Source organism: Peromyscus californicus, unplaced genomic scaffold, assembly GCF_007827085.1.
Source record: "Peromyscus californicus insignis strain IS unplaced genomic scaffold, ASM782708v3 Scaffold_23__1_contigs__length_62951481, whole genome shotgun sequence".
Lineage (NCBI taxonomy): Eukaryota > Metazoa > Chordata > Mammalia > Rodentia > Cricetidae > Peromyscus > Peromyscus californicus.
In genome coordinates this window covers 22,902,814-22,974,651 of record NW_026294534.1, presented here as the reverse complement: position 1 = coordinate 22,974,651, position 71,838 = coordinate 22,902,814, and the positions used below count along the sequence as shown (strand labels likewise).

General features: G+C 43.9%; 1 protein-coding gene and 1 long non-coding RNA gene across 8 annotated transcripts in view; one reads left to right on the top strand and one right to left on the bottom strand.

Moving 5' to 3' along the window:
- Positions 1-4,997, bottom strand: part of Dusp26 (dual specificity phosphatase 26) — a 7,449-nt gene extending 2,452 nt beyond the window's left edge. Inside the window, exons 1-4 of one of the 2 annotated variants that reach the window (XM_052751945.1) lie at positions 4,717-4,994; positions 4,330-4,460; positions 2,479-2,760; positions 599-813 (exon numbers count right to left, since the gene is read on the bottom strand). In XM_052751945.1, the coding sequence (XP_052607905.1) occupies positions 599-813; positions 2,479-2,699 (436 nt within the window). In that variant the 5' untranslated portion in view covers positions 2,700-2,760; positions 4,330-4,460; positions 4,717-4,994. Of the gene's footprint in view, positions 1-598; positions 814-2,478; positions 2,761-4,329; positions 4,461-4,716 lie in introns of both variants that reach the window. The other variant, XM_052751946.1, reaches the window with a different exon arrangement.
- Positions 4,998-35,135: 30,138 nt separating this feature from the next.
- On the top strand, positions 35,136-65,031 carry LOC128119006 (uncharacterized). Of its 6 annotated transcripts, none has more exons than XR_008221417.1 (9): positions 35,136-35,337; positions 37,237-37,346; positions 41,135-41,365; positions 42,247-42,332; positions 52,041-52,156; positions 58,149-58,313; positions 60,283-60,433; positions 61,251-61,370; positions 62,690-65,031. It is a non-coding gene; the product is annotated as an uncharacterized LOC128119006 (long non-coding RNA). The 6 variants fall into 6 exon arrangements; XR_008221416.1 differs by having other exon boundaries at positions 60,205-60,433; positions 61,251-61,332; XR_008221412.1 differs by having other exon boundaries at positions 35,137-35,337; positions 60,205-60,433.
- The last annotated feature ends 6,807 nt before the right edge of the window (positions 65,032-71,838 follow it).

The window sequence follows — 71,838 nt, the reverse complement described above, 5'->3', positions numbered from 1 at the left end:
TCAGTTCCCACATATAAAATGATACAGCACTTACATACCGCCCCCCCCCCCCCCCATACCCTCTTGTATACTTTCAATCATCCCTGGATTATTTATGTCTATGATACAATGTAAATTCTCTGTAAATACATGCTATGCTATATTGTCCATGGAATAATAAAAGGAAGTCTAAACACATTCTGTATGTACTTCTACACCCAAATATTTTCAATCTGTGCATGGTTGAATCCAATGATGCAGAACTCAGTTATACAGAGGGCCAACTGTATTTTTTTTTTTCCTGGTAACTAAAGCATTTTAAAACCATGTTTAAATTTTTTTTAATGCCAGGAAAGTATGGAAATAGGTTTAAAAAAAAGCATAGAAGTTACAACACTCATATCCTCAGCATCTAGGAGTAGCTTTCCACTTTAAATGATGCCCTCATTACCTTTCAAAATACTACCTGGAAAAAGAGGATTGAGAGAACATTTTTCTTTCCTTAGCGCCAGGTCTTAAGCCGTTTGCTTATTGCTAAATTCTTGCTCCATCCTTGGACCCTGGGGCTTCTGAATGCCACACCCATTGCCCTTCCCCCCCTTTCTGCTTTCTCTCCTACCTCCTGGCTGGCTCAGTGCCCGATGGATGAAGTCCGCCGCGGTCTGAAAGTGGATGCTCATGTCAAAGGCTGGCGAGTCATGGGCCTCGACCCCCAGGTAGCGGATGCCCAGTCCCTCGTAGGCCTCAGGGGTGCCCCTCCACCGGCTGTGTGAGGCATTGAGGACATGGGTGATGCCCAGGCGACGAAGCTCACGGCGGTTGTTGGCCATGTCCCTGTGTTAAATAGAAGTTACAAAGGGAAATGGGAATCCAGGATGCCAGGAAGCTTCGGCCTAGAGGCTGTTGTTGGCTGCAACCTCCACGGTGCTTAACTAACGCCCTAGAACAGTGGAAGAGGGCAGATGTGGGGGTCTCATCCTGTGAGCAGTGTTTGAGAGGAAACGATTGGGCTAGGGAAGAGAATCGAAGGGGATGGGGTCAAGATGACTGTAATCAAATATTGGGAGTACTCTCAGGAAATGGAATTTTCCTCGTAGGGCTCTGAAGGATGGAATGAAGACCAAGGGATTCAAGATCTGGAACACCGATGTTGATTTCATGTGAGGGAAGTGCTCATTAAGAGAGAACTCTAGCTGGGGAGAGGTTAGAGCGCTTCAAGAATCATTCTCCTGACATCGGGGTGTCCAGCCAGAGAGAAGTCCTCAGTGGACAGAGCCTGGGAACTGTGGACAGATGTGTGCATCAGGAGAATTGCTGGACCCCCTCCTATGTTCAAGTCTTTGCTAGGGCTATGGATGTAACTTCATGGTAGGGTGTGTGCTTAGCTTGTGCAGTACTCTGGATTTGGTTCCCAGAACCAATAAGTGAATGCAGGGGCTGGAGAGATGGCACAGCGGTTAAGAGCACTGGCTGCTCTTCCAGAGGTCCTGAGCTCAATTCCCAGCTCCCACACGGCAGCTCACAACTGTCTATAACATGCAGTTCCATGGGGTCCAATGCCCTCTTCTGGTGTGCAGACAGACACACATGCAGACAAAAACATCCATATACATAAACTACACAAATAAATGAATACATAAATGCATGCATGAGTAAATAAATCCCTGATAATCTTTAGGTTACATGGGTCTGACAGTCATTCCCCAACCCTCTCCTGCTTCATGTTTTCCTTGATGCCTGGAAACCTCCTCTGTTGGCTCATTCCTCTAGGGCTCTTGTTTATTCTGATCTATAGTCACCTTCAGACATTCATCTGCCCCATACCCTAGCAGCTTAGTGGTAGAAACCCCTCAGGCAAGATGGTCAGATGCTAGCATAGACAAGCCATCTAGTGGAAACTCCCTACCTGGAAAGGCCACTGAACCCAATCCCCAAACTGCTGGCACTCCTGCTTGTAGCCTGTGTGACCCTGGTGCAGTGACAACTTCCCCTTTCCTCATCTGTAACCCAGGGAGAGTGACCCCCCCCCCACCTCCCGAAGATGCTATGAGGATTAAGAAAGCAAAAAAAAAAAAAAAAAATCTCACATATTAGGGAATGCGCTCCCTTTGATGGTTTTCTCCTCATGACCCTTGACTGTGGTGGCTTCACTTGGTCTCCCGTTCAGCCTTCTGCCTACTCTTTCTATCTTAGTGACTACCTTTGGCTGGAAGGTCAGAACAATGTGCCTAGCCTATAGTGCCGACAGTTCATATGAGATCTTCCCCAAATGAGTACCACAAATTCCTAAACAGAGTTTCTCTGCCCAGAGTCGAGTATTTTAATAATTTCCCCCCAAATCTCTTAAGCCCTCCAGCTTCTACTCTTTGTTCATGTATCTGCTCCCTTCACTCTTCAGCTTGGAACCAGCAAGGTGAGTCAGTGTCTGCCTGCCACCTTTCTCCTTGTACACACACGCACACACACTCAGGCATGGGGTCCCGGCCACCCATTACATACTGGTCTCCGAGGTAGAGGCCTGGCCAGACCTCATCGGCATGGTTACAGGCTGTCTTGCCTGTGTAGAGGAGCCTCTCCAACTCAAAGACGTTGAGGAAAGGATGGTGCACCGTGTGCATCTCCTCCAGGCTCCCTCGAGTGCGAACGGGGGACCTTGAGCTGCTGCGGGAGAAGCGGGCCATAAAAGTCATGGAGGCCCAGAGCCAGTTACCAGGGCACATCTTCAAGGTGTCGGGAACTGTGGCTTGAGTGATGATGGGCTCAGTCACCAGGTAGCCGTTGCTGGAAGTAAAGGGGTGTCAGGCATACTTGAGTGAATCCAGAAAAGCTGTTTCCTTTTCTCCTCACAGGGTTGGGTTCTGGGGAGTAGCAGGCCCTTAAGCAATAGAAGGCAAGGCTAGCCTAGGAGCTCAAATGCCTCCTTTCTCTAGCTCCTGTGGGTCCCTCCACTAAGCTCTGGTTCTGCCACCCAAGGAGGTGGGAGTCACATGTCCTTGTTTACGAGAAGAAGGACTTGCCCAGCTGCTGTTTCTCCTCCGTCGCCCTGCCCCCACTGCCAACCAACGCAGAAACACTCACATATACATTGGACACTCTGGTACTTCCACACACTGCCAGGATACTTGCCAGCCCAGATCTGGGTCTCGTCTGGCTGGGGTTATAGGCAGAGTGTCTAGGGAGCTGGGATGGGGATGGAAGCGGCTGTAGAGCCATCCAGAGAGAATTATCAAGAAGATAACAGCAGCTGGGACCATGACATATGCCAGACATGCCTCCTGGGTGCCAGAGAGATGACGTGCCTTAACCCATGCCTGCCCCGCGTGTGGCCAAGATACGCTTGTCCACCGGAAGGCTATTGGGAGGGTGAGAGTGGGGAATGATAAGAAGAGGAAAAGTGAGTTTGGGAAAAGACTTGCTGAATGTAAGAGCTGGTGGAAGAAAGGCTTCAATCTATACCCACAAGCCTGTGAGTGGGAGGAGCGAATTCCCCCCCCCCCCCCCCCCCCCCCCTTTGACTAAACCTCATCCCTCAGGAGAGAAGTCTGAGTCAAAGCAGGGTTGGAGCTTTGTGTCTGTGTCTGCTGGTGGGGGCAGGGCAGAAGCGGAAGCAAGGGGAGAAGATGGGGAGGGGGAGATGAGAGATCCCCCAGGCCCAGGGGCAGCTGAGAGGTTCAGAATTATCACCTTTGTTGCTGTTGACATCAACCGATCCTGCACAGTCCGTGGAGCAGGATCAGTCAGCCCCAAGGGGCCTAGCAAAGTATGTGTCTCAACATACCTGTAGAGAGCAGGCCCTTGGGAAAGTGGGGCTCCTGCTTTGAGCCTCACAGCTGAAACAGCTTGCCTTTGAGGCTTGCCCTAGGACACTGGGGCCCACAGACAACTATGGGAGACCCCTTGTCTTCAGTTCTAGGAATGGTCCTGCGTGGTTTTTTTGTTTGTTTTTTTTTGGCAAGGGTGGCCTAAGCTGCAGAATTCCCTCCCATTCTCTTTGGGGCCGTCTGTCTTAGGGACCTCAACTGACCGTCCAGCGATTAGAAGCCATCTTGGCCCATGGCCATACAGGGATCCCATCCCACACTCCCAGCCAGGCCTAGCTCTCTCTTCTCCCAGGGTCAGGAGACACCACTCTCTCAGAAGACACCACAAACAAGGGCAGTGAGAGTGTACTTATAAAGGATGAGTCCATATTCAGGAGTTCAGGGACAGATAGGTTTTCAAAGGCTGGGTTAGAAGAAGCACAGAAATCTAGCACGACAGTCGACATCACCACCACCACCACCACCACCACCACCACCACCACCACCACCACCCCCCACCCCCCCCACCACCACCCCACCTAACACCTACCTCTCCTCCCGGGGCTCAAAGACCCATCCTTCCCCTCCAACAACCTTCCTCAGAATAGATTCTGCTGCCTTAGTGATGATGAAAGGTAAGGAGCTGGAAGCAGCGAGCAGCGGTCCTCGGGACTGGTCCTCCTGGTGTGGAGGAGCCCGGCTCAGTCCGGAATACACCCCTGGGCCTTCTCCAATCCCATTAACCCGCCGCCAGAGGCTCTGGCCCCTGCCCCCCTCCCTCCGTCTGCTGTCGCGGTAGTAACAGGTTCGTGGCTGTCGCCTTAGCCCCGGTGACTACCCAGCCAGCCAGGCGCTGAGGGGAAGCGAGGCGCGTGGCAGTGCCCCTATGTCCCTGTCCCGCCCCGGTCCCCGTCCCCTCGCCCCCAGGTCTCTCTACCTCTTGGTTGCGAGGGTCTCAGATGCCGAGGTGGCCTGCGGGCTTCCGCAGTCCGGCGCCCATGGCTCCTGCGCGGTCCCCCTCCGCCGCTGCGCCGCCGCCCCGGCGCGCAGGTGGATCGCAGCTATTTTTATGCCATGACACGCACATCGAAGCAGGTTCCTCTCGGTGTGCGCCCCGGTGACACCCGGGGACACCGTCTCACGCAGCGGTGGGAGCCGCCACACCGCAGCGACACAGCCCGCCCCTGTTTACAGCCCCGCGCAGCCCCGCAGCCCCGCCTCGTCTGCACGCCAGGGCTGCTGCCTGGCAGGCCAATGGCAAAGCCTTGTGCAAGCCTTCTCAGGCAGGGTCTTCACACTGCTCGCTCTTCCCAGACAGAATTAATGAATGACCAGACAGGGCCTTCTCCCCTCACTCGTACACTCACTCGAGGGAACAATCCTCAGCCACCCTTGCTATTAATAGCAGTTACCATATGCCAAACGCTTCACCTGTCTTAGTGGGTTTTATACTCATCAGAGACAGATAAGGTGGGCATCTCATCTGCATTTCACTAAGGAAGAGACCGAAGCATATAGAGGCTAAGCCCAGGTCACCAGCTAGGTATCGGTAGAGCCGAGCTTCAGGCGATGGTAGCGAGACTCTGAAGTCCCTGCCATGACCTGTCGCAAATGTGCTTCCCCACACACGGAGTATGCGTCTTGGGGTTCATTCAGAAAGCCATTTCTGCATGTTCAGCGCACGGTGCACTCCGTTTACTCTAGAAGGAATGAATCTTCATTTCTTTCCCACAAGTTGCTGCCTTTTAGTGGTATTTACCAACACCTGCTTCTCTATGGTCAGCACCAAGATCTTAAGCATTCTGAGTCAAGGGTCGGTGTTGCCTTTCCTAAATGTCTCCCTCACTTCTTGTCTTAGGATTTCTTTTGCTGAGATGAAACATCACAACCAAAAAGCAAGCTGGGGAGGAAAGGGTTTATTTGGCTTCTAAAACTTCCACAGTACTGTTCATCATTGAAGGAAGTCAGGACAGGAACTTAAAACTGACAGGATCCTGGAGGAAGAAGCTGATGCAGAGGCCATGGAGGGGTGCTGCTTACTGGCTTGCTCCCCATGGCTTGCTCTGCCTGCTTTCTTGTAGAACCCAGGACTCCAGCCCAGAGATGGCATCATCCACAATGGTCTGAGCCCTCCCATATCAATCACTAATTAAGAAAATGACTTATGGTCTTGCCTACAGCCCACTCTTATGGAGGCATTTTCTCATTTAAGGATCCCTCCTTTCAGATGACTTGTGGTGGTATTGTGTTCCCCAAAATATTGTGCACCCTAATAAACTTATCTGGGGTCAGAGAACAGAACAGCCACAATATTAAACATAGATGTTAGGCAGTGGTAACACAAGCCTTTAATCCTAGCATTCCAGAGACAGAGATCCATCTGGATCTCTGTGAGTTTGAAGCCATACTGGAAACACCCAGGCATGGTGACTCACGCCTTTAATCCCAGGAAGTGAGGGTAGAAAGCAGAAAGGTATATAAGGCATGAAGACCAGAAACTAGAAGCTTTTAGCTGGTTAAGCTTTCAGGCTTTTGAGAAGCAGTTCAGCTGGGATTCATTCTGGATGAGGACTCAGAGGCTTCCAGTCTGAGGAAACAGGATCAGCTGAGGAACTGGCAAAGTGAGGAAGCTGTGGCTTGTTCTGCTTCTCTAGTCTTCCAGCATTCACCCCAATACCCAGCCTCAGGTTTGATTTTATTAATAAGACCATTTAAGATTCATGCCACAATGACTTTAGCCTGTGTCAAATTGATACAAAACCACCCAGCACACTGCACGGAGAGACCCAGGATGGAGAACAAGAATGAAAGCGATCAGATGGTGCTGTTGAGAAGCAGGCAGAGCTCTAGCTGCCTCGTGAAAGGAAGGCAGGAGACAGGTAAGCAGGGGCAGGATAGGTAGGATATGAAGGCAGTGTGAACTGTGGTTGAGGTTCGGAGCTGGAGCATCTCCAGCCGTGAGAATAGATGAGACTGTATCTGAGGGGCAAAGGAAGCATCATCAGCCACAACACCAACCACCCCACGTCTTGGGGACAGTCAGGCACCTCCATACGTTGCCCTTTGACCCAGCAGCAGTTTATATCCTGTTTTTTCTTTTCTAAAGAAGCAGGATTCCATCCCACCTTCCTCCGTCTCTCCTTGTCCCTTTTGTCACGGTGCTTTTTCATAGAGATGAAATCCTCACTGTCTGCAGTTGTTGACCTGAGATGGCTGAGATTTCATTTATTAGGTCTGGGAAAACATTCCAACAGTTTACCATGAAATAAGTTGTGAAAGGGCACTTAGTTTGGAAGGCGGAGGCAAGAAGATCAGGAGTGTAAGGCTAGACTCAGGCATATCATGATTTTTTTGAGGTCAGCTTGGGCTACATGAGACCTTGCCAAAGGCAGGGGGAAGACGCCCTAGTGATATAGCTCAGCAGAGTGCTTGCCTGGCATGCATGCGATGCTAGCCTTCAGTAGGATCAGAAGTTTAAAGGGTTGTTTTTGGCTCCATCGTAAATTAGATGTTTGTGGATAAAGCTCTTCTCAATTTTGCTGCTGTTGCTTGTTCTGATACAGGCTCTTGCTTTGTAGCTTAGGCTGTCCTTGAACCTTAAAGCTTCCAGTTCCGTCCTCTCAGGTATGGGATTGCAGGTGTATACCACTATGCCTGGCTCCCTGACCCCAGGGTTTTTATTCACTTGTTTTACAAGATTTCTGCTTCAACCTTGCATTGCACTTTCCTCTGAAACACGCTTCAAAGCACAGAATGGATAATCAGGGCATCTGATGATACAAGTCACCAGAGAAGCTCTTCATGGACCAGCATCTCCGGGAAGGTGATTTTCATGAGTTAACCCAGACGGCTTGCGGGTACCACAAAACTACAGGAAGAGTGGAGAGGAGGAAGGGAGTGGGAGGGTTAGCCAGGAAAGATAAGGGAGAAGGTAAGATGAAGAAAGAGAGGCAGGAAAGAGAAACAGCAGGAGTCATCTGTCAGTCTCTTGGGCTTCACATGTCAGATCATTGAACCCCACCCCCATTTTAAGCAAGTATAATCCTCAGTGAATATTCTAGGAGACTGGTATTTACTGTGCTAAGTAACCCATTCACAGCTAGTTGGTGCCAGAACACAGGTTCAAACCCAGACCATCTTATTTAAAGCTGTGCCTTCTCAAGATCAGACTGAAGAACCATTCTTTTATTGTTGTTGTTGTTAATGCTTTTCCGGATCTGCTCTATTCCTGATTTCCTTGCCTCATGTCTATTTCTTTTAAAGGACCTAGGTTAACTTCATGTGCTTAAACCCCTGTTCCTTAGAGTCCAGGTTATGAGTGAGTACATGAACAGAACAGAGGTGAAATAGAAACTATTGAGAAAGGGATGGGTGGGGCTGGTGTTGGCTCAGCCAGGAGCGGTGGCACACACTTGTACGGTGGAGGTGGAAGGGTAAAGAAGGAGTTCAAGATAGTCTTCGGCTACACTGTAAGTTCTATTGCTAGCCTGGGCTATGAGACCCTGTCTTAAAAAAAAAATCCCCAGTACTTGCAGGGCAGGGGTGGTGCATGACTTTATGTGGGAGTCCAGCTCCCATCTTTTGAAGGATTCTTAGGTGGAGGAGAGAGGAATGAGGAAATATCAGACAGAGAGACCTGGCTGATGAGAAGAAAGACAGAGACACAGGATAGCTTTGGGAGGGACTGGGTCAATACCCATCAGCCCTCCCAAACACCTGGTAAATACGCCTGTGACCAAATCATCTCCTTATACAGCCCTGTTGGGTAAAGCAAGCCCAGATTCTCTGACCCTGAGTAAGTTCTCACCAGCAAGCCTCTGTGGGCTCTCACACCTTTAATCCTAACACTCAGGAGACAGAGGCAGGTAGATCTCTGTTTTTGAGGCCAGCTTAATCTACAGAGTGAGTTCCAGGACAGCCAGGGTTACACAGAGAAACCTTGTCTCAAAAAAACAAACCAAACCAACCAACAAACCAACCAACCAACCAGTCAATCAACCAGTCAACCAACCAACCAACCAACCAACCAACCAACCAAACAAACAAAAAACACAAAACAAAACAAAAATCCCCAGTACTGGAATAGATAAATAAGGAGATTTTTAAAAGATTCTTGAAATAAATGATCCCCTTGCCTGCATACTTAACTATTACATACAGAGGGAGAAGTTCAGTGAGAGTAGATTGTTAAAAAACACATACATACACACAAAATCAGATGCTCAAATATATATTAAATAGTAATTATTTCCGCAGTTGTCTGACAAATTTAATCTCTCTCTCTCTCTCTCTCTCTCTCTCTCTCTCTCTCTCTCTCTCTCTCTCTCTCTCTCTCTCTTTCTCTTTGTGTGTGTGTATTTTTGAGACAAGTTTTTTTTCTGAATAACAGTCCTGGCTGTCCTGGAACTCACTCTGTAGAGCAGGTTGGCCTCGAACTGAGATCCACCTGCCTCTGCCTCCCAAGTGCTAAGATTTGCATCACCCTGTTTTTCTTCTTTCTCAGCCTTTCCAGTAAATCCCTTCTCCTCCTCCTAGTTGATACCCATAAGATTAAACACATCTTACCACTAAGGATCTTAACCTTCTAAAGACCAAACACTAGTTAGTGCAATGAGCGTTGTTTTCCTGCTAGCGCACCTATGTGCCTCTAGCAGAAATCAGGCAGGTTATTATTTGCAAATACAAAGGTGTAAAAGGATATGAAGTAAACCCACCTCAGCATTAAGAAAAAGAAACACATGTATAATAAACATTTTTGAAAATATGGAAACGCAATGTTCCAAATATAGAAAGGGGAAAAGTCTAGCCAGAGTGGAGTTACAGAATTAATTTTGTCTTGTTTCTTCTAATTACAATTTGAAAATTCAGCCTACAGTTCGTAGCCAGTTTTAATTGCCAGTTTTACGAAATTGCTTGAGACTGCCTTAGTGGCTTCATGTGTGGTCAACTTTAGTAAATGAGTCATACATGCTTGAAAAGAATATGTGTGTATATATACACATAAAATGTAATCTATTTTTGGATTTCTATCATATCTTCCATCTGAGAATTCAAAATGCTATGGATCTTTTTATTTTTGGTTGGGAGAGTATGACCACCTAGAGGTCTTGGTCAAGTTGGTTTTCTCTGCCAATTAAATAATCAAAGGACAGGAAAAATCTCAGACACAGCCAGTAGCCATTGGTTCTCAACCTGAGGGTTGTGACCCCTTTGTGTGTGCTGAACGACCCTTTCACAGGCGTCACCTAAGACCATCAGAAATATCAGATATTTACATTATGATTCATAGCAGAAGCAAAATTACAGTTCTAAAGTAGCAACAAAAATAATTTTATGGTTGGGGGTCACCACAACACAAGGGTCACAGCATTAGGAAGCAACAGCAGTAAGCTATAATAAAGGTGAAAAAGCACACACAGAAACGTACACATAGCAAGGCACACACACACACACACACACACACACACACACACACACACACACACACAGCGAGAGAGAGAGAGAGAGAGAGAGAGAGAGAGAGAGAGAGAGAGAGAGAGAGAGAGAGAGGAGAGAGAGGTATACAAAGAGAAATCCTCTCTGTAGAGCAGAGAGAGGGGACACATCCATTTTTTTTCCCTGGAGGGCTCAGGGTTTTAAATGTTTTTGGTGGCTTGGGATGGGTCACCCTCCCCTTGTTAGGGGTTGGTTAACTTAAACAGGAAAAGGAAAGCTGAGAGGGCCGTAGTTTCAGGTAAACATATTCAAGACCAGCCCTGAACTTATTTGATCAGCTATAAACCTGGGGCGGGGGGAGTGGGGAGGGGGACACATAACACACACCTACTGGGAGCAAAAGATTGCCAGGCCTCTGTCTCAGGTCAGGAAGGAGAGGAAGAAACTGGACATTTGCCATTTTTATTATCTATGGCCTGTTTTCCTGTCTGTCTGTCAGGGGTCTATCTCACTCTTAGTCCTTCATTAGAACTAAATTGTGTTATTAGATAGATGAAATTCACATGAATTATTTGTTTTGATATTGAAGGAAATTTTAGTGAAGTAACAGTGTGAGATTTTTAATGTTAGATTATGAAAGCGATTGAGTTTTCATTTTGGGTCTCTCTGTTTCTCCCTGTCCTCTAGGGAAAGCTGGCTTTGGTATCATCAGGACAGTCACACAGGCCTCTATCAGATCGTGTGAAGATTCTTCTTTATACGACGGCAGAGCAGCAAAGATGGGTAACTGAGCAGTCTACTTTCACAGAGCTCGGGCACTGAGAACCTCACCATCCAGCCACACAGCCCTTTGTCTTAGCATAACATTTCCATTCCAGGAGACTCTCCTGGAAGAAAAACAACCCGAATCATTTTGCTTTTCATGTTAAGAACATGTCTAATGACCTAGCAATGTTAGAAAGCGTCAACTTAGAGTTCTCCTGAGACACTGTGAAGATTACCTCAAAATTCCTACCTGGCTGTTCTCACAGATCCTTGATCGTTTATCCCCATCTTCCAGCCTTAATCAAGGATGCACACAGAGGGGCCCACCTGATGGGAAGCTTCCAGTTCAACAAATGTGACTTTCACAGTTCTTCCTGAGAGATCTTGGCCTCACCTACTACCTACGCATACCTTGTGCTATGGCTAAAGTACATTTGACCCTCCTTCCAACTCACAGAGGAGTCTAACTCCCAAAGTTTCATGCTAATGGAAGAGGGGGGAAACTTATTTCCATTGTGGTGTTCAGAGGTGGGGCCTCTAAGAAGTGATTATAAGACCACCATGGTAGAACTCTTATGACTGGATCTTGAGGCTTTCTGAGGAAAGAAGAGAAACACAGAGGAACACACTTTCTAACATGGTACGATGCAGCCAATGGGACCTCCTTACCAGAGGAGCACCTGGGAGTGCTTGAACCTTTCACTTCCAGAACTGTGCACAAAAATAAGTCTTTTTTTTAATCCTCTGATATTTTATTATAGTAATAACAAGCTGACCAATACATTTAACATTTATTTAAGCAATAAATTAAATTTTATTTTATTTACAGATTGTAATGATGTATGTGAAATTTATAACCTGGTATCTGGTAGTCTTGGTGACATTATCAATGAGATTTGGTTAAGATGAAGGTTTCCAGCGGACCTGGAAACAGCACTTCCTGGCAGCCAATGAAGGGCTTTTCAACTGTGGACTCTCATAAAAAGCTGGGCACTGACTTCTTGGCACTGAGCTCTGTAAATGCAATTTTTTTCTCCTTTAAGAAACTGATTGCTGCTGGGAGGTGGTGGCACACTCCTTTAATCACAGCATTTGGGAGGCAGAGTCAGGCAGATCTCTTTGAGTTCAAGCCCACTCTGGTCTACAAAGCTAGTTCTAGGACAGCCAGGGCCACAGAGAAACCCTGTCTCAAAAAACGAAAAAGAAAAGAAAAAAGAAACTGACTGCTTATAGAACTTGATTTAAAAAATATTATTTGCTTTATTGAGGTGTGGTGGTCCTTTAATCCCAGCACCTAGGGGTAGAGGCAAGTGGGTTTCTGAGTGTTCAAGGCTAGCCTAGTCTACATAGTGAGTTCCACTACAGCCAGGGCTATGTAGAGAGACCCTGTCTCAAAACAACAAGAAAAATATTTTATGTGTACGAGTGCTTTGTCCAAATGTTTGCATGTACACCATATGTGTGCAGTGCTCTTGGAGGCTAGAAGAACATACAATGTGGGTCCTGGGAAGTAAACCTGGGTCCTCTACAAGAGCAGCAAGTGTTCTTTACCACTGAGCTGTTCCCCGTCCCCTAGAATCAGATTACATTTTAAAAGTTTATGTGTGTGAGTGTTTTGCCTTCATGAATGTTTATATCCCACATTCAAGCCTGGTGCCAGTGGAAGCCAAAAGAGGGTGTTGGATCCCCTGGAACTGGACTTATGATGATTATGATCATAACTATGAGGATTACTCATTAGCATGTGGGTGTTGGGAATTGAACCTGGGTCCTTTGGAAGAGCAGTCAGTGTTCTTAGCTTCTGAGTCAGCACTATAATTAGATTGTAAAAACAAACCTTATTTTCCATGGAATTTGGCTTTCCCAGTAGTAATGTAATACTGGTGTTTGTCCTGGCCTGTTTCTGGTCATTTCCTCATGTGAATTTTACAGATAAGTTCATTGGGGAATACTCTGGGTCCTAAAATAAGCACACACTAGACCAGGATCAAGAGTCTGGGGACAATTTTTTGCTCCAAGTCACTTATGTTATAAAACTCTTAAGAAGAATGCCCCTCTGTGTCTTGTTTCAACTCCGAGAATCTAGTTCGAGAAACTTTTGGACTTCTTAGCCAGAAGGACAGAGTCCCCAGAGTCCCCAGGCAAAGTGGCATTTGGGACTGTGCATCCCTGGGTCAGGTGACTGTTTCAACCGAGTGAGGCTTCTCTAGGACTGATTTCTGTTCCTTTCACACATTTATGTCATAACTCAAATTGGGATGCTCATCTTTTTAAATGCCATAGTTTCAAGAAAGATAATTTTAAAAATAACATGATACTTTGTGGATGGTTGATATGAAAGTACATAGGACATACAAGTACATACAAGTACATACAAGACAGCAAATATGTCTAGCACTCAGTGATCTACACTGTTCCACAGGTGTGGAGAAGCACATAGAAGAAATTCAGATTCTGAAACCTCTTTCTCAAGCCAAAGTTCAAAGAAAAAGTAAAAAACAAAACATTCTCTTATTTTTAAATTTTTTTCTGTGTATATATATGTGTGGTAGGACCAGAGGACAAGCTTAGGTGCTGTTCTTCAGGCTGGTTTTTGAGAAGGGGCCTCTCACTGGCCTAGAACTTGCCATGGAGGCTAGATGAGGTGGCCAGTGAGCCCCAGGGATCCCCCTGTCTCTGCGTGGGGGGCCCCGTTCTCTGCCTCTGGTGCTCTCTGCCTGCCATTACAGTGCACGTCATCACATCCAGCTTTTTTCTACTTGCAAGGCAAGCACTTCACCTAAGAGCTACATCCTTGGCTCCACAGCATCTCTTTCAGATCGCCCACGACCACAACCACAGGCCTGACAGCCTTTATTCTACGATCATCACCCTACACCCCGTCTTCCTCAACTTTCATCTGTCCCAATCTCTCCCTCTAATCTGTCCCCTTCCCTTCCTGCATGGACAGAAACCCCCAAAGATCAATTGCTCTTAAAATAAAAACTGCTCCTTCAACAAGGAAAAGTCTTTCTACTTGATTGTAAGCTCTTATCTCACTCTTAGCGGAGAGCTGGTGTCAAAAGCTTTAGCAAATCTGTACTGGATAGAGAGAAATTTGCAGAGAAAAAAACTGCTTGAAATGGTGTTTCTAACGTGGAAAATTACAACCCATCTTTCCAGTGTCAGGGGCACTCATTTCGCTGGGACTGGTATTAAAGATCTTTTCAAAGCCTGTCATACTTAGATACTCGGTGTCCAATACTCAGAAATACGAAATTCACAGCAGCAAAATTCTTTGAGACTCTAGCTTTTATGACCTATGGTATTGGTTTTAATAGTAAAATAACTACTTCTGTGCCTTACTGACTTGGAGCATGAGTTAATAACCGGCTGGCACACAGGTGCCAGAATATACCACCTCCAAGTCTAGACTTTATTCTTTTATGAGAAGACAAAATCAAACATTTTAAGAGACTCCTACGATATACCCAATCTTTCCTCAACAGGTAAGAGTAGCCTTTTCTTCAGCATCAACATCTAAACAACAGCTGTCTGGTTTAAAATCTGGAAATAGCCGGGCGGTGGTGGCGCACGCCTTGAATCCCAGCACTCGGGAGGCAGAGCCAGGCGGATCTCTGTGAGTTCGAGGCCAGCCTGGGCTACCAAGTGAGTTCCAGGAGAGGCGCAAAGCTACACAGAGAAACCCTGTCTCGAAAAACCAAAAAAAAAAAAAAAAAAAAAATCTGGAAATAGGTTCTTTCAGAAGTAGCAGGATGATAGCCACTCTTACATACATCAAACACATTAGTGCCACAGTGAAACTGTCAAGGCGGATGTGGTGGTTAATATTGTCAACTTGGCAAGAGGCAAGGCTCTGGGTACAGCTGTGAGAGGCTACTTAGATCAGGTTAGCCCCTGGGCGTGGATCCTTCCTCCTAAACCCAACAATTAGGAAGCCCCACAGGCAAAGCTTTTGCTTTTTGTTTGTTTTCCTTTGAGTCCTGCTGGTGCGTTCATCTACCTTGTTCCTGCTGCCACCACCACCTCCCCTTTGCTCTTGCTGTCATATTCTTCTGAACCCAGATTGTGTGGCCTTCTAGTGTGGACTGAAGACCAGTGGCCTTCGGGGATCCTCCAGACCTTCAGCACCCAGCCTTATATACTGGTCAACTACTGCTTTCTCAGCCTCTCCAACGGCCATATTGAATTTACGATACAAGAAAATTAGGGACCGTTCCCTGTAAACCTGGACAAGAACATGCTACGTAGGTAATCCATTGCTACTTCCGAAAGAGTCACTGCTACTACCCAGGCCTATTTTGGCCTCTTACTTTCTCCGCTATGGAAAAGACATCACTAGATGACTTAAGTCAAGTACAAGAAAAAGTGAGCCTTGAATCTGTTTTAAATCTGTCTCACTCACTTGAGGAGAATTATGACTTTCTTTCCTCTCAAATGCTTTGTAAGAGTCCTGAAAGGTAGGCAACCATAGGAGGCAGCAGCCTAGTTAGCTCATGCCCACCAGCTGTGGGACTCTCCACCAGGAGGTGCAAGGGCTTGGACAGGCAGTGTATAGTGTGCAGTACCTTGGGTTTAATTCCTTTCCTTCCTAAGAGATGCTTTTAAAAGGGAAGAGTGTGAACTCATGTTTTTGCAGGCCTCTGGAACACACTCTTGGTAATACCAAAAGGGACCTGAGAGGCAAGCAAAGTCTTAAGAAAAATTGGATAACTCAGCTAAGAACACTGACTTTGGCTTTGTAGGCTCTTTGGATGAGCAATATGACCTAGGCTTTGATTTAATTTTAGTGTACTTGATTCCTATGTAGGGGGTAGACTGCAACCCCATAAACATGGTTCTTCTCTTAGTGTGTTTATCTGTGTTGCATGTTCAGATGAGTAATCTCTAGGGTGTTAAGTGTTGAAGCACAAAGTTATGGAACAGAGAACACAAAACAATGCAATAGAGAGCCCAGCAGTAAGAACAAGAAATTCTGATGCTCAGGGAAGTTGGAACAGCTATTATCAGGTTGGTGGAGAGTAAGTGGTTTTTCTCAGGAACTTCCTTTTGATTTTATGGTGCTGGAAATTAAATATGGAGCTCAAGTATGCTAGATAACTACTCTACCACTATACACCCAGCCTCTCCCTCTGGCTTTTAAAAATGCTTATATTTGAGACTGGGGTGCTGTGGAACAATCTTTGTACACTGTAAATATGTATTGCTCTCATTGTTAATAAAAGCTGATTGTCTGATGGCTAGGCATCATTTTGGGGGCAGAGAGAATGCTGGGAAGAAAGAGAGTGGAGTCAGAGGAGTCTCCAAGAGACGCTGAGAGATCAAGACATGCTGGAAGACAGGTAAAGCCATGAGCCACATGGACAAACATAGATACATAGAAATGGGTTAATTTAAATTGTAAGAGCTAGTTAGTAATATGCCTGAGCTATCAGCCAAGCATTTATAGTTAATATTAAGTCTCTTATGGTTATTTGTGAGTGACTGCTAGGACCCAGAAAAACTCTGCCTACACTGGGGTTTATGAAATTACCCACACCAGGCTCAAACTTACTTTGTAGCTTAGGCAACTTTGAACTTGCCTCAGCCACCTGTGTAGTTGGGTCTGTGCCAGTAGGCCAGACCCTGGGAACTTGATATGTGACTGTGATAGCTCAAGTAGTAGTAAAGATCTGGGTGGATCATAACCTGGATATTAATGGTTTGTCCTTCAGCTCAGGCTAAGGAATGACCGGAAGGGAACAACAGAGCCCAAAGCTGCCTAATCCACAGCTTCCTGTGTGCTGACCCATCTTCACCAGTTCACTGTCCCCAGTAGCGTGACTTCACAATCCCAGAGGCTTGTCCAGGAACGTAAACTGTCCTATAGCTTTACTGCTTATTTTAGGAACTCACCAAAGACCCAGCAACTCTACAAAGCATTAATTTATAGCTTATATCCAACACTTTGAATGTTTCATCTCCATATCCTTGCTTTGTTTTTTCCACAAAGCTTATACTATTATATCATGATGACCACTGGATTGTAATCAAGTCCTTGCATTGATCCACTTTGACCAAATTTGAAAATCTCGGTAAGTCATCCATGTTCTGCCCTTTTGCAGACACTGTCTACCATGTTAGTATTTTCTCCCACTGTGACAAAGAATAAACTGAGCATTGTGTTTTCATGACCCCCACCCTTCCAACCCCCGTGACATCTGGGAAGGAAGCACTCTACAAGCACCAAGAAGAAAGTGTCAAGCCAAGAAAGAGAGAAAGTAGATTTCATATAAAAAAAGGAAAGAAAAAAAAAAACCCCACTAGCAAAATAGATGCTAGAAGACAATGAGCTAATATCTTCCATGTGCTGAAAAAACATAATTGGGAACCCAAATTTCTAAACTCAGGCAAAATGTCATTTATAAGTCAAGGAAAACTGCAATTTTTTAAAAGACACCCAAACAAAATATATTTTCTACCAATAGTCTCTTAGAAAAAGAACTACTAAAGAAGAAAAAAAAATGACTTAGAGGGAACTAACAGAATAAAGAAGCAACAGTCTGCAAAAAGATTGTTTAAAAGATGCTGGTAAATTTAAATAAATAATGAGTGTAAAAATCAGAATAGCAATCACTTTCATATATTTTCAAAATCCAGCTGGCATGCTTAAAGATAGTAGATTAAAAATAAACATTTTAATTCTGCTTATTTCCAAAACTCTACAAAAACTAGAATAAAGAATAATAAAACCTAAGACTTACTCGATGAAAAGTACAAGAAATACTTTCAATAGTTACAAACTGTTGGTTACTAAAAAGCAGGCGGCAAGTCAATTTGGACATCCTGACAACCTGATTTTCTCCACAGAACATCCAAAAGGTCAGAGAAATGGCAGCACAAGAGGCCCCTGGGAGTAAGCATGAGGATGAGCTAACGGCACAGGCCTGACTGGAAGTCTGCTCAAGGCAAGTCCTCCGCTCTCCCATCACCACCCCTCCTTCCCATGGGATCAACGTCTCCCCTGAAGCAGGAAATCTTGACGGGGACAAAGCCAGGGATATTTGAGCACCGTGGGTCATTCTAAAAATAGGACTTGTTGGTCAGACTTTCTCGTCACTCTGACCAACTACCTGAATAAACAACTTGGGATGGGAAAGGTTTATTCCAGCTTGAATATTCTCAGATGTCTTCCTTGGCAATGCTGACTCTGGGGTCTTTGGTGGCGTGGAATATCAAGGAGGCAGGACCTTCGGAGGGGAAGTCTGTTTGCCTCATGATTGGCAGGAAACATATAAAGATGAAGGGAACCAGATTAAACCTTCAAAGGCATGCCCCCCGCCCCCCCCCCCCCCCCAGCCCATTTCCTTCAGCTAAGCCTCGCATCCCAAAATAGCATTAGCTGGAGACCAATCATTCATTGAAAACTGGAACCTGTTAGAGGTAATTGACTGGAAAACCACAAGGACCCTACCCTTAAGTCTCCAACACCCCCCCCCAACAATATCATTAGATTATGAAGCCATCAAGGAATTACTCCAGTGAGTAGAACAGAGCCCTCAGCACCTAATCACTTCCTCACAGTCTACCAGCTGGAAACCAAGGCGTCAATGCATGAGTCTGTCTGGGGCATTTCATATTTAAACCACAACACAAAGGTTATTGTTAATAACTTGATTACTTTATATGATAAACCATAATGTAATAACATAAAAACAAAGGGTATCCAGTAACAGAACACCCAAAAGGAAAAGGAATCTCTAACATGAGACTCAAGGAGAACCTGGGGCGATAGCTCTGCACATCAGTCCCTTATTAAAAAAAATCATTAAAAATAATATCAAGTGATAACTGTGTTGAACAGGTGGAGATATAGGCAACTGGAAAAGAGGGCAAAGTCTGGGTTAGTGAGGTATTCTCTGAAAATTAAGAAAACTAAACAAAAAGCAATGGTTAACTGAAGGAAAACAGAAGTAGAAAAAGTAACGTCAGGACATGGTTCAACTCTGAATAATGATGCACATGTTTAATATACAAAACCTAGCAACCATAGAAAATTATGATATGGCCATATAATAGAGAGAGAGAGATGTGTGGGAAACCAGCTTCCACATTCATTTACCCCAGGGACTCTTGAGGAGTGAGGGATAACAGATTAAGATAGAAACAGAGGGGAGAGAAATAGATAGAAACGCAGGATAGCCTTGCGAGGGCCTGGATCCTTATCCACCCGCCCAGAACTTTATTCCAAAGGGCTTTTTATAACAAAGCCAAGGGGCGGGGCAAAAGACCTCCCCCTTGCTAGATACAGCCAAGTGTAGACCCTTCCAAGCACCTGGTATTTAGGCCCATGGTCCAATCATCCTCTTTATGCAGACCAGCTGGGTAAAGCCACTAGGAAACCTTGGTGAGCTCCAACAGGGATGCTTGCACTTAAATTTTAAAATTTATTTTATTTGGGCTGGAGAGAGGGCTGAGCAGTTAAGAGCAATTGCTGCTCTTGTAGAAGACCCGAGTTCTGTTCACAGCTCCTACATGGCAGCTACCAACCGTTTATAACTGATATCTCCAAAGGATCTGACTCTGGCAAGCGAGCCTGACTCTGTCTCTTCGGGCCTCTGTGGGCATTGCATGCATATGATGCACAGACATACATACAGACAAAACACTCACACATATAAAATAAAAAGTAGCCAGGTGCTGGTGGCACATGCCTTTAATTCCCAGCACGCGGGAGGCAGAGACAGGGGGATCTCTATGAGTTTGAGGCCAGCCTGGTCAACAGAGTGAGACCCTGGAGAGGCACCAAAACTACAGAGAAACCATGTCTCAAAAAACCAGCAACAACAACAAAAACACAAAAAATACATTTAAAAGTTACTTGATGATGATGATGATGATGATGTCAATGATGTATGTAAGAGGTGCAAATGTGCCACCGGGCATATATATGTGCAGGTCAGAGGACAAATTTGTGGTTTCAGTTTTCTCCTTCCACCAGAGGTCGGGATCAAACTCACATAGTCAAGCTTTTTTTGCAGGTGGTTTTACTCCCTGAACCATCTCCCTGGCTCTGCTTGCATATTAAACAAAAGCAAATCCTCAGCTTTTATCTTTTAAAAAAGGTTTATTTTCACTCATGAGTATGTATGTGTGTCTGTGTCCATGTGCATGTGTGTGCCTATGGAGGCTAGGAGAGGGAGCTGGGTCACCTGGATATACAGGGGGTCCTGAGCCACCGATGGTGTTGGGTGGGTGCTGGGAACTGAACTCCTGCCCTCAACAAAAGCAGCAAGTGTTTTTAACTGCAGAGTCACCTTCTCCAGCTTCAATCCTCAGCTTATAAAAGCTCACTGTAAAGTGAGAAACTCACAGTATTTAGAAATGAAAAATCAAGAAAGAGCAATCTGATCATATGGAGAGATACAATACTTAAAAAAAAAACCCATGGAAAGAACACCTACAATTCATCAATCTGTCTGCTTCTAGGCAGTGGGAAATGGGGAGAGCAGGCAGAAGGTTGCTCTTTTATACAACAGGTATTGCAGAATCCATTACATCTTTAAACTGTGTGTGTTAATATGACTGATGCAAGAGTGTTTTATGCTATATTTAAAGTACTACTACTACTATTACTACTACTAGAGTAATAAGCCTTGTGTGTTCTCTTGCATATTTAAAAAAATGGGACATAGCCTTGTACATCTGGAAGGCCAGCATTTGGGAGGCTGCAGCAAAGGGATTATACATTGGAAGCCAGCTGTGGCTACATAGCAAAACTCTGCATCAAAAATAAAATACAACAAAAGCAAGAAATGAAAATCCTTGTCTTGTTCAGAGAGAGTAAAAATGCCACTTAAATTTAGACTTTAACTTTCAAATAGACAGAGCTTAATGGAGGGAATAAAGAACACTAGATAAATTCAACCAAAGACAGAAGAGGAGAGCATATAAATAGAGAAGATAAAATAAGATGGAACAAGGTAATTTAAATGTATTGTATATAGCATATAATACACACAGACTGAATGTATAACAGACTACAAGATCCTTATAATGGATGTGTTCTTTACCAGTGACCCTGAGACGTGCCTCGAGAGCTCATTGGGATACTCACAGCTGGGGTCAGTGCAAAGTTGGACATGATATGAAAATGCTTTGAAAGAGGTTGGCAACTTTGCTGTAAAATCTGAAATTATTTCAACACAGATAGTTAAAAAAATGAATCTTCTGTTGCCCCTGAGCAATGAACCCAATCCATAGAGCACATTTTTATCTGGATGCCACATATGGATTATTGCTACTCTCATATCCTTATCAGAGCATTTTCACCTTTTAGCAGATATCATTCCAACACGATTGGTTTATCCTTCTAAATCTGTAGGAGATGAAAGGAAGCAAATTCGAAGTCTGGAGCGATGGTGCTTAGCAGCCTTAATGGCAAGGGAAGGAGCCGGAAAAAGGGAAAGACTTAAAAAACGAGAAAGAAGACATATTTAATTCTAAATACTTCAGGATCCCCCAGGCATTGCTGTTCCACGGTGTTGCAAAATAATTGAATGCAGCAGCTAATGCATGTATCTATGTAAAACAATTGAGATGGGACAAATATTTCATCTTAGGTTTATCATTATATTCTTGTGTTGTCACACAAAGGGTCAATTCTATTATTCCCAGGAAAGGAAGGTAGTTTATGTCACGTTGGGTGAAGAGTATATGGAGATAGGTAAATCTGACGCCTCCCTAGATCCATGAGAAATGTGGACTCAGCTGCCACTTGCTCCATGCCCTTTGGGTTGAGTTGCTGATACTTACGTGTTGTGTTCTGCCAGGACACTTGTCTCAGCGGCTAGTGTGGCCCTGTGGACATGGTGGCTCATGTTTGAAGTCAATCATACATTGACTATCCCAAATGGTTTATAGATAGTTGAGGGGCCTAGAGGAGACAGAAGGTGAAGGAAGCAGAAGGAATGAGTGCTCTCCACGCTGATGCACTGTCTTAATGTCCAGCTGGCACTCAGGGTTTCTTTCCAATCACGAGGTAAAAGGTTGCATTTTTTTTGGCAGAGGGGCAGTAGAGATCAAGAAAGTGGCAGTAAATAAAGAAACATGGGGTTTTAGCATCCGCCCTATGTTCACTGCCTGTGACAAACTTCTATCTTATTGAGTCTTATAAACGGAGGCTTTTCTCTGTCCCACCCCATCCAACAGCCATTTTCAATTAATCACTCAGAGGCTTATATTAATCATAAATGTTTGGGTGATGGTGCAGGCTTATTACTAGCTAGCTCTTATATCTAAATTAACCCATTTCTATTAATCTATCTCTAATACACCTTGCTCCTCCAGCGGCTGGCTGGCTTCTGCCCCTGACTCCGCTCTTTTTCTTGTATCTCTGCTTGGATTTTCTGCCTGGCTCTTTCAAATGTTGCTATAGGCCAAAGCATATAGGCCAAAGCGGTTTCTTTATTAACCAATGGTAATAAAACATATTCACAGCCGGGCGGTGGTGGCGCACGCCTTTAATCCCAGCACTCGGGAGGCAGAGCCAGGCGGATCTCTGTGAGTTCGAGGCCAGCCTGGACTACCAAGTGAGTTCCAGGAAAGGCGCAAAGCTACACAGAGAGACCCTGTCTCGAAAAACCAAAAAAAAAAAAAAAAAAAAAAAAAAACCAAAAAAAAAAAAAACATATTCACAGCATACAGAGGGGTTATCCCACAGCAAATCTATATTCTCCTCAAAAAGGATTAATATTCTATTCTGCCTTGACCTCACAGGGCTGTTCTGAGACTCACGGAATGGCAGAAGGTGTGTGTGCTGCTAAAGCATGGACTCAGAGTTAGATACCAGAGCAGGGTTGCTGATTCTTTGCCTGAGTATTGCGGGATATTTGATCGCACTGTGACACCCCTAGACTGTTAAATAAAGTTTACCTTGAATCGGGGACAGAGCCAACAATTAGCTGACCTGAATTAGCCACAGAGAAGCCAGCAATTTAGATAGAGAAGACACACAGGAAGGAAAGGGTAGGAACTTGGGTTTGGCGCTTCTTTTTGGTGTGGGAACTGGTGAAGAGATGCGTCTCTTGCTGGGTGTCTGACCAAAAAGCAAGGTCAGCTGGTTGCTTCTCAGCTTCTCTGATCTAGCAGGATTTCACCCTCACATCTGACTTATGAGTCTTTGTTGGTAAATAGAACGATAGAGACTTAGTTTAAACTAAGGACAGAAGGCCCTGCAGGCCATAGCTTGAGTGGCTGGTGGGGCACAGTGTGGGTCATGGGGCCAGCAGATGGTAATTAAAATATCAGTAGACTCATGTGCAGCCACTAAGCTGACAGAAAAACATCACCTGAGTGCCTCTAAATCTTAATTATATTGTGATCATTTTTTTCTTTTTCAATGAGGAATAAAGATAAGGCATGCAAATTCAGTCCTAGAACCTGGTTCATAGTGAGGCTTTATTACTGCACTATTTTGCTGTGTGTAAGGATTTGCATACTAGCTTCCCATGAAGACTTTTGTTCATTCATCACTTTGTAGTTCTGTGCGTATTCACATGGTATGTGTATGGTCTGTTTTTTTTAATTATCATTTTTCTTATCTTTCTCTTCTTTCTTTCTTTCTTTCCTTTCTTTCTTTCTTTCTTTCTTTCTTTCTTTCTTTCTTTCTTTCTTTCTTTCTTTCTTTCTTTCTTTCTTCCTCCTCCTCCTTGTCTTCCTCCTTCTTCTTTTTGGTGTTGGAGAATGAACCTACACTTTCACACATGCCAAGCAGACACTTCCCCACTGAGCTGTACCCCAGCTCTATGCATAATTTGATTTTTTCTCTCATCCAAGTTGGTACAAAAGTACCCAGAGAAGTTATCATTTGTTATAATTTGAGGAGCTCATGGACACTGGCTACATTTTCTGCAGCAAGCATCAGGATGTATGGTGAAGAAAGGCAGAAGTATACACAGGGGTATTGGGACAGAGCATTTGACATCGAACTTCCTTTAGGAAAATATTTCCTCCACCTTGTAGCATAGATAGATGGGGAGTGAGTAAAAAGCTGGGCTATGGGTTAGGAGAGAGAAAAGAGACCGAGTGGGAATTCACTTTGCAGCCACTGGAGGTTGCTCTGGTTTTTCGTATAAGTAGCTGTACACAGCAAGTGAGCTTTACCAGAACAAAGAGCCAACATAGGAGAGGATTGTGATATGGAGGAAGGAAAGAGGGCAGCGTGGTCTTGGCAGGGCAGGGATAGGACAAAAAGAGGCTTCTCCTCTGAAAACAAAACCGCTATTTCTGGACAGGGCAGTAGGTGGGCTTCTCCTATGACATCTGAATTTCCTAGAAATTCATTTTCTTTCTAATTAATGAGCATAAAGGAAAGGTGAATGCCTCTGGGGATGACCTATCAAACTCACACCGAGGTGCAAATGATTAACATCAGGGCTTTTCCTGAGAACAAACTTTGATGGGGGCAGAGGAAGGAAATGAATCTCTTTCCTTCTGAAAAGCTGTTTCTAATTACCCACATGTCTATTAAAAGGGAAATGTAAAAGATTATAGAGAAAATATATTACTCTTATTCCTAGAATCCAAAGATAAATTCTGCTGAATTGGTGAATTTATTTTCTGTTTTACTAGGCATGTAGAATAAATTCATTTCTGTTTGACACTGGGAGTGTAGAATAAATTCATAAGACAAAATACTTGGAAACAATATTAATTTTTAAACTCTAGCCTATCAAATATTTATTGTTTAGACCTCAGCAGATATGTAAAAATGGCAGAAGGGTCCTTCATTGTTTTACCTTCCATTCTCTTTTGTGTGTATAAATATACATTTTTAATACTTATTAAATGTTTGTTGTTTATTTCAAAATAACTGTAACTCATAATCTTCATCATGGAATCTATGATAAAATACAAAACCTTGAATCATCAGAAAATTTGGAAAAGCGCTAAATTAATTCATTGATTTTTTTTTTATATTACAAAGCTTGATGCTCTACATTTTTGATGATGTAGCTGCTTTTGAGTCACCCATGGTCCTGTAAGTAACCCCTCACTCATACTCTTGTAAACAAAATTCATTTATTTCTATTTTAAGTATTTTGCCTGTGTGCATGTCTGCGCAACACAATTGTGCCTGGTGCTCGGGAAGGTTAGAAATCAGAGTCTCTGAAACTGGAATTCAAATGATTGTGAACCATCATGCAGGAGCTAGGAAATGAACCTAGGTCCTCAGTGATGGGCAGTAAGTGCTTTTAACCACCGAGTCACCTCCCTCTCCAGCCCCCAATACACTCTTGCCTAGCCCCCCACCCTGAGACAGGGTTTCTCTGCGTAGCCCTGGCTGTCTGTAGACCACGATGACCTTGAACTCAGAGATCCACCTGCCTCTGCCTCTGCAGTGCTGGGATTAGAGGCATGTACCACCATTGTTCAATATATGTATTTAATGAAGATTAAAATCATTGTCCATGGTCTTTTGTAACTTGCCCCCTATTTTTATATAGGGGTATTTTCATGACTAACTCTCCATTTACTAAATACTTTGGAACACAGACCATTTTAAACAGTTGCAAATTAGTTGTGTGAATGCATCATCGTGTAACCAAATAGAAAGAGATTACTACTACTACTACTACTACTACTACTACTACTACTACTACTACTACTATTATTATTATTTTGTTTTTTTGAGACAGGGTTTCTCTGTGTAGCCTTAGTGGTCCTGGAATTTGTTCTGTGGAGTAGGGCTGAGCCTGTTCATTTTTTTTTTTTATGTGGATTATCCCAGCGACCTCCAATTGGTCTCTCATTCTGTTTTAGTTAGGGTTTTATTGCTGTGAAGAGACACCATGACCACAGCAACTCTAATAAAGGAAAACATTTAATTGGGGCTGGCTTACAGTTCAGAGGTTTAGTCCATTATCAGCATGGCTGGAAAGCATGGCAGTGTGCAGGTAGACATGGTGCTGGAGAGGAGTTCATCTTGATCCACAGGAATTGAACTAAGACTCACTTCCTCCAACAATGCATACCTACTTCAACAAGGCCACACTTCCTAATAGTGCCACTCCCTATGGTCCTATGGGGGCCAATTATGTTCAAACCACCACATACTCCCAATTTCCCATTTACCCCCAAATACATTGTTTATAATAATGAAAAATTGTGTTTGTCCCATTGCTTAAAGTAGTCTGATGGCTCCTCATCCATGTTGGAGAAAATGAAAACTCTGCAGCGTGTGGCTCTGGTTAATTCCATCCCTGGCTACTTCCCACCCTGAATTTTGCTGCATACAGCTTTTAGGACACAGCGCATAAGTTCCAAGAAATATATCTCTTCCTCACCTCTATACCTTCCTTCCAGCTAGGATCTCTTAGTCCTGGTTTGGTTTTTTTAAGCACTTCCTTTCTTTCTTTTTCAATTAAAAAATTTTTTTTTGAGACAAAGTTTCTTTATGTAGCCCTGGCTTTCTTGGAACTCCTCTGTAGACCAGGCTGGCTGCAAACTCAGATTTGTCTGCCTCTGTCTCCCAAATGCTGGCATTAAAGGCATGTGCCATCACCACCCCATGACTTTTTTTCTTTATTTGTATAAATCTACCCATCATTTAAAACTCATTTCTGAAGTTCTTTCCTGGTATTTGCCTCTTCCCATTCTCCAGTCTAGCATAATTACCTCTGTAAGCGCTCTTTCAGCCCTGAGAAACCATTCTTTCGTGGTGTTTATATTGCATTGCAATACCTGCTCATTGTTTCTCACCTACTGTAAATCATGAGCCATCTGGGTTAGGCACAATGTTTGTGTGTGTGTGCATGTGCGTGTGTGCGTGTGTGTATGTGTGTACTGAGGATTGAACCCAGGGCTTCATGTATGCTATGTTGCTGGTGAATTTGTGGTGGTTTAAATGAGAATGTCCTCTATAGGCTCATAGATTTGAATTCTTGGTCCTGTTAGGGAAGGATTAGGAGGTGTGTCACTGGGGGTGGCTTTCTGAAGCCTGCATCATTCCCAATTCGCTCTCTCTGTCTTGTGATCGTTTTCTCAAGATGTGAGCTATCTGCTACTGCTCCAGTGCCATGCCTGCATGCCTGCATACCTGCTGCTGTGTTTCCCACCAAGATGGTCATGGATGCTCACTTTTTCAAACTGTATGCTCCAATACATTTTTTCTTCTACAAGTTGCCCTGGCCAGGGTATCTTTAACAGAAAGGTAACTAAGAAAGGACTGGACTTGCAGGCAGGAGCAATGTCTTTTAACTGTGCATTCCCTTTTTGGCTAAGTGCTGGGGACATTGATAACACTTAGTAGACATATCACTCAGTGAGAACCGACTGACATTTTGAACTGAGGTCTCCCACCATTGACAAGTGGTAAAGGATGAGTGTGGGACCTCTCAGGACTTCACAGATCTATGTTTGCCATGGGAAATATTTGTATTTTTATAAATAAATAAAAAATAAAAATTAAGCCTGGGTTTCCTACTGTAGCCCAGGCTGGCTTCAGACTTGTGGCGATCCTCTGAGAGCTAGGATTACAATAGTGAGCGATCGCCTTCAGCTTTATGAATTAATTCTTTTATAAGAGGAAATATGTTCACATATTCTTTGAAAAAGTGGAAAGGAGCCGAGCTGTGGTGGTGCATGCCTTTAATCCCAGCACTCGGGAGGCAGAGGTAGGTAGGTCTCTGTGAGTTCGAGGCCAGCCTGGGCTACAGAGCGAGAGCCAGGAAAGGCACAAAACTACACAGAGAAACCCTGTTTCGAAAAGCCAAAAAGAAAAAAAAAAAAAAAAAGAAAGAAAGAAAAAAAAGAAAAAGTGGAAAGGAAGTCTCCTCCCCTTGGATGTGGACTTTACTTCCTGGGTTTTAAAGAACTAGAAGGTGACAGAAATGATGTGTTGTGTAGCTTCCAAAATGAGTTAGTAATATAATTGTGCCCCCTCTCTTACACACATACACACATACACACACACACACACACACACACACACACACACACACACACGCACGCACACACACACACACTTTAAGGAAACTGGGTACTACATTGTGAATATACTTAAGTAATCCCGTAGAGATACATAGATGGTAAGAAACTGAGACCTCCTGTCACAAGTTAGTAAGATGCTGAGCTGTCTAGATCACAGTCTAGGAGCGAGTCCTCTAAGAACACAGGAGAGCAGGCCCTGTACCTCGTCTGGGGAGCACACTAGAGCTGAAGCTGTTTAGGCCAGGGTCAGGGGTTGGGGGACTGGGGAGGAGTAAAGGGTTGGGGGTGTGGGTGTGGGGGTATTTGTAGGTGAGTGGGTCCTGTGCACCTGAGAGGAGAGCAGCACCTGCCCCCTCCCTCATATGCCATGAATATGCGCCCCCTCAACCCTTGCTAACTGCAGCAGGCAGGAGAGGCAGCTTGGGGACAAGAGGACACAAGAGGCGACTCTGTCCCTCACCAACTGCAGCAATCGGGATTGCAGGCCGGAAAAAATCAGAGCTGGCCCTGGGGATGTGAGTGCAGGAGAACCGGACCTAAGGGCATAGGAGCAGAACTGGCTCTCCTCCTTGCTGCCTGTTGCTTTGGGTGAGCTAGCTGGGGCAGGAATGGAAGAGCTCTTCTGGGTGGTGACGATTGAGAGAAAGTTTGAGGGCTGACCAGCTACCACCCAGAACCAGAACTAGCACTAAGAGGAAGCCCATCCCGACATCCACCTCATCTATGAACCGCTGAAGCATGTGAAGGGGCCGGACCTGTAGATCCTAAGCTATAGGATCTTTATGACACATGACAACAACAGGATATCCAAAGGAGTCCCAGTGAGGGCCCAGCATCGATAGTGTTGCAGAAGCCAGAGACCTTGAATCAGACCAAGGATTCATTGCAATGAACACTGAACAAGTAAAGATGTATGGACTAAGGGGTATACTACGTTGACTCCCTGGGCCACACCACAGCTTCTATGCTGAGAGTTTTTTTCTTTCTTTCTTTCTTTCTTCCTTCCTTTCTTTCTTTCTTCCTTCCTTCCTTTCTTTCTTTCTTTCTTTCTTTCTTTCTTTCTTTCTTTCTTTCTTTCTTTCTTTCTTTCTTTCTTTCTTTCTTTCTTTTTTCTCTCTCTCTCTTTCTCTCTCTCTCCTTCCTTCCTTCCTTCCTTCCTTCCTTCCTTCTTTCTTTCCTTCCTTCCTTCCTTCTTTCTCTCTTTCTCTCTCTCTCTCTCTCTCTCTCTCTCCCTCCCTCCCTCCCTTCCTTTCTTTTTCTTTGTTTTGTTTTGTTTTTAGGCTATACTTTTAAATTTTGTTTTGTTGGGCGAGGAAGTCACAAGGGCAAGAGGTTGGAGGTGAGGGGACAGGGAGATGAGTGGGGTCAAGACATATGATATGAAAACCACAAAGAACCAATAAAAAGGTTTACAGAAAATGGCTTCAGGAAATCCCTGAAACTGACCAGATTCATTAGGTCCTCTCCATCCCCAAGAGTATATAAGCAGTCAAGACTCCTGAGAGTCACTCTTAGGTAAGTTGAGCTGCAAGGAAGAGTCTCAAATAAGCCCAACTACTTGAAAGAATCAGAGATCAGGCCAGCAGCCAGGAAGAAGAAAGACCTGCCAAACCTCCTAGAAGAACAAAAGCTGGCCGAGCTGCCTGGAAGAGGCTTGGACCCTTGAACCACTTGGAAAGGACATTCTCCAATTGTTGAGCTGTCTCACAGGCTGTGTAGTGTGCTCCGGGTTTTCAGATTTTTGTGAACTGTCACCCGTGCTGGGGTGGGCTTTAATGATGTGGCTGTCTTTGAGTTGTTTCTGCTGTTTTAAGTAAACCCTCAACGGTATTCCTATAAGTAACCCAAATAAAACTCATTGGCTCAAACAAAACAAACAAACAAACAAACAAACAAACACAAGGAGTGGGTCCTCTAGCCTTAACCAGATTTCACTTCCCTCTACTTCTCTCCATTCCTCTTTCCTCCACTTCATCTCCCTCTTCCTTTTATTCCCTTCCCCTCCTGTCCTTTCCCTTAGTTTTCTTCTTCTTCTTCTTCTTCTTCTTCTTCTTCTTCTTCTTCTTCTTCTTCTTCTTCTTCTTCTTCTTCTTCTTCTTCTTCCTCCTCTTCCTCCCCTCCTCCTCCTCTTCTCTTTTTCTCCCCACTCCCTCTCTTTCTCCCTCTTCCCCCTTCCTTTTCTTTTTTCCTTCCTTCCTGAATCAAATCGGGTTCAGTTTTCAAATGACTGCAGCTCCAGCCAGCATTTTAACTTTAACATTAGAAAAGCCCCTGATCCAGAACCATCCAGTTAAGCTATTGTTTGAATTCCCAACCTATGGAAACTGTGATGTAATTAAAATCTGTTGGCCTAATTGTTTAACTGTGGAGTGTCTGTTATAAAGCAGTAGACAGAAACACAAGTGTAAGGCAAGGATGACTTGGGCTCCATCTGCTGGAGCATGGCAGATTTCTGGCAGGCGACACTAGGAACTCTTCTGGTCCTAATGAAAACACTGTCATTTGAAAGTATAACTTGGGCTTTTATAGGCACCCAAGAGCCCTAGAGAGCTCCAGACACAGAATAAAGAGGTAGGTGCTAAATCAGATCTTAGATTTGGCTGTTACTCAATATCAGAAAAACAAAAAACAAAAAACAAAAAAACTGAGGTTTTCAGGAAAGTTCCTGTCCTGTTATTTGACATCAAACCTCAAAACATAGTTTACTTTGGGAGGTGGGGTGGGCATCCATTACTCAGGGCGTATTATTTTTGTTTTGTTTCCCAAACAAGTTTTTTTTTAATTAAAATAGATTTTTTTACAATATATTCTGATTACAGTCTCCCCTCTAACTCTTCCCAGTTTTTACCTCCCTCCCTCCCATCCAGAGCTATACCTTTCTGTCTCTCCTTAGAAAACAAACAGGATTCTAAGAGATACTATGAAAATGATTTAAAGAGGGGAGGCAAACTATTCAAAAGCAAAATGTTGTCCTTTTCTTTTTAAGTGTTATTTTGTATTATGTGTGTCTTAGGGTTTCATTTCTGTGAAGAGACACCACGACCACAACAATTCTTATAAAGAAAAGCATTTAATTGGGTGGTTTACAGTTCAGAGGTTCAGTCCATTTTCCTCATGGTGGGACACAGCAGCTTGCAGGCAGACATGGTGGTGGTAGCTGAGAGTTCTACATCTTTCGAAGACAATAGGAAGTGAACTGTCTCACTGGGTATGGCTTGAGCATATATAAGACCTCAAAGTCTGCCTCCACAGTGACACACTTCCTCCAACAAGACCACACCACTCCAACAAAGGCACAACAAAGTGTTACTCCCTTTGGGGACCATTTTCTTTCAAACTGCCACGATGTGTATGAGTGTTTTGCCTACATACATGCATGTGCACCATGGGTGTGTCTGGTGCTCACAGAAGTCAGAAGAGGGTATCTGATCCCCTGGAACTGGAGTGACAGATGGTTGTGAGCCACCAAGTGATTTCTGGGAACTGAACTCAGGTCCTCTGCAAGAACAATAAATGCGATTAACTGCTGGGCCATCTCTCCAGCTCTGCATGCCTTTTGTCCCCAACCTCATTATGTCGGCTCAGTCTTTGAGTTATGTGTATACATCTAAGCTAGAGGGCTTTTCAGTGGCTAAGGAGGGGAAATTCTGATGGCTATGATAAAACAAGAAAAGATGACTCCAATTGGACATTCTGAAGAGGCCCCTGTGTGGAGACCCAAATTACTCAAGGTTAGAGAATCTGAGCTTGCTTTACCCAGCCGGATTGCATAAGGGGGTGATTTGACCACAGGCGTGGTTACCAGGTGTTTGGAAGGGTCTGCACTTGGCTGTATCTAGCAAGGGGGGGGTCTTTTGCCTCGTCCCTTGGCATTGCTATTATAAAAAGTCTTTTTTGAATAAAGTTCTGGGCTGGTGGATTTTGACCCAGGCCCCCTGAAACTATCCTGTGTTTCTATCTTTCTTCTTGTCCACTAGGTCTCTCTTTCTACCTGATATTTTCTTATCCCCCTCTCCTCAAGAGTACCCAGGGTAAAATGGGGGCAGGTCCCCCACATCCGCTAATGCAATTTCTTAGACACTGATCAAAGCTTTACTTACAGTGCAGATAGTGGAGTTGGAAGGGTCTGGGCTCCAATCCAGGTGCTCTGTTCTTAAGCCCCATGTCTTGGGACACATTTTTTTAACTGCATTAGCTTCCTCATGCCCAAAACACAGGATCATAAGTGAGGCTCTGGCTATGTTAGTGGTCCAGGTTCTTAGGGACCTCTCAGCTTAGTAGAGAAAGGAGTAAAGTAAGCACATGTTTTAATTTAAGCCTCTACTTCACGCCTTTGATGGTTACTTTTCATTGCTAAATTGACTGGTAGGATAGATGTAGGGTCACTGTGGAAACACACTTGAGAGTGTGTCTATGAGGGTGTTCCCAGAAAGGTTTAACTGAGGAGAGAAGACACACTCTGAATCCTATGGGCTGGCTTTCTGAATGGGACTGAATACACGGAGAAATAAATGAATACTGAGAACAGTATTCAACTCTCTCTCCTTCCTGACTGGATAAAATATGACTACCTGCCTCATGCTTCTATCCTTGCCACAGTGGACTGAGTCTTTCCTTAATCCCTGAGACAAAATAAATATTTTCCTCCTTAAGTTGCTTTTGTCAAGTGACCAATGAGAAAACGTATTAATATAGTGTCATCAACAGGGGTTAAGAGCTGGTCCTATGGGACCCCGGAGGGTGGGCAGCTGCCTCGGTCTCAGGAGAGAGGAGAAGCTGTGGAGAGTTTTCAGGCTGAAGACTTCTGTGATGAATCCTGAAAGATGAGCAGATGTTAGCTAGAAGAGAGAGGTGGTGATGGTACGCAGGCAGGAGAATCATTATTTCAAGTTTCAGGGACAACAGCCAGGCTCAGGAAACTCAGAGTAGCTCAGAAAACAGAGTGATAGGTTTAGATTTGCCAGAGAGGCTAAGAGAAAGGGAAAAGAAGGAGCTAGGCTGAAGACCACTCAGTTGACATAAAGTTAAATAAGGTAACATGTGGGATGCATAACTATTATCATTCCTTCTCCCTATACCCCTGTGTAATGAGAAAGACATTCTGTAGTTGGGAGCTCTTTACGGTGAAGGATGCTTCTTTTTTCTTTTTTTGAGACAGAATCTCTCTAGTCTTTGCTGGCCTGGAACTCCCTCTGTAGACCAGGCTGACCTTGAACCCTTAGAGATCTGTCCGCCTCTGCCCCTGAGTGCTGGGATTAAAGGCATGTGCAACTACCTTCTTGCAAATGAAGGATTCTTTTTTGTTTGTTTTTTTGAGTTAGGGTTTCTCTGTGTAGCCCTGGCTGTCCTGGAACTCACTCTGTAGACCAGTTCTGACCTTGAACTCAGAGCTCCACCTGCTTTTGCCTCTAGAGTGCTGGGATTAAAGATGTGCACCACTGCTTAGATGGCTAAGCAAAGGATTCTTGAACAAAGACAGTAACTTGCTCCCCAAGGGACAGAGGACCAGTGTTAGTTGTCTATGTTTCTGTGTTGAGGGAAGCCTTGTTCCGGATGTTTTCAGAATGCCTCCTTTCCAGCAGCCTCCCTTTGTTACCATTTTCCTGTCCTTTCCAGGCTTTGTCAAAAGTGTGTTTCTGTTGTGGATTTGCATAGTGATGCGTGGGTGTGTTGGGCAGGAGTAGGCGTTGATAACAGCTGAGATTACAGTAAATAAAGTGGATTGAAAGCAATTGTTTGTAAAGAAAAATACTTGGCAAAAGTACTTGGCTGTCAGGTTTGATAAGGCTTGGGCAGGCAGGGAGCATGGCGGATTATGTCCTAAGCCTGTTGCTGATGGGCAAGAGTAACAGTAGGTGCTGCAGAAGGAAGAAAGGGAAGGGGGAAGGCTCTGTCCATTAGATCCTGCAATATCCTAAATGAGATGCACGAATGTGGAGTGAACTCTGAATATCTGCGGGGTTCCCATGTCTGTGGCGTCTGCACACGTGTGTGGGCCCACATCCTCTGGTTTGAGCAGCCACAGATCAAAAATGTTCAGAAAAAAAAACATGCATCTATGCTAAATACGTTCAGACCTATTTTTGTGTATTGTTCTCTAAACAATATGGTATACCAATAATTTAAATGGCATTAACATTGTCTTTGGCTAGTGTGAAGAGTCTTGGCATGATTGGAAGAGGTGGGAGTCCTTAGGTTGAGCGAGTTATGGCAAATTCAGAAAGACAGATCCCACGTTTTCTTTCTATGTGGAATTTGGTTCAAAAGAACAAAAAGGCCAGGCCTGGGGAGGTGGTTTGGTTTGTAAAACATGTGCAGCACAAGCGTGAGGGTCCTGGATTCAGTCTCCAGCACTCATGACAAACGGGGCATAGTCCCATGCAGCTGTAACACAATGCCACAAACTCGGTAGTTTATAAACAACAAAACTTGCTTTTCCAGTTCTGGACACTGGGAAGCTTAAGATCAAGAGGCCAGCGTATTTTTCGGCTGGTGAGAGCTAGCCCTTTCCTGGTTTGCTGATGGCCACCGTGGTGAATCTTCACCCAACCAAGAGAGCTCTGGTTTCTTTTCCGTTTTTTTTTTTTTTTTTTTTTTTTTTTTTTGGTTTTTCGAGACAGGGTTTCTCTGTGTAGCTTTGCGCCTTTCCTGGAGCTCGCGCTGTAGACCAGGCTGGCCTCGAACTCACAGAGATCCGCCTGCCTCTGCCTCCCGAGTGCTGGGATTAAAGGCGTGCGCCACCACCGCCCGGCTCTTTTCCGTTTTTTCAAGGCATTGTAATTCTATTATGGGAGCCCTACTCTAATGGTCTTACCAAAACTCAATCAGTTTCTGTCCTGCTTTCCTCTCTGTCGCTGTGATAAAATACTGACCAAACCAGTTTAGGGTTTTTCTGTCTTAGAACTCCATATCACAGTCCATCACAGAGGGAAGTCCCGACAGGGACCCAAGGTGAGAACCTGGAGGCAAAGAGACCATGGAGGAACACTGTTAGAAGTTCTAGGACTCATGTCTCTTCTCCGCCAGACCAGTGTGCTCCGTATTGAGGCTGATCCTCCTACCTAAAAGCCACACAAGGAGCAGAGCCACAGCTGGCTACACAGCGGCTAGACAGTGAGAGCTGAGGATTCTGGGACTGCTGGCTCCCAGGTAGCTGTGTAATTAAGCGGAGGTGCAGGAAAGGTAGGAGGGGGAGCCACTTCCATCACATTGCAGCTATCTTTAGGGAAGACAAGAATTACCGTGGTTTTGTGAGGGAAGCTGTAGAAAAGGAAGCATGTGGGAGATTAGAGGGACGCACTGGAGGAAGGAAAGCCGTTTTGGTCCCAGAGGTTTTTACACGATCGAACTTCATAATTAGAAGAAAATGAAGGCGTTAGTGACATGGGTAAGAGGGGAACAGCCTGGCAGGAGGAAATGCCTGACTACGGTAGGGAAGTATGAAAAAGGATGTTTTCTATAAAAAGAGCATTTAGGTGGTGCGGTGCTGTGTATGCCTCGGAGGGGTTTGGATTTAATCCTAAACACTCTGGGGAGCTAATGAAGAGTTTTCAGTGGGAGTGATAGGATCACATTTAGACTTTAGATTGGAGGGAACAGTTGATCATTTCGGCGATAGGATGCGTGGAAAACATTTGCTGAGCCGCTGAAAGGAGGTTGTGAGGGCCGCTGCCTGGGAAGGCGCCTCGGTAGGTTGTTAGTAAAGGTGTTCTGGGCCGACAGCATCAAAGGCAGCAGCAGCTGATTCCACTTTCTACTGAAAAATATATAGGGTGGTAGCTGAATATTTTTACCCTTTTAAAAGGGAGCAACGTGAGCTCCTCTAAGCGCATTTTAAACAAGTGCCTTGCAATTCTGCAATGGTGGAATTACCACGCAGCTGAGCACCATTAGCTGCCATGGTGATCTTTGGAAACTTGGCGATTTTTTTACTCTTAATGATGCTTTAATATATTCATATAATGGACCACCTGTTGGAGAAAGGAAGTGTAGGGGATACAGATGTTTAAACGTAGCTGGTTAGGATATGTTGAGACTCTGAAAATTCACTCTAACTAGGTCTCTATCCAGTTGGTATGAGTGATCTGTCAAACCCAGAGCGTTTCTGGTCAGAAAGAGGAAAATCAGGGTTGTTATACTTGCTTCCTTTTGCTTAAATGCAAGTAAATTCTATCCATTTCACAGTGTGCGTTTGCAGAGAATCATTTGCAAATACCAGCTTGAAATTTCTCTTCTTGTTTATTAGAAATACAGCATTCAAATATTAAAGTAAACCATTTATATTTTAGGTAAAATACAATTAATATTTTAATATAAAATATATGCACCCTGAGGTTTAGCCAATGAAGGTAGTTTTTGCCTAGGCTTACTGGCTGAATGGTGGATTGACTTGATACATATTTTGATATAAATTCTGGGTTTAAACGGCATGTTATATGAGGCTACTTTGGAATTTATTTCAACAACAAAAACACTTTTATGCATAAATAAATTAATATATACCTTATTAAATGGAAATAAGTTAAACTGTGCCTACGTAATATTTTAAGATATATTGATCTAAGGCAATATCTTTTGAGATAAAATGATTATCATAGATTTAGTAAAATGTTGAAATAATTTTAGGGAGAATGTGTTTTTTATTTTTTTTTATTTTTTTGAGACAGGGTCTTACTATGTAACTCTAGCTGGTCTGGAACTTACTATGTAAACCAGGCCAGCCTCAAACTCAAAGACCTCTGCCTGCCTCTGCCTTCTGTGTGCTGGTATTAAAGGCATGCACTACCATGCCTAACAATTTTAAGACATCTTAAGAAAGCTTATGGAATTTCATTTAGGTGTAGTGCTACTGGGCATGAAGTCTCATTCACCCCAGGCACTAAATGCTCCACTACTGAGTTACATTCCTAGCTCTGAGGTTCCACATTATTATAAGGGCCAAAGGCCAAAGGTCATTGTGCTATGGGGGAGCAGCTGAATCCAGAAAAAAGAAAGAGTTAATTATCTTTATACTGCCTCATCAAACCCTTACATTGCACTTTATTTTTTGAGAACAGACTAGTATCAAACTTAACTATGTAGCTGCCGCTGGCTTTGAACTCCTGATCCTCCAACTAAGTCTCCTAAAGGCCTGGATTATAGACTTATACCACCATGCTGGGCTTCCTTAGACCATCTTTCCGAGGTGGTGCGGTAGAAGTGAGGAGAGCGAGGCTACTGGGTTTGTGGCCTTGTTCAGAATAACTGTGCAAGTTACCTGTCCTATTGCCTTCCAATCTTATTTCAGGGCATTGCTACTCTGATCTAAAAGAGCAGCCATGAAGACCTGAAGGGGACGGTAGAATGGAGAAGGAAGTCCATTGGAAGTACTGAACAGGAGCGCTGTTGTGTAGGAAGGTAGGAAGCAGGTACTGGCACACTGGGTGGATGGGGGATAGTAGTCAGTATAGTTCTGGATGCCTTGTGCTGCAGGATGCTGAAATGATAATGTCTGCTTGGGGCTTCAGATCCTTGGAAAGACCCCTCTGATAATACTGAGCAAAGGGAATGAGAAAATACCAAAGCACCGTTATGTCAGACGATAGACCTGCAAGGCTTGCTGCAGGAATCTCCTGGCAGTGGATTCAGCGGAGGTCTCTACATCATAGAAGGAGACTTGAATTATGTTGCTGTGATAAAATACCATGCCCAGGGCAACTTACAGAAGAAAGAGCTTGCGTGGATTTACAGTTTCAAAGGGGTAACATCCCACCATTGCAGGAAATTGAAGGGGGTGGTGGTAGGAACAGCTGAGAGCTCGCATCTCCAACTGCAGGCAGGAAGCAGAGAGAGAAAATTGGGAATGGTGCATGGCTTTGAAGCCTGAAAGCCTGGCCCTAGTGACATACTTCCTCCATCAAGGCCACAGCTGCACTTACCCACCACCAACGATGGACCAAATATTCAAACATCTGAGTCCATAGGGTGGGTGGGACATTCTCATTCAAACCACCACAGGACTGTCCTAGCTCACCTCTCATCAAAGCCCCCAACCTGATGTTTAATCCATGTCAGACCAGCCTCTCCTCTTTGAATACAGGTGTTCCTTCTAGGTTTTGCTGTCTCTACAACCTGACATAGTCTGAGGGGACATTCAAGGTGCTTTTTTTTTTTTTATTAAAAATTATTATTGGAGCCAGGTGGTGGTGGTGCACCCCTTTAATCCCAGCACTCAGGAGGCAGAAGCAGGCAGATCCCTGTGAGTTTGAGGCCAGCCTGGGCTACAGAATGAGTTCCAGGAAAGGCACAAATCTACACGGAGAAACCCTGTCTCAGAAAAAAAAAATTATTATATTTTATTTGTATGGATATTTTGTCTGCATGTATGTGTATGTACCACATGCATGCAGTGCCTGAGCAGGCCAGAAGAAAGTGTCAGATAGCCTGGGACTGGAGTTACAGACTGTTGTAAACTGCCACGTGTGTGCTGGGAATTGAACTACGGTCCTCAGGAAGAGCAGCCAATTATCTTCAACTACTGAGCATCTCCCTAGCCCCAAGCATTCTTGGTATTGTTCTAGGTGATGGACCACTTGGGGCTATGTCAGAATCAAGTATTTAGCTCTGCTGTGAGGAACTTGACAAAGATGTGTGGTCATTGCTGAGCTGACCTCTACAGAGAACTCTTCTGGAATTCTGCGACTGCCATGGCAGAACCATGGCATCCTGTGATGCTGAGAAAAGTCTGAGTGTGGGGAGGCGGGGAGGGTATTTGCATTTGCCTTCTGCTTTGAGGCAGAGACTCGAGTATTATAGTGATTACCTTTAATGGGAATAAAAAGCTGTTCATAGCACGCTCCCCCTCCCTCCCACTGAATAGTGGAGCTGGGCCTTTATAGGTAAGAGATGAGTAAGTATGAAAAGGCAGGGGGTGGGTAGTAGATAGGAGAAGGGCAGGCTTTAAACGCAAATGAAAAGAATTAAGAGGATGGGAGAGAGGCAGAGAAAGAGCCACAGCAAAGGTTCATCATATCTGCAGGAACAATGAGAATTTACCTTAGGAAAGGGCAGGAGGTGTCAGCTGATACCTAACATTGTCTGACTGTGAAAGGAGTAACCTTTCTAGGGAGCAAGGGAGTTGACACAGGGAAGAGCAGGCAAGATGTTGCTCTTTGCGGGGCCTAGAGAGAATGCCACTTTTATTAAAATAAGAAAGGTCGGATGAGACAGGTGCTGAAAGTGGGCGGAGTTCTAGTGGAGTTGGTCATGGGTTCCAAGGAAGAAGTGCCTCCTTCCATGCTGGCTGCTGGAGCCTTTTGTAACTGCCTGCAGTGAAACCTGGCTGGGTACCACTCAGTGAGCTGCGATCCTCTGACCAGCCTCCTCATGATGGATAGCCAGCTACGTTCCTTTCAAGTTTAATGGGAACACACGGCGCTAAATCTCTTTGGGCTCTGTGTGAAGGAGCTTGGGTAAATTATAAATATGCAGGTTGGATGATGAATTCAACACAATCAGAAATCCGTACGGTATGGTTTTCTCTGTAGAAGGCTGTGCAGTTCTGATTAGTGGCCAAGGATACTCGTTCCCAGGGTAATGTGGGCATACTTCACAGTTTCTCCTTTGTTAGCTATTAAAACTCATTACTTGGTGTCTAGTTTGCTTTCTAACGCTGCGATGAACACCGCGACCAAGAGCAACTTAAGGAGAAAGGGGCAGATATCAGTTTACAGTTTATTGTCCATCATGAAGGGAAGTCGGGGCAGGAACCCAGAGGCAGGACCTGAAGCAGAGGCCATGGAAGAGTGCCTCTAACTGGCTTACCCTCTAGTCTCATGTTCAGCTACTTATAACTTTCAGGACCACCTTCCCATGGATGACATCACCCAAAATGGTGGGTGCTGGGTGGTCTCCCATCAATCACTAATCAAAAAAATACCCCACAGTCTTGGCTCCAGGCTAATCTGTTGAAGAAATTTTCTCAGTTGAGGTTCCCTCTTCCTAGATGACTCTAGTATGTATTGAGTTGACAAAAACTAGCCAGCCAGTACATTTGGAGTTCCTTTTCTAAGAAAGGTTGCTGTAATCCTGAGTCCCCTGCTACTTTATAATTCTTTGATTATTCCTAAAAACAAGCAGGACATATTAAAGGTTTTTATTGTTGACTCTGTGAGTTGAACTGTTTCCTGCTATAGTTGTATCTTAAATATCCCCCAAAGGCACATATACTAAAACCTTGGTCCCCAGGGTGGTGGTGTTATTGAGAAGTATTAGAACTTTCAATAGTGGAGGCTTCGCTTTTGGTCCTTAGGACCAAAAAAAGGACCTTAGGTCATAAAGGGAATACCATTGAAGGAGGTTATAGACTTCCAGCATCTTCTGTGGAAGTGTGTGTGTTCCGGTGTGTGTTTATATGTATGGATGGTATGTATGCATGCACATACATGTGGTAGGTGGAGGTCAATGTTGGATGTTGAGTGTTTTCCTCTCCAACTTGTTTAAACAATGTTTTTACATTTATTGATTTACTCACATGTATGTTTGAATGGGTTCCATGGTGTGTGTGTGTAGAGGTCAGAGGACAGCTTTGAGAGCTGACTTTCTCCTTCCATCACGTGGGGCAAATGAAGCTGGTCATTTTTTTTTTTTTTTACCCATCTTTTACACACGCAATCATTTTGCTGACCTTCCACTTATTTATTTATCTTTTATTTTTTGATTTTTGGAGACAGGGTTTCTCTATATAACAATTGTGGCTGGCCTGGAACTCGCTTTGTAGACCAGGCTGGCCTGGAACTCACAGAGATCCACCTGCCTTTGCCTCCTGAGTGCTGGCCAAGTGTGCCACCACCACCTGGCTGTCCACTTTATGTTTTTGAGACAGAGTCTCTCACTGAATTTGGAGCTCATCAGTTGTGCAGGTTGCCTGGACACTGAGCTCCAGAGATCCTCCTGTCTCTGCCTCTCAAATGCTGGGGTTAGAGGTGCGCACAGGTATGCCTGGCTTTTTATGTGGGTATGGGGATCCCAACTCACATCCTTTACCATTTACTAAGTCATCCCTCCAGCCCACAGCACCTCTTCTTCCTCTGTTTTTTATGTTTGGACCACATGCTCACAAAATGATCAACCATCTTTCTGCAGGCCTAACTGATTACGAACTGAAACCTCTAAACTGTGAGTCAAAACAATGCTTTTCTCTTTAGAAACTGGTTTGTGTTACACTCTGGATCTGGAAGGTCACCAGAAGCTGGTGGTCCCCATCGTGGCAGTGTTCAGACGTGAAACCTTTGGAAGGTGATTGGATCATGAGGGCTTTATCAGCAGATCAACCCACTGATGAATTCATACTCTGATGGCATCATCGGGAGGTGGCAGAGACTCCAGGAGATCCAGCCTAGTGGGAGAAGTGCTTCATCCAAGGCTGGCCCTGGAAGGTATAGCATATCCTTGGTTACTAACATGTTTCCGTTCTTTGCTTCCTGGCTGCCATGAGGTGAGCAGCCTCTTCTGCCATACTCTCCTACCACTGTGATATTCTGTTTCAAATCAAGTCCAAAGCAATGGAACTGGCCAATCTTGGATTGAGACCTCTGAAACAGTGAGCCCAAATAGATCTTTCCCACTTATCATTTTTTTTGTATCAGGTATTTTATTATAATGAAGGAAAACTAAATCCAATTACTTGAGTATTTGTCATTATGTCAAGCTAACTAAAGTGTCCCTGTATCTATTTCCCAATGTGACCTCATTTGGAAACAGAGTCGTTGCCAATGCAATTAGATGTAGTCATACTGAAGCAGGGTGGGTTCTAACATCATATTATTGGTACTTGTGTATAAAGTTAATGTTTGGGACACATATGTGCACAAGAAGAATGTCATGGGATTGTGAAGAGGCCTAGAAGTGATCCCAGAGAACACCTCCCAGGCCCTTCAGAGCAGCCAGACTATTTATCTTCTTAGACTTTTAGCCTCCAGGTCTATGAGATAGTTCTTCTGTGGTTGAAGTTGCCCAGTATGTGGTACTTTGTCATGGCAGTCCTGGCAAATGAAAAGTGACCATTGTAAGTAGAGATAACAGATGTGTGGGCATTGCAAAGGTAATTAAAAGTCCAGTGTTTTGCAAAAGCCTCTTTCATCTTTGTCAGAGATTGTTGGCTTCAGAATGTCCCTTGACTCTTGCTTTTAAATTATATCTCCATCCCCAACAACCTAGCATATCTCATTTGGAATTATTCAGGGTCATTGTATTATGTATTACATAATGGAATATGTTCTTTGTCCGTATCATTTTTTTCCTTATCTTGGTTTGCTAGCTTTGGATCTGTGACTTGAGTTGGACAGTGGAGCACAGGTGGCTATGACGAACATGCAGCATGCAGAAGCTTTGAATGTCATGGTTGTAAGTGCATTCACCTTGCTCTCTCCTACGGACACAAGCAGAAGGCATGCTTCATCTTTGAGCACCTCTGTCAACTTGGGTCCCTGTGTAAGATGACTTGTAAAGCCTACCCTAGCAGAATTGGAGAAATACGGGTTAATAATAGTAGTGGTTCATTTATTATTACAATAGAATAAATAGTTTATGCTGGAGTATCAGAGTCCGTGGCAGGCATTGTTTTACATGGGTGGGGCCACCACACCTCTATCCATCCTGAGGGAATGGAATTAGAGAGCTTAAATAGTTTTCCCTGAGCTAGAAGTAGCAGAGCTGTGAAACGAACCTGTTGACTCTAAAATCAGTGTTCTTCCCCTTGTCATGATGCCACCTGTCACCAGCCATTTCTTTTTTTCTTTTTCTTTTTAAAGATTTATTTATTTATATATAGTGTTCTGCCTGCATGTTTGCCTGAAGGCCAGAAGAGGGCACCAGATCTCATTTCGGATGGTTGTGAGCCACCATGTGGTTGCTGGGAATTGAACTCAGAACCTCTGGAAGAACAACCAATGCTCTTAACCTCTGAGCTATCTCTCCAGACCATCACCAGCCGTTTTTGTTCTTCTGTTTATAGCTGAGTATAGCTGAGTAATCACCACTATGCTCAATTATGCGCCTCTGGTTTTTGTCAAAAGTGGGCCCCCTGATGCCATGCTAGTATCCAGAGCTGGAGTGGAGTTCCTTGGGGGATCTGGATGTAGCCTCCTTAGGGTGTCCTTCCACTGGCTCCCAAACAATCTCTTCCTTCTTATAGTTCTTTCAAACCTTCCCATCTCCTCACATCATCTACCTGTCATCTACAGTCTTAGCCAATGATCTGGTGTATTCCCTAAGAGTGATCCTGACACCATGGCAGGTGTGAAAATCACCCAAGGACAGTTCTGTTAAACACAGTGCTGGGCTTTACTATACTCAGCAGATCTGGGATGGTGCCGTGGACCAAGTCTTGAGTGAGTTCTCTGGCGTTGCTTATGATGCTCTTCCAGGGCCAGCAGTTGGAGGTCCTGCCTCAGAAACAATGGCATCTAGCCGGGCGGTGGTGGCGCACACCTTTAATCCCAGCACTCGGGAGGCAGAGCCAGGCGGATCTCTGTGAGTTCGAGGCCAGCCTGGGCTACCAAGTGAGTCCCAAGAAAGGCGCAAAGCTACTCAGAGAAACCCTGTCTCGAAAAACCAAAAAAAAAAAAAAAAAAAAAAAGAAAAAGAAAAAGAAACAATGGCATCTATTGAAAGGCAATGTCCACTCAAATTTGTCTCTGCTACTTTTTTTGCACACCACCTCCCACGTTGACATCTTTCTTCCTTTCTTCTTGTAAGAGAAGAAACTCAGTTGCTACTACTTGGGACCTGGGTCTTACTTCTGTTTACTGCTACAGAGGTGACCAAATCCTTTTTCACTCCTCCCATTTTCAATCTGTTTCTCCTTTATTGGATTTCCCTTCTGAGTATGCACATAGCCCCTAAGTCTTTCCCATTTTGTATGTAGAACAACAAACAGATAACTCTTCCTTGATAACACACCTTCTGGATGTTTCTTGAACATTTAAGACTGTTTCTTGAAAGAATTGGTATACCCTGCCAGGCGGCAGTGGCACACACCTTTAATCCCAGCACTTGGGAGGCAGAACCAGGCAGATCTCTGTGAGTTTGAGGCCAGCCTGGTCTACACAGAGCGAGATCCAGGACAGGCACCAAAAACTACACAGAGAAACCCTGCCTTGAAAAAAAAAATTGATATACCTTATTGCTGTGGGATAATGCTTTTGTACACTGGTTTAATAAAACACTGATTGGCCAGTAGCAAGGCAGGAAGTATAGGCAGGATAAGCAGACAAGGAGAATTCTGGGAAGAGGAAGGCTGAGTCAGGAGACACCAGCCTGCCGTCCAGGGAGCAGCATGTAATGGCACACAAATAAAGCCACAGAAAATGTGGCGACATATAGATTAACAGAAATGGGCTGGGTTTAAGTGTAAGAGCTAGTCAGTAGTAAGCATGAGCTAATGACTGAGCAGTTTTAATTAATAAAAGCCTCTGTGTATTTGTCTGAGCAGCTGTGGACTGGACGGAACACAGAAAAACTTCTGACTACACCATATATTTTTATTATTATTATTATTATTATTATTATTTACTATTCATGGTGGGAGCCTTAGAGGGCATCAGCTCTAAGATTCCTGTTTCCTAGTGTCTCAGTCAAACACTAGCATGGATACTACTGTGAAGGAATTTGCAGGTGGAATTGAGGCACTTAATCATCAGAATTTAACACAGGGAGATTGTGTTGAATTATTTGACTAGTTCATCATGATCAATTGAACCCTTAAAAAAATACCAGAAAAAGGCAATAACAGAAGTGAATCAGAAAAGTCTGGACCTGGGCTCAGGATAAAGCTTAGTGGTAGAATGCCTTTCATGTGTGAAACTATGGGTTTGATCCCAGCACTGAAAAACCAAAACAGCTAATGTGCCATTCCAGGCCGTGAAGGTTTGCATGTAGCTTCTAGATGCTCAAAACAACCCCTGGATGGCAGTCAGCAAGGAGATAGGGATCTGTGCCCATCAGCCACATGGATCAGAATTCAATGAACAGCTGGGTAGACAGGATGCTTCCATGGACTGTCTAGGTGCGAGCTTGGAGGGACCAAAGCAGGTGCTGGGTTTCCTAACTACAGAACTGTAGGACATCCAGCGTGTGTGTTCTAAGCCTGAAAGTTTGTAGTGATGTGTTGAGTGAACAGCAGCGAGCCACTAGCCTGCTTCCTTCTGCCCAGTTGCTCTTACTGATCGCTTTGAGCTTTCCCCTCCATTGCTACTGAAAACTACTAGGATTATAGATGTAGCTTGTCTTAGTCAATGTTCTATTGCTATGAAGAGACACCATGACCACGGCACCTCTTACAACGGAAAACATTTAATTGAGGCTTGTGTATAGTTTCAGAGGTTTACAGTTTCAGAGGTTTAGTTCATTGTCCTCATAGCAGGAAGTATGGTGGCGTGCAGGCAGACACGGTACTGGAGAAAGAGCTGAGACTCCTACATCTGGATCTGTAGGCCCCAGAAAGAGAGAAACACTGGGCCTGGCTTGGGCTTCTGAAACCCCAAAGGCCCCCCTTCCCCCAGTGACACACTTACCTACTCCAACAAGGCCACACCTCCTAATCCTTCAAAATAGTGCCATTCCCCAAGCATTCAAATATACAAGCCTCTAGGGGCTACTCTTATTCAAACCACCACATATCTGTTATTATTAATTGTTATTAATGTGATGCTTGGGATTGAACCGGCCCCTCACATGATGGGAAATGCTGTAGCATGGAGCTACATGCCAGCTGTCAGCCTCCATTACAGTTTGGAGTCAAATCAAATGGCTACCATTCCTGCCTAGCCAACCTCTGTCCCCTTCGATGCGACTTCCTGCAACTCTTGTCTCCTTTGAGTTCCACGATGTCATGCTCTCCTGTTCCCTGTCCCTCTTCTTGCCCCTTTTCTTTTTGTCACTGAGATTTCTGCCATCCCCAGTCTTCTATCTTCTCTTTCATATATCGTTCCCTTCTTCACCGAACTTGTTTTTTAAAAAAAAAAACAAAACACCTGAAACTATCTTTATTCATTCCTTAAGAATTTCTTACAAGGTATTTTGATCATAATCACCCTAAGTCCTCCCTGTAACTCCTCCTAGATCCACTCCCCCTCTGCATTCCCCTTCAGCTTTGTGTCTGTCCTCTTCCTTGTGATTCTTCTTATTACATAGAGGAAGTTACTTTGCAGGAAAATTCCCTCCATATCCTTAGAGTCTATGCTAGGGTCCCGATGAATTCAATAGACAAAAGACGTGAAGAAGAGATGAAGCACATAATTACAAATGACACAACTATTTTCTGTGTATTGGGGGATGCCATGGTGGGCTCGCAGAGGTTAGAGGACAACCTGCAGGAATCTGTTCTCTTCTTCTATCATGTTTTTTCAAGAGATGGAAACCATCACACTGGACCACATATCATTTTAAAAAATAATTTCTTTATTATATTTGTGTGTATGTGTACACACATGTGCATGCCAGCCACAGTGTGTGTGTGTGTGTGTGTGAGGTCAGAAGACAACTTTTAAGAGTTCTCTCCTTCCACCATGTGGATCCAGGGGTCAAACACAGGGTATCAGACTTGGCAGCAAGCACCTTTGCCTACTGAGTGTCTCACAGGCCCCACTTACAAGTTTCATTAATATTTATGTTCACAGGAGTTTGCAGAAAAGAAGCATATCTCAGAGTGGTTAGACTTGGAGGCTTATATGCCATTTTTAATTGCTTAATTTTATATACCTTTTAAATCATTTATTTGTTTACTTTGTAATATACACTTTTTTTTTTAAAGGATAGGCTTTGGCTTTGAAGGACAATAAGTTGTGGAGAAGCAACTAGAAAACATCGAAGAAACTGAAGGAAGATAAGGGTTATCAGAGCAGGTTGAATCATGTAGCCTTACCTTGATGCCAACTGTCCATCTATGACCATAGTTGTCCCTCCCCCCTGGTAGGGGAGGAGGGTACCATATGAAGGAAATGCGTGTCCAGCTTTTTGTATGGAAAAGGAGGGGCAAGAAATTCTTCCTGCCTTGGTGATCTTCTGTTGTCCTTGTTAAAATAATCCTTCTGTCAGAGTGGCACACATCAGGTGGCCCCTACAAACCCCTTTGAGACTTGATCCATTGTTCCTGTAACTGTTGTGTTCTCTAGTTTAACCCACAGATTTTATTATTATTATTACTTTTTAACAGAAACTCCTTATATATTCTGGGCTGGCCTGGAACTTGTGATCCTGATTCCTCAGTGGCCCGGGTGAGTAGCTGCTGGCACGGGCATTACTACCTCACCACAGTGAAGACATTCTCCCCCCGACCTTCACCACCGAATTAGCTTGTGCTGCTGCCTTTTTGTGAACACCGTCCACCTTGCATTATTTAAGATTATAAATGAACAACACTGAACCTCAAATAACATCTGTAGATGTAACCGTCTTATTAAATAAGAAACACAGAGCCAAATGCAGAGTTCAAAGCCCAAGAGGTCAGAGCAGTAGCTGAGAGCTGAGACTTAAAACCCTTCTTCTTACCCTTCCTGCCGCTGCCGTCCTTCCCCTCAGCAAGAGACCTACTTCCTGTGTATCTGTCTTTTTATTGACTTTCTGTTCTGCCTTCTCATTGGTTGTAAACCCAGCCACATGACCTCCTCATCACTGCCTGTCTATACAGACCTCCAGGTCTTCTATGGCTGGTATTGAGATTAAAGGCATGTGTCTCCATGCTGGCTGTATCCTTGAACACACAGAGATCTGCCTGTCATGGGATTAAGGGCGTGCGCCACCACTGCCCTGGCTTCTGCTATGGCTTGCTATTAGCTCTGACCCCCAGGCAACTTTATTTATTAACATACAAATAAAATCACATTTCAGTACAAATAAAATATCACCATAAACATCAAATTCAGATAGATGTTCTACTGTGACATAAACAAAATTCTGAGCTAGGCAAACAAAACCGGGTGGGTGGCCTCTTGGTTACCAAGCACGCAGGCCACTTCTACCATCCTCTACAACACCGTCATGCACTGTGTCCGTCCTCAGTTCACCTCGTGGTTTACGGTAGCTGCCAGGCATTCTGCCTCTGTTCTGGACTCTAGGCAGCAGGACTGAGGACATGAGACAGGTCAGCTGGTGCTGCCTGGGATATGAACATTCCTGGAAGATGTCCTTATTCTCGTCCCAAGGCAGAAGGTGGAAGGGAGGATGAACAATGCATTATTGACAATCGGCAACCGCTACAACCACCACATCTCCTCTCCTTGACCCCGGAGTCAGACATGGGGGGCCATCTTCAGACCTATTTTCTCACTCTTCATATCTTTCTCCCTCTTGTTCAAAATCTCCCTCATTGAACCACGCCATATGAAAACGATATTTAAACATTCACTGAGATTTTACAATGTGTCACTGTACCAGATGCTTTGCCTGCATATTTCTCATTTTCAGCTCACTACAACTCTTGAATGGGTACTGCTTTGTTTTTGTGGTTGTCATGATCCTGGGTATTTAACCCAGGTCCTGGGTGAGCACTGTACCACTGGGCTATACCCCACCCCAAAGGTACTGTTATTAAAGCCACATGGCAAATTATAAAATCAAATCTTAGGAGTTTGAGATCAACAAGGGGGCGGGGTACGGTAGTTTGAATAGGGAATGTCACCCATGGACTCAGCTACTGATGACTTGTTGGCCAGCTGATAGGCTTTTGTGAAGTATTTGGTTCCTGAGGGCTCTGACCTAATCCACGGGCTAATTGTTTGGTGGATTCATAATGTAATGACAATATGGGAATGTGATGAAATGTAGGTGGCAGATCCTAGTTGGAGGAGATGGGTTGCTGGGAGAGAGTTCTTGAAGGCTGTATCTTGTCCTGGCTCTCTCCCGTGTCTTTTCTGTCCCTTGTCTGCTGTGACATGAGCTGTTCCACCATGCCTTCCCCATCACAGTGGACAGAAGCCCTGGAAACTGTGATCCAATAAGCCCTTCTTCCCTCCTGGTTTACGTCAGGTGTTTTGATCATAGTGACACATGTGACCACTACAGAGAGCTTGCTCGAATTATCAGTCTTTCTACTCTGCCCTTGTGCCTCATGTCACCTTCGTATAGAAAGACACTGTAGAACGAACAGGAAGGGCTTAGCGGATCCCATCCCCAAACCCTGCTTGCTTTCAGATGCGGCTTCCTTGAGGCCAACCAAGTCTTCAGCGAGTGATCACGAAGCGATCTTTGTCAGTTGCAAATCTGATCTTGCTTTTCCTTTGATTCACAACTTCAATGGTATTCTGTATCTTCCAAAAATACATCTGAAGCCTCTAACTGTTCTGTACCCCCAGCCCTTGAGCCCTTGATGGTTTCCTAGAAACAAGAGCTACTGAAACCACATTCTCATGCTGAATTTCCGGGCACACAGTATGCTGTCTCCAGGTTGCAGGGTTCGGCGTTCCCTCTGCCTGGAAGGCTTTTTCTATTCCCCTACCCATTTCATCTGGACTCAATTCTTACATGACTTCTTCCAAGAAATACTTTGCAACGTCTTTAGTCAGTTTAGACTAATTTCTCTCCCTCTGTGCTCTACTGGCAACCTGTACAGACTTCTAAACTAAATGGCAGTAAACACACTGCTTCATTATCTTTGTTTCTCTGCCCGTTTTCCTCGGTAGCCTCAAGCTCCTGGAGGGAATGGACCAAGTCCTAATTGTCTTTGCATGTGTCTAAGACCGAATAGAATGCTTGGCTCTTAGGACGTTTCTCGAGTTAGTGATGCACGTCCAGAATGAAGTGAATTCTGTTAAGTATCAGTTTTGGGATGATTAAGTCACATTTGCAAGAACGGTTCTAAAATTTTAAGAAATGTAGGAATGGAACATAAAGTCAGGTCTTTATCGTAAGATCAATACCCACATATGCCGCTGGTGTACTTGAGGGGGAAGAGAGATGGTTTAATTTTACAAGTGCTGTAAGTATAAAGTAGGATAAAGTGGAGGAGGTGGCTTTAGTGCTTTCAACATATAAGAAAAGCTCACACTCAGTTCTTCCTCTCTACCTTCTTCTTTCTTCTCTTTGTTCCATTTCTCTTTTTTTCCCCTTCTTTTCCATCTAAGCCATGATGGTGGAACAGAGAATTTCATACATAAAGATGGGAGTTGGAATCTTTGTCCTGTCAATGATGATAGGTTTTTAAATTGTACAAGTTGTTTTTATTTGATCCTCGAGTGACATTTCTTTCATTCAACCTCAGCCCTTCACATAGTGCTGGGTACAGTTTATTCACTCAAGAAGTATCCACGGGCCCCTGTGGTTTCTTTTCCTTTTCTTCTCTCATTTTTTGTTTCAAAAGGTCCGGCAGAAAGAAAGCTCTGTGATGGACAGGACAGACAAGTTCCAGGGTCAGACTGCAGCTGTTGACCTGGACAGTCCAGACTAGCTTCAGCCATCTGCTTGGCCAGCCCTTGATTGGTTGGACACAGAAAGGAATGAAAACCAATCAAGAAAGATGACCTTTATTGGAAGGAAACAATTTGCAAGCAGCTGCCAGGACCCTGAGACCCCAGGAAGAGGAGCAGATTCGCAAGACTTTTATGTCAGATTCCCATCACACTCCTTAATGTCAATAAGAAAGAAATCGAGCCCGTCTTTGTTGTGAAGCTAATGAGGCCTTTGCTGCTTGCACTAAATTTCTCTCTTTGATTTCCCTCTTTGCCTTTTCTGTTTCCTTTTATTTAGGGTCCCTCTTGGCAGGAGCTCTTTTCACTAATTTCAAACAAGGGAAAGAAGAGAGAGAAGAGGAAAGTGAGAGAGTTTAAAAACCAAGAAAAACTGTAAAAATGAGTTCTTAGCCTTTCTCTGTAGTGGTATGCTTTGATCCTTTCAAATTCAAGTCCAAGGAAATGCTCTTACGGATTGATTGGCCTTGAGCGATGGGGGAATGGGGTAGCCTTATCCTGTAGGTCAACATTCATGTCAAGGGAGGGCTGATTCCTTCCTTCTTGCTGTACCTTTCTAATCAATGTGAAGTATGTTTGAATGGAAGGTTGGTAAAGCCTCTAATTTGTGTTCTCTCTCTCTCTCTCTCTCTCTCTCTCTCTCTCTCTCTCTCTCTCTGTGGTGTGTGTGCCTGTGCGTGTGCGTGTGCGTGTGTGTGTGTGTGTGTGTGTGTGTGTGTGTGTGTGTGTGTGTGTCTTTTGTAACTGGGGCGGGGTGTTGAACCTGGGTCTTTATACATAATAAGCAAGCTCTCTATCACTGAGCCATACCTGTAGGTCATATAATTTACTTCTAAGTGGAAAATCATATTATAGATAACATGAAACCCATTAAGGAAAAACAAAAACAAAAACAAAACCACAAATTGAGTACAAATAGGAGAAACAGAAAAAAACCCCAGGGGGAAGCTGGCTTTAGGTTCAGACATTAGGAATCTGTTTCTGTCTATCTCAATGCTAGCTGTGTCCTTAGGCTGCATGTGTGACCTGCCACAACTGTAGTGCAACAACTTCCTATATCTAATTTCAGTAGAAACAAATCAACACTGAAAACAGCTCTTATTTCTGGATCTCCTACATAAATCTTGGACTCAACTAGTATTGGAACAATGACTTGTTACTGAACTAACCATGGCCCTAGTATTCCTTCATCCAGTGAGTTACTGTGAACATACAAGCTAATTCTAGCCAGTTGACCAACTTCATTAGTAATCAATCAGTCAATCAATTGATAAATCTTTCTTTTTCCTTTCCCTCCCTCTCTTCCCTTCCTTACCTCTCTCTTTCCTCTTTCCTCCTTGCCCCCCACCACACCCCGTTTCCCTTGTCCCATTTATGGAAGAGTTTATCTAGCTTTGTATGTTTTTGAAACCTTTGTTAGTGGTCAAATATGCACAATGTGCTTTTAGGTTCTCCATTCTGTAGCATTGGTCCAGGTCTGTCTTTGGGTAATACTACATTGTTTTAATGGTTATAGCTTTGCAATTATTTTTAGAACCAGGAAGTGTGATACTTCCAGCATGTGTTTTGCTCCCCCTTATGAATGTTAGACTTTTCAGTTTCTCTAAAAAAAAAAAAAAAGTCCATATTAATTCATTTATTTCCCATGTAGGGATCAAAACCGTGGTCTTGCATATGCCAGGGATGTGTGTGTCACTGAGGGATATTCCAAGCTTCTCATTTTTCTGGTTAGGACGTCTGGTACCATTTTGGATAAAATTTAGAAAAGTGAGTATCCTTGTTTGGTTCCTGATCTGGGAGGTAAAGATTTTGTTTTCTCACCATTGAGTACGCTATCAGTGGTGGCTTTGCAGGTATGGTCTTTCCCATGCTGGGATGGTTTCCTTCTGGTCCTGATTTGCATCTTGAAATCTTGTTGAAGATTGCAAGATGTTTCTTCTGCATCTGCTGAGAAGCTCATGTGATTTTTTTTCTTTAACCTATGAATGTGTTTTATCACATTAATTGATTTTGTTATGTTGAACCAACCATTCAGGATAAATCTCGTATTGTCATGGTGTAACTAAGACTTTTGTGTGTTGTTACGTTTGATTTGTTAGTATTTTGTGGAGGAGTTTCATACACAAAAATGTTCACTTGGAATGTTGGTCTGTAGTAGTTTGAATGAAAATGGCCCTCAAAGGCTCATAGGGAGTGGCATTATTTGAAAGGATTGGGGTATGTGGCCTTGTTGGAACAGGTTTGGCCCATTTGAAGGAAGTGTGTCATTGAGGGTGGGCACTGATATTTCAGAAGTTCAAGCCACGCCCAGTGGCTCATTCTCTCTTCCTGCTGCCTGCTAATCCGGACTCTTGGCTCCTTCTCCAATACCATGTATGTGTGCCTGCATGCTGCCATGTCCCACAATGATGATAATGGACTAATCTTTGAACCTATAAGTTAGCACCAATTAAATGCTTTACTTTGTAAGAGTTGCTGTGGTCATGGTGTCTCTTTTCAGCAATAGGAACCCTAACTAAAGACATAGCCTATAACTTTTTTTTGTTGTTATTGCATCTGACTTCAGGATTTAGGTAACGCTGATTTTAATTTTTTTAATTGGTTGACATAATTTTTCTCTAAATGTTTAGTATAATTTAACAATGATATTATCTGTCTTATGCTCTTTCATTGTAGGTTTGTGATTCAACTTCTATGTGAGTTCTAAGTATGTTTAGACTTCCTGTTTCTTCATGGGTTAGCCTTGGCAGGCTGTGTGCATCTAGGAATTTATCCTTCTCTTCTAGTTCTTGGCATTGACAATTCTTTTTTATTTTAGACTATAATGTTTTAAACTACTTTTTGGTTCCTTCCAAAAGCTGACAGAATATTTTTCTTCTTTTTTTAAAAAAATATTTATTTTTGGCTTACTAATTGGGAGGAAAAAAATCTGGACCACTTCAAGCACCATAATCAGTATATTTTGAGTAAGGACCTGGCTAAAAACTAAAACCGTGTCAGTGAAAGACATGTGGCAAGATATTTTGTGATCTTAGAATTGAGAGAACAAACTGGGGATTTATTTTCATTAAAGAGTATCATGGACAGAGCTTGAAGAATGAGGCAAAAATTGGGAAAAGATATTTGAAATATCTAAAATCTACAATGGAATATTTTCAAACCTATGAAAATTGACAAATGAACACTAGAAATGCCAATAAAAGGAATGGGGAAAGATAGGAAAAGGCAGTTTGTAGGGAGTGAGATTTTGAAAAGCCAGCAAGTATAAGAACAGAGACACGTGACTGAGATGTAACTACCATGGGTTTGGAGAGACAGCTCAGTGGTTAAGAGAACTGGCTGCTCTTCCAGAATACTTGGGTTAGATCTGCAGCACCCACACTGTGCCTCACAACCGTCTGTAACTCCAATCCCTGAGGATCTGATACCCTCTTCTGGCATCTTTGGGTACCAGGCACACATATGGTATCCAAACATACATGCAGGCAAAACACCCATACACATAAAATAAATTAATTAATTAAAAAAGACTATTATGCACCCATTATTAGAAGAGGAAAAAGTGGAGTCTGGGAGTTCAAGCGTTGATGGTTATTTAGGAGTCAAATACCAGTTCTCATTGACAGGAGTTCTTTCTTAGTAGAGTACTCAAGAAGTAGTTGGTTAAATCACATAGTAACCCTGGGACCTAGCAAGCCTATTTGGGGGAAGATATATCCCCCAATTTCAAGTCCATAAAATGGGGATATTTGGGCTATATTGTTTGGGGAGATGGTACATTAATCAAAGTCCAACTAGAAAAAGACAAACCAAGTACAAATTTGAACAGAAAATTTGGATACAAAGACATTAGAGGGCATTAGAGAAATGTGCTCTTGGTGACTGGAAATCAAGGACACAGAAGAATATTGGCATGGCAGGTATAGGGAATTGTCACGCCACAAGTTCTGAGACAGAGAAACCATAGGCAAGCCCTACAATCCCCAAGTCTCACATGCTGACTTTTTTGGAGAGGGGTATCAATGGCAGACAAGTGTGTGTGGTATCATGTCTGTGTACCCTGCCAAAAATCTGTGCTCTCGGGTGTTAGGGAAAGCTGTTCATGGGGGTGTGTCTCCTTAGACACTGCCACAGGACACTCTGCATGAAGGACAAGTGCTAGAGACAACCTGTGGGTAGTCCCAGCTGTGGGGCGGGTGGTTTTTTGGTCTTTTTAATGGGTTTTGGGTCTGGGATAATTTTCATTGTCTAGGGGGTTGGTTACAAGTTGTTGTCAAGGGGAAGGAAGGCTGAGTCAGCCGCCATGATGACAAACAGCATGTAAAGATGCCGGTAAGCCACGAGCCATGTGGCAAGGTATAGATTAATGGAAATGGATTAATTTAAGCTGTAAGAACAGTTAGCAAGAAGCCTGCCACGGCCATACAGTTTGTAACCAATATAAGTCTCTGTGTTTACTTGATCGGGTTTGAGCGGCTTGGGACTGGCAGGTGAGAGAGATTTGCCCTGACTGTGGGCCAGGCAGGAAAACTCTAGCTACACCCAGCTGTTGTGCCCGTCAGGAACCAGGAGCTAAGGAAGCCGTGAGGGACTTTGCTGCAAAGCTTCCCAGTCGCAACAGAGTAGTCTTGGGAGAAGTTGTGGTCTCTGGCTGCTCCTGGCTGCTGTGGTGTAGCTGTCTCTACAGAAGCATAATGAAGTATATCAAACCAGAGCTCAGGGAAAGAAATGCCTCCTTCCTCAGCTGTTTTTCCATCTGACTCTAGAGTTTTAACATTGTGTCAACTGGTAAAACGAAAATATTTAAAAGGGCCCAGATTTATTTTTATAGAGTAGGCAGTGCGGGGTAAATTTGGAGCTGAAAGGCAATAAACTGGTAACTAGAACAGGTGGGAGTTGAGGATAATTTGAGTGTGCATTACAGTATAAACAGGTTGGTTAAATGTCAAGGATGTAACAAGCACTGCATGGTATTTAGAAGCGAAGGCTACATAGATATGATGGATTGAGGGCTATATGTATCAATATGGATAGAATTTTAAATTATGTGTTGGTTGAAATAAAGTAGTCACAATGGGCACTTGGGCCCACCACTGTATTGCAAACACGCATGTTCACATTCCATGTTTTTGAACACAAGGATATCCTTGTCCTTGGGGATGGAAGGTTGACAAGTTCTGAGTGCTAGGGGATGCCAGCTAGCTAATACCAAGTCTGTAACATCACAGAAACTGACCTTGTTGTCGCAAGGTTGGAGGTCAAAGCAAGTGTCTGTGATAAAAACAGCTTTCCTAAACAGCTTGGTTTATTACAGAAATACTGTAATAAATGCCATGTCCTACAACAGGCACTACCAAACCAGAAGTCAATCCTTGGGCCTATGAAAATAAATCTTTCAATATTACAGGAAAGTGGTTTGCCAGTCCTGGTAAACGTTCTTAGACAGAAACACAGCTTTAGACTGACAAGATTCAGAACAAGTGCACATTTCACTTCAATGTTATGGCAGGTTGCACATGAAGGTTCACTAAAGTCTATGAGTGTGAACAAGACGGACCGTCTGGGGGAACACTTCATCTTCTCAAGTTCTCCAGTAGCCCGCCACTCTCTTCCAGTGTTTTCATTCAGTTGCTAATTAACTTTCGTAACCACTGGGTTCAGTTGTGCTTTCCAATCAAGGCTCCTCTGCAGGTTGTCATTGAGCTCTGGCTCCTCTGGACGACCAATGACATAGGATTGTGACCCGTGATGCTTGAACTTTACACCCTGCTGGACAGGAACTCAGGAAGGACATTACCACACCAGATCTGACTGCTTTGCATACAGACTTTCTCTGGTGTTCCTTCCCTACATGAAATACACACAAACGATTCATAGCACACATTGAAATTATTTCCCCATGCACACTGTACCCACTACACTACCAAAGAAAGTGGACTAGTGAGTGAGGAATGCTAGTGGTTATTCCCACGTCTACACTTCAGACTGAACATGTTTTGTGTTCATACAGCTGCTCTTCTAAGTATGTCTTCACATTTTTTTTTTGGTTGGTGTTTTTCAGGTGGGGTCTTACTATGAAGTCTAGGTGTTATTGCTGTGCAGTCTAGGTGTTACTACTGGTGTGCAGTCTAGGTGTTACTGGTGTGCAGTCTAGGTGTTACTGTTGTATAGTGGAGGTGTTACTGATGTCTTAGTTAGAGTTTCTATTGCTGTGAAGAGACACCATGACCATAGCAACTCTTTTTTTTTTTGAGATAGGATTTCTCTGTGTAGTTTTGGTGCCTGTCATGGATCTCACTCTGTGGACTAGGCTGGTCTTGAACCCACAGAGATCCACCTGGCTCTGCCTCCCAAATGCTGGGATTAAAGGTGTGCATCACCACCGCCTGGCTACAGCAACTCTTATAAAGGAAAACATTTAATGGAGGCTGGTTTACAGTTCAGAGGTCACTATCATCATGGTGGGAAGCATGGTAGCATGCAGGCAGACATGGTGCTGGAGAAGCTGAGAGTTCTACATCTTGATCTGCAGGCAGCAGGAAGAGACTGTGAGCCATACTGGGCATAGCTTGAGCATATGAGACCTCAAAGCCCACCCCCACAGTGACACACTTCCTCCAACAAGGCCATACCTCCTAATAGTACCACTCCCTATTGGCCTATGGGGGGCATTTTATACAACCACCACGCTCGTGTTACTAGAGAAAACCAGATCTCCTTTTGGGTTCTTAGTCTTATTACTTAAAAAAAAAATTAAAAACAGACTTGCTCAGGGATAGTTTTATTAGTTTGTGAGAAAACCAACATTGTAGAGAAGTGAACAATCCTGGCAGCAGTCAGGGGGAAGATGGATAAAAACACCATGTTTTTTAAGTTAGATGTGGAGGTCAGGGTAACAGTGAGGAAGCCCCAAGTGTTGAGGAAGCATGCATAGGCTTTAGGCTGGCACCCACAGGGATAAAGAAAAGGGACAGAGCAAACATACTTGTTGCTGGGCCATAGATCTGAGTTGAGAGGGCAATTGATTCAGGTTCTTGTGTCCCAGGGCAAAGGATTGCATCAGGACTGCATGGTTAGAAATAGAAACAAAGACAGCCTATTAACAAAAGAAAAATACTCCTAAACATGAGGGTGGGCTAGTGAGCTAAGGGAAGAGTTCTCAAGCATTGGGCCACAAAATATATCGTCCATTCATTATAGGCCCTTTATGTACCACATGCACTATCCCAGGTCCCCCTTGTGTTTGTATTTTGCATACTCTGTTCTTCAACGAAGCCTCGATGAGAAACGGCTTCTAGTCTTCCTCTGAAAACTGTCTTATTTCATGTGCTAATGTTAATGTTTGAGTCTCCAGTCCGTGTTCTGACCACAGGCTGGTCTCAAGCTTGGAGCCTTCTTGTCTCAGCCTCCAAGTGCTGGCTGGCATCACAAATGTGCGCCGCCTTGCATGGCTGTCTTGAGTGTTTCTGCACACAGGGGATATGCATGCTCAGAGAGCACAATTTTGTTTATTTACCACAAAATGAACCTTTTATGAACCCTGTCTTTATATATATCAAGTTGGTGAGAAGACAGGGGTTTGCCAGGGAAGATATTAAGTGCTTACAGATTGGTAATGTGTCTGTAAACTTAGGGACATGGATGCTGAATCGCTTGCCATGGCATGGTTTTGATAAAAGCTACCATTTTTAGATCTCTGATGTAGCTGCAGGGAAATATCATCTAATAACAGATCCTGTTACCTGACTCTCTACTACAGTTTGGATTTCTTTTCCTATGTGAGCTGCTTCAACTCAACTGGACACCTTTCAGACAAGACCTCTATGATATATAGGGCCAGTCTCCTCTCAACAAGGAACCTCTGAGAAAAGGTTATAGAACATTAACCCAGGATGATGAACCTGCTCATCTGATGTGTCATGCCGTGAGTACTCTAGGTTTGCCCTAAAGTTCATCCTCTGGTTACTTGAGCTCTATGTGTGTGAAGTGACCGCAGACTTCATGGAAGAACCTACGGTCTGTCGCTGCTTCCTCTCCCTCCCCCCACACTTTTTTTTTTTTTTTTTTTTTTGGTGTCTGGAGAGGCTTAGGTTTTACATTTATAGGAGGGGGACTTTTCTGTCCTTGTGAGTGGCTTTACATATGTAGAGGGGTGTGTGTGTGTGTGTGTGTGTGTGTGTGTGTGTGTGTATGTAGGCATACTCACTTGCACACATTGGAGAGGTGATAAGTGATTCACACACATTTGTGTGTCCTGAAGAAGAAAAAGGAGTTTGTACTCAGTGTCTCAGGGACTGGCTGTCTTATCAAATCAGACACTGCAGATAGTGACCGACCCCTAAATAATTCATCTTAAATAAATGAAATGAGAGAAAACTGCAAGCCAAGTTGCTTATATGATGGCTAATCTTGACAGGATTTGGCATCATCTGGCAATCCTCTGCGTATATCTGGAGGGGTGAACTAATGGAAGAGTCCCCAAGAATTGGACCATGAGATAAATAGTCCACTCATTATAGACTTTATATACCATAAGTCCTATCCACACTTCTCTTTGTGTTTCTATTTTGGATACTCTATTCTTTTTATCTATCATCTATCTATCTATCTATCTATTTATTTTTATTTTATGTTCATTGGTGTTTTGCCTGCATGTATGCCTGTGTGAGGGTATCAGAAGTCCTGGAACTGGAGTTACAGACAGGTGTGAGCTGCCATGTGGGTGCCGGGAATTGAACCCAGGCACTCTGGATGAGCAGTTAGTGCTCTCAACTGCTAAGCCTTCCCTCCAGCCCCATGTGCTTTGTTCTTAAATGAAGCCTAAAGGGCTGTTTTAACTGCATTGGGAAGCTCCACTCTGAATATAGATGCCCCATTCCACTGCCAGAGTCACATCCTGAATGAGAAGAGAGGATGAGAAGGCAAATGAGAAAATGAATACAGGACCAGAATTCCTGTCCATTTCCTGACTGGGTCAATATAGCAACTGCCTTACCCTTCCCGCCCTTCCTTCCGCCTTGATGGACTGTATTCACTTCAGTGTACTGGACAGTTTGTGTCACCAGGGAGGAGAAGCCTCCATTGAGAAAATGCTTCCATAAGATCAGGCTGTAGGCAAGATTGTAAGGCATTTAGTGGTTTTTTTTTTTTTTTTTTTTTTTTTTTTTTTTTTTTTTTCAGAGCTGAGGACCGAACTCAGGGTCTTGGCAAGCACTGTACCACTGAGCTAAATCCCCAACCCCATAAGGCATTTTCTTAATGAATGATTCATGAGGGGAAAGTCCAGCCCCTTGTGGATGGTGCCACTTCTGGGCTGATGGGCCTGTGTTCTATAAGAAAGCAGGCTGAGCTAGCCATGAGGAGTAAGCCAGTAGCAGCACCCCTCCATGGCATCTACATCAGCTCCTGCCTCCAGGTTCCTGCCTTGCTTGAGTTCCCGTCCTGACTTCCTCCAGTGATGGACTATGGTGTGGAAGTGTAAGCCAAATAAACCCTTTCCTGCTCAAGTTGTTTTTGGTCATGGTGTTTCATCACAGCAATAGTAACCCTAACTAGGAGAGAAATTGGTACCAGCATAGTCGAGTTTTCCTGTGATAGACCTGACCATATTTTAGGGAAGATTGTGGAGGGACTTTGGGACTTTGGGCTAGAAAAGCCATTGAGTGTTGACAGCTCAGTGAACTGTTCTGTTGGAGCTTTGAAGAGAAGAATATTGAGGGCAATGCAGAGACCCAGACTATGAAGTTTCTGAGGGGAGTTTAGACTCTATGGGGCCATTTGCTATTTTTGAATTAAGATTCTGTTGTTCTGGTCAGCTGGGCCTGGAGAGTCAGCTGTGATTAACAAGAGTCCAATGCCATTGGAGTGAAACCTTTGCATTACTGGGACAATAGATGGTGCTCAGCTGGAGCTAAGAAATCACCAGTAATGAAGAAGAGACTAGAATCCCTGAGGTAAAATCTCCTGGTCAGCGTTTCATCAGAGTCAGCACACACAGCCGTGTTCCAGAGGCAGCCAAGGCCGGACCTTGCACAGGCAGCCAAGGTTGGTAATGTGGAAAAGCCACCTAGGTGGGATGGTAGTATGAAGGCACAAAGGTGTCATGGAGAGCAGCCTGGCCTCGGCATCAGCTCCTGTGTCCAGGTTCCTGTTTGAGTTCCTGGCTTCCTTCCGTGCTGGACTCCAATGTGGAAGTGTAAGCCAAATAAACCCTTTCCTCCCCAGCTTGCATTCAGTCATGGTGTTTCATCCCAGCGATATTAACTCTAACTAAGACAAACAGTGAACCTAAACAAATTTGTCATATAGTTTATCAATGCAAGGAGAAAAGTAACTAATGCCCAGTTAACTGGGTAAGGGAGTGAAATTGTTAATAGGACAAGTTTGGTGAAACAATCCATGAATTTGGCTAGGTAGAAGAGGGACATATTAAAATAATACACAGCGTTTCTAGGATAATAGATCTATTTATCCAAACAGGGCAGCACCGATTTGTCAAGGCAATTGATTTTTTTAAAAAAATTCTTTGCCTCAGAGGTACGCGATTCCACTTTCGAACAGCAGGCGGCAGTGTTACCATCACAATCCTACTTAGCCATGGTTGGCTGCAACTGTGTGGTGAATGCACCAAGGCAGACATGCTTGTTTGTATTAGAGGGGTCTGTTGCGTTTCAGAATTTCATTAGGGAGAGAAAGGCTATTCTTACTGCTATTACAATCACTTTACATTTCCAGCGCGCCTCTAGTACAGGCAAAGACCGTAGCCGTGTGGAAAGCGCCTGAGTGGCTTTTTCGAAAACAGAAACAGGGATTTGCTGAGTTCTTGCCTGCAGTGAAATAAATCTTTTAATTATATTTTCAGATGAATATTCGTGGTAAATCTTGGCGAGATGCACTCTGGAAATATTCGTTGTGTTGGCTGTATCTGCACTGTCCATTTTCAGGTGAAGAAGTTAATGTTTTATTAGATGACCAATATTTGGTAAGGTTTTATTTTTATTTTTTTTTTAAACTGCGTTCCTAGTTAGGCACGGAACATATAAATCTTTGAACTCTGAGATCCTTGAGAGTTAGCCACTGTATCTTAATTTTCATGTGGTCTTCATCCTGATGGAAAATTTGGTGAAATAATGATGTTGAGTTCTTCCCATAGCCAGCCGTTTGGGGGAGATGGGAGTTATATTCCTCTGAGTGCCAGACATAGTATTCTCTAAAAGCTGATACAAAGCAGCATTCATATATTTGAAATGTCTTATTTTCTCATTATGCAAATTGTACACGATTCCACTTAGATGGGGTCTCTCGGGTAGTCAGATTCACAGGAACAGAAAGCAGAATGGTGACTAGCAGGGCTTAGTGGGAGGGGGTGGGGGAAGCTGTTTACAGGGTAGGGTTTCTGTTGTGCTTGCTTGAATAGACTCTGGAAAATTCTCATGGATCCATGTGAATATATTGAACACTCAGCTGTGCATTGGAAATGACTGAGAGGGTGTTTTTTTTTTTTTTTTTTGGATAGCATCTTTGCCATAATTAAACATTAAAAATAGAGGGTTTATACAGTGGTGGTAGCCTACAGTTGGCACAGAGGCCCAGGTTGACTCACTTGCAGTTGAACGCAGTGGCCACAGGCTGCAGTAGATGACAGTCAGGTCCAGCCACTACTGCGTGCTGTGCTCTGAGATCTTCAGTGGGGCAGCTTCTATGCCCATAGTCTCCTCTTATCCAGAAGGCTGATGTCCTCTTTACAGCTCTTCTGCAATTGCCAGGCCCTGCCTTTGCTGCTGAGATGTGGTATCAGCTTCCCCTCAGACCCTAGAAGACCTACAGGCCACTGCTTGGCTCCTTCCAGCCAGCTCCCCAGGGAACACCTGCTTCTATATATGCAAAAGGACCCACACCAGAATCCTGCCCCATCCACCTGTTCCCATTCTCAACTCTTCTGACCCAGGGGCTGCCCATCTTCTGCCGCAGGTTTCTGGTCCTTCTGGATGAGCCCTTTCTAGCCTAGCTTCTTGAGCCTCCTGCTGGCCTGAGAAGGACCCGATCTTGTTCCTCTATCCCGCAGCAAGGCCTGCTGCAGGTCTCTTCCTAGGCGGTTCCCTTGCCCACTTCTCCCCCTCATGCTGAAGCGGGTAACCACTCTGTCCTTACGGTAGGCGATGGGGTGGCACACGCCGAGTGCTCTGTGCTGCACGACCTGGGCACTTCAGGGAGGTCTTCAAGCCTATGTCCAGAGTATATGCTGGATAGGTCTGGGTGTCAAACTCTAATCTGCTTTGTTTTTTTTTTTTTAACCTTCAGGCAAAAATTAAAAATCTGCAAGAAAGAAGCATCCAGACCTTGGCCTCTATGAAGCCCTCTTGCCTTCTAAGCTCTTCTCCACTCTCAGGGGACTGTTATCCAGCCTAAGCAAATGAATTACTCATTGCAGAGTGTGAACCAAGTAATTCTTCTTCCATCACCACAAACCCCTGCCCCAAACAAAAACTACAACCCCCCAAACATTAAAAACCTACACAACCCTACTGCCCCTCCCTATAACTAAGAAAGAAACTTGGCCAAGAGAAACAAAGATACATTCCTTATGTCATTGAAACATGTGATAAATTCAGTTTGTAGTTAAGTAAAATTGTATTGAGACATATAGCACACTAAAACCCTGTTTGCTGAGCCAGCATGGAAAGGGATATGCTTACTTATTTTTTCAATTATGTTCCTAACAACTATAATGTGTGTGTGTGTGTGTGTGTGTGTGTGTGTGTGTGTGTGTGTGTGTGTGTATGTGTGTGTGTGTTTGGCAAAGCCTCTAAGAAGGAAAGTTTTGATAGGCAGTTTTTATTCTATTATTTTCTACTTTTTTGGTTTTTGAGATAAGGTCTCAGTATATGCTCTAGGCCACTCTGAAATTCACTATATGGCCCAGGCTGTCCTCATATTCATGATTCCCCTGCCTCTGACTCCTGCTTGCTGAGATCATAGACTTGTGCTACCATACCTAGTAGAGTTTTTAAATGGAAGAAAAAATATTAATACGGGGAAACGCCCCTACTCCAGTCTGTAAATGTTTACAATGATCATGGAACTGTAGGAGGAGTCTTGATCTTAGAAAATAAAGGACTCAGATTTAAGTAATTATTATGTTCCAAGACCTCCTGCAAGCCACCCCACATCTTAGAGGCCTAGCTTCCTTACCCAGAAGCATGAGAATCCTAGTGCAGCTCCCAGAATTGTTGGATGAGTTGTCTGAGTTGATTGATGGCTGTGGTGGTTTGAATAAGAATGGCCCCCATAGGCTTATATATTTGAATGCCTAGTCACCAAGGCATGGAACTCTTTCGACAGGATTAGAGGCGTGGCCCTGTTGGAGGAAATGTGTCACTGTGGGTGGGTTTTGAGGTTTTAGAAGCCTAAACCAGGCCCAGTGTCAATTGTCTCTCAGCTTGTGGACCAGGATGTAGTTCTCAGCTACTGCTCAGTGCCATGCCGGCCACCATGTTTCCTGCTGTGATGACCATGGACTAAGCCTCTGAAACTGTAAGCCAGCCCCCAGTTAAATGCTTTCTTTCATAAGAGTTGCCTTGGTCACGGTGTCTCTTCCCAGCGATAGAACAGTGACTAAGACAATGGCAAACTAACACTTAGGGATACTAATGGCTTTATTATAAAATTTGATCAGAGCGATTAATACATGACATCTGTCCAACACATTTCTACAAAAGTCTACGCTTTCTGTCAGTAGATTTCCCTGAGTTGTGAGACACTAGGAAGTAGAGCCACAAGCAGGAAGTGAGTGGGAAAGGACAATGTTTACTTATAATAGGGCTAGTCTGTTCTTTGACCCTCACATGTAAGTTATCCCAAATTGGCATCAAGGGGTACGCCCTTATTATGAGCTTGGACTTTTTGAATAGTCAAACTTCTTCCCTTTTCCTCTGGTTTCATTCACCTCACCATTCAGACTTTGAACGATGGCTGTTAATAACTGGGGACACCCTTGCCTGCTGGTTTTTTTTTTTTTTTTGAGCTGAGGATCGAACCCAGGGCCTTGTGCTTGCCAGGCAAGTGCTCTACCACTGAGCTAAATTCCCAACCCTGCCTCCTGTTCTTATGCATACTTTATTGTATACTGGAGATCAGATTTGCTCTCCTTTGTGGATTTAAAACATCTAAATGCTCAGGGGTTAAAGGCCTGCTCCTAATGTGGTGCTATTGGGAGACAGTGGAACCTTCAAGAGGTGGGGCTGGTGCGAAGAAATTAGGGCATACCATAGTGTGGAACCCTCTTCTCTTTCGTTATGCTCTGGCTGTGCAGTGAATGATTTGTTACACAATTCTGTGATGAGATGCAGCCTCACCCTGGGCTCCAAAGCAATCATTGGATCATGGACTGAAGCCTCCATAATCAAATCTTTCTCATTCTTAAGTTATGTATCCAATGTTTTGTTAAAGTAATGGAAAACTGACTAATATAATAATGCACATGTAATTTTGCATGCTAGCCTTTACACATAAAACCATATGTAGATATTTTCCTATTTCTTTAACTTTCTGTAAATCATATTAGCAGACGAAGAACATATATTGGGTACATTCTAATTGACTTAGACAATTACATTACCCATTAAAAAATTTATTTACTTTTATTTTATGTGCATTGGTGTTTTGCCTGCATGTATGTCTGTATGAGGGTGTCAGATCTTGGAGTTATAACAGTTGTGAACTGCCATGTGGGTGCTGGGAATTGAACCCAGGTCCTCTGGAAGAGCAGTGGGTGCTCTCAACCTCTGAGCCATCTCTCCAACTTCCCCATTTTTTAAAACATAAATACCAAGAGTTTGTTAATCTCTCTGACCTAGACCCAAGTCTACATCTTTGTCAGGAGAGCAACCAAGTCTCCACGAGTTATGGTTCTTATGAGAAGTTTCAATAGGCATGGACTTGCAGAGAAGAGATGGGGATGTCTATGAGATTTGAAATATCTGTAACCATTTTAGCTCTCCCCCGGCCCCCTGCAAATTTCTTTTGTGAAGAACAGAACAGCCTGTGGTATTCCGTTTCCTCTGTAAAGTCATCACTGACCTGTCATTTCAGTAGCCTCTTAACAAATGACCCCCCACCCCCACCCCCACCCCCGAGTCAATAGTAATTATAGGAATTTATCACAATTGCCAATCAAGGTGTTCTGGAGAGACTCATCTTTCTTGTTAAATTAGCTTCCACTGCACGCCAACAGTGAGTTATCTTTAGGAAATCAATTGAGGGAAATTGCAGCTTTCATGGAGCAATATAACCTCGCCAGCCATCTTGTTACACAGAATTTCTCTAGCAAGAAATTCTGGTGGGCTTCTCATGGCTTATTTTTTGGGGGGTTGTATGTCAATGGAGCAAACATGGGAGAGCCGGCTAACTTCTGAAAGTCTGAGAAGGAAAGAAGAGCCAAGGACGGACCTTGGGAAAATGTCTTAAGATGCTGCAGCCGGTTAAGTGATCAGCCTGAAAGCAGGCTGGGGCTGGTCACTTCAGAAGCCTTGGATCCAGTGGATTTGAAAGTAGGTGTCAACGGTAGGAGATTCTACTTGCTTCTTTTTCTGTACCCGCAGTAGGAGGAACTGCAGTTGGTGGAGACTTTGAGTAATGAGTGGGATTTTAGAAAAAGCCGTTACAGGGAATTACTATTATTGCTCAGAAGGCTTGGTGATATGGAGTGGTCAGGGTTCATTCACTGACACAGTTGGAGAAGGGGCATTTCAGCACTTGCTCTCCGCAGCAGGCTTCCCCATCACATGTATGGCTGATTGATGCTATAACAAGATGGAAATTAATATGCAATTAGCCTGGAATTACTATGTGGCTTTAAATGAACCAGACTTAGAAATTTTCTATTTACTGGCTGTTTTTTCCTCCTGGAACATTTACAAATGTGTTGGGTGGTGCCAACGTGGGAAATGGGAGAGAGGCCTGGACTGTCTTCAGCACGAGCCCCCTGAGCACAGCTTCTGACAAAGCACTGGACATCGCCAGGAGAGCCTCTAAATGAGCCTTCTGGACATCATGCTGTTTTTGAGAACACCAGGAACAACTTCTTCCTGCAAAAGCTTGGTCCTCCTTTGGTAAGTGGCTAAGTGCAGGCAGGTTCTGGTTGAGGGTTGATGGCAAGGACTACCCTCTATTAATTACTCTTTTATTTGCAACAAAAAAACATGTATCCAGTCTTTATCTCAGACTCTTTAGGCTGATATAAAAAAATCATCAAATGGGCTGCTGAGAGGGACCAGTGGGTAAAGGCACTTGCTGCCAAGAGGTTGGTGTCTGGGACCCACATGGTAGAGAGAACAGACTCCCACTGGTTGACCAGTTGTCCTGTGACTTTTTAGTTGTACACACTAGTACATGCACTCTCTCACACACATATACAAAATGAGTAAAATATAAGATATGATTAAAATATATATCATAATTGACTAGGTGATTTAGAAATAGCAGAAATGTCTCCCAGCTCTTAAGGCTGTGAGACCTGAGCTCAAGGTGGCAGCATGTTTAGGGTTCTGCTGAGGGATTTCTTGTAGTCTGCAGTTTTCAGACATTTCTCTGTACACCCAACATGGCAGAAGAGGCAAGCTCTGGACTTCTTAGCCTCTTATATGGGCATTGGTCCCTTTTATGAGGGCTTTATCTCCATGACCTAATCCTCCACCTAACCCACCATGCTGAGAATCAGGTTTCAGCATATACATTTTGGGCAATATGAACATTTAATTCATATAATGATTCTACATTCCTATCCTCCATTGCTTAATCCTCATTTCAAATGATTCCATGGCAGCAGATGGAGGCTATGACCCCTTTCAGATAGCAGATTTACTGTGGGCTCCCAAGTCAGAGACGAGGGATGGTAGAGTGTTGCCCATACCTGGACATCTCTCAGAAAGCACAGCAGGAGTGCGGCTGCTCCCTACCCACATCAGGCCTTGCTGGGCTCACTCAACTCCAGGGAGACAAAGGCCACGTCATATCAGAGTCAGTTAAGCTTCTGTTTTCCTGCCGGCTCCTCGGGGATCATATGACCTGCAGTCTGCTGACCTGAATGCTTGGAAAGTTCCTGCCTCTGCTGGCTTTGGTATTTGAATGGGCGCATCATTAATGTTTGCCTGTCTTCAATCAGGTCCGCATATGCAAATAAGGTGCATTTCCTCCCTTGTTCATTTGTCCTCCCATCCCTCCTGACTCGAACTGCATAAGCTAGCCCAGTTACTTCAATAAACGAGCCTGTCCTCCGGAAACTGTCTCCTGGGTCATTCATACCTGGCCTACTCACCACAGTCTGAGACAGGAACTCCCCCATCTCCAATCCAGGACTACCGGTACACAAAGGCTGATTGGGGTCAGGGGACCCATAATTTATCATTCTGTGGAATTAAATTTTTTATACACATGCATGAAGTATCTCTTCATAGTTTAAAAATCAGAAATTTAAATAGAAAGCAGGGGTTAGGACTCATGATGACATTATTATCAAAGGGTCACGAAGGCTGGAAGACCCTAGGAAAAGGAGTTAGGGCTATGAGAGATGGCAGCCAATGAAGTAGCATGTGAAAGGGGCTGTTTGTGTGGCAGGGAGGGAACAGCTGACATTTGTCAAGGGTCAAAAACAACAGACCACAAGAGGAAGTTACAGAATACCTTGGGAAAGAGCTATTGACTGTGAGACCTAAAGGGGAAATTGGATCTGAATGTTACCAAGGCCTTGGGCAGTGTGTGGGTGTCTCCTGAACTTTAGAGAGAAGATAAAATGTGTGTGTGTGTGTGTGTGTGTGTGTGTGTGTGTGCATGCAGGCATTGTAGCACATGGATGGATATCAGAGGACAAACCTGGGCACACGTCCTTGCCTTTTTCCTTATTTGAGACAGTCTCTGGGTGGTTCATTGCTGTACACACCAGGCTATCAGAGATTCTTTTGTCTCCATGTCCCATGTCACCAAAAGAGCAACCTGTGGATCATGACCCCTTTAGCTTCAAATGACTGTTTCACAGGGGTTGCCCAAGACCATTGGAAAACACGGTTATTTACATTATGATTCATGGCAGTACTGTGCCCAGGCTAACCTGAATTCTGGGAATTTGAACTCTTAGTTCTCGGACTTTTGTGGCAAGCCATTTCTAAGTTTACTATTGCTGGTGCTGGATAATAATCAGAGACCATTGTTGATAGGATCCTGCCCTCACTCCTTGGGGTATTGCATCTTATGTCATCAGGGGGCGCTGGTGACTATGTACCCACTGAGTGGTCACGGCAATCTGCGCCTTAAAAAAGCTGGACGTGGAACCCCAACCTCTTTCTCTGCTCTCTCTCTGTTCCTTCTCTGCTCCCTGCTCTCTGCTCTGCTCCTGCCATCTCTCCCTTCCCCCAGGCCTGGCTCTCCTCCCTCCTATCCCCTCCTTCCTTCTAATAAAACTCTCTGTAACTCTGGTAGTCACGGCTGTGGCTCATGACTTTTCCACTGGTAACCAGTGCCCCCACCAGCGCCGTTTACCTATCAGTTGTCACCTGTCAGTCCTTTAATAGTGATGACCAAACACCTGCCATATCCAACTCAAGGAGAAGGCTTTGGTCCCCTGAAGAATATCTTGGCAGAGGGAGCATGTGGTAGAGGCTTCTTTCCTTTACTGGATAGGAAACAGGGAGAGAAGAAGGGAAAAGGGAAATACACACCCTTTAAAGATCTTCTACTCCCTGTGATTACTTCCTCTTGCAAGGCCTGGCCTTCCATGGTTTCTACCATCTCTCAAGTACTTCATTCAGATTTTGACTCCATCACTGGGTCTTATGATGTAGTCATCTCCGGAAATGCTCTAACAGACAGAAGTGTGCTTTCCTAACTTCTCAGATAGCCCTTCCTCCAATCAAGTTGACAATCAAGATTAACCATTGCAGACCCCAAGGTAGGTTCTTCCTCTTCACTATGGGACTAGGGAATCAGAGCTTGTGATCTTGATAGTGCCAGTTCCTCTAGGTCAGTGGTTCTCAACCCTCCTAATGCTGCAACCCTTTAATACAGTTCCTCATATAATGTGACCTCCAACCATAAAATTATTTTCATTGCTACTTTATAACTGCGATTTTGCTATTGCTGTGAATCATAATGTAAATATCTATGTTTTCCAATGGTCTTAGGCAACCCCTGTGAAACCGTCATTTGAAGCTGTGGTCGTGATCCACAGGTTGAGAACCACTACTCTAGGCATCAGATCCTATGTCCAGCATCCCATGGGTGCATTTGCTCCCTGCCATCCTGAGTCAGATGCTTTTCTGCATAAACAGCTGCACAATGCACACATCATTTCCACTTTGGGAATGGGGGTCCTGATGCTGCAGAATCAAAGGCTCTGGCTGCAAGGCACAGCTGTTCAGGTGCAGCTAAACAGTTTTCTTTGCCTGTGAGAGTGGCCTTCTAGATGCACAGTGAAATTGAGATGTCTCTGGGATTCTGTTTCTATTCTTTATAGGCTGCAGCTTCTGATGTATGTCAGGGGTGCTAATGTTTGTTGGTTCTACAGGGTGATAGACTGGAGAGATAGCACAAAGGCATAAAATCAACCTGCCACTCCTAGTTTCTCTCCTTGAACTAGTTATGAGCTTAGCAGCCCAAATAGTTTATGGCCTGTTCCTGTCTGGAGAGGCTGATGGGGAAGCCCTGTGTTGAGAAATAATGTCTTTGCACTAATTCAGTGCATCTCAAGCAATCAAAACCAGGCTTGCAAGTTGGGGGAGTCAGGATGGGAAAGACAAGGGCCTTGTATTTCAGAATGGGAAGGGCAAGGAAGGGCCTTGGAAGCTTCAGCCTTTGAATTGGAGCCCAAGGCCAAACACAATTTGATGGCCTTTCTTGTGCCCTTAGTGTCCCCTGGAGCCTAGAGTCACAAATCTATAGAAGGTAGCTGCTCTTTACCCTGAAGGGGCCTTAGAGCATCCTCCCGTTGTTCAGTGTAAACTTCTGTCATTGCTAGAGGCAAATCCTGCCCTCTGCACCCAAGAGCCTCCAGCACCTTGGAAACTTGAGTGGGAAGGGAACGTGAGTATTTATTCAGTCAAGAAACCATAAGATAAACACATAAGGGAGGCACATACTTTCCTGCTTGTCCTGATTCATTGTCACAGAAATAGCAAAACACACCAAAATGAAATTAAAAACAGAAAAATGCAGCCCACAGTCACCCATCACTACATAGCAGAGATGTTCACTTCTGCATATTGACTTTTAGCCCTTGTTCTTGTATCTGTGGATTTACATAGCTATAAATCAGGCTGCGGTTACAATGTGTAAGGTGAAGGAAACAGAGTGCTAAATGCCTTCTCATATTTCTTCTTATTCTCCTGTTTCTCAGTTTTAATGAATAGATAATACTCATACACTGGAATAATTCAAAACCCTACTCTTTAACCTTTAATCCTTACTCACCCTTATATCTCTTTTAACTTCCTTGTGTGTAGGATGGGGAAGAAAGAAGGTTATGTTTATACTGATATGATGTAAAGGACTTGTCTATTCTTCTAAATGCTTTTTGTTTTTTTTTTTGTTTTTGTTTTTTTTTTTGGTTTTTCGAGACAGGGTTTCTCTGTGTAGCTTTGCGCCTTTCCTGGAACTCACTTGGTAGCCCAGGCTGGCCTCGAACTCACAGAGATCCGTCTGGCTCTGCCTCCCGAGTGCTGGGATTAAAGGCGTGCGCCACCACCGCCCAGCCTTTTTGTTGTTTTGATGGATTACTCAGACCAAAAGTAACTTGGGGGAGGAAAGAGGTTATTTCATCTTATACTTCCAGGTCACAGTCTATCATGGGGGAAGTCAAGGCAGGAATCCAACACAGGAAGCTGAATCATGAACTATGGAGGACTGTTGATTACTGGCTCTCTTTCTGGCTTGCAGGATCATGCTCAGCTAGCTTTCTTACATAGGACAGTACTAGCTGTCTAGGGATGGTGCTGCCCATAGTGGGCTGGGCCCTCCTGAATAAATTAGCAATTGAGACAGTCCTCCACAGATATACCCACAGGCCATTCTGATCTAGGCAATTCTTCAGTTGATGGTACTTCTTCCCAGGAGGCTCTAGTTTTTGTTAAATTGACAATAAAAGCTAACTAGCACACCTGCCATAACTTGACTCTAAATAACTTGTTGATAACAGTAACTTTTTGTTTGTACTTTTGAGACAGGGTCTCCTGTAGCACAAGCTGGCTCAAACAGACTTATATAGATGAGGGTGACCTGACCTTGAACTCCTGATCTGCCTATCCCTGCCAAATTGCTAGGATTACAGGCATATACCACCTTGCTTTGCTTTGTCAGTAGCATTTTTATCACTTAATCTTTCTTTAATTCAGAAAACCTTTCTGGCTCTCCAGAGAGCCTCAGCACAGAGTACAGTAACTTTTTTATAGGCAAGACAATAGGAC